Source organism: Papaver somniferum, unplaced genomic scaffold (genome assembly GCF_003573695.1).
Source record: "Papaver somniferum cultivar HN1 unplaced genomic scaffold, ASM357369v1 unplaced-scaffold_154, whole genome shotgun sequence".
NCBI lineage: Eukaryota > Viridiplantae > Streptophyta > Magnoliopsida > Ranunculales > Papaveraceae > Papaver > Papaver somniferum.
Window position 1 is genome coordinate 649,493 of NW_020624820.1, and position 72,089 is coordinate 721,581.

At 37.3% G+C, this 72,089-nt stretch overlaps 4 protein-coding genes across 5 annotated transcripts; 2 read left to right on the forward strand and 2 right to left on the reverse strand.

Moving 5' to 3' along the window:
- Positions 1 to 19,243: 19,243 nt before the first annotated feature.
- On the forward strand, positions 19,244 to 24,340 carry LOC113336846 (aminopeptidase P2-like). The gene is made up of 12 exons (XM_026582530.1): positions 19,244 to 19,832; positions 19,983 to 20,102; positions 20,521 to 20,796; positions 21,044 to 21,216; positions 21,409 to 21,657; positions 21,767 to 21,918; positions 22,114 to 22,304; positions 23,071 to 23,179; positions 23,286 to 23,440; positions 23,525 to 23,617; positions 23,737 to 23,817; positions 24,048 to 24,340. Exons 1-12 carry the CDS (start codon positions 19,284 to 19,286, stop codon positions 24,117 to 24,119), a joined length of 2,220 nt encoding a protein of 739 aa, XP_026438315.1. The 5' UTR covers positions 19,244 to 19,283; the 3' UTR covers positions 24,120 to 24,340.
- A 385-nt stretch (positions 24,341 to 24,725) lies between these two features.
- On the reverse strand, positions 24,726 to 29,231 carry LOC113336849 (sugar transport protein 13-like). The gene is made up of 5 exons (XM_026582532.1): positions 28,993 to 29,231; positions 28,089 to 28,414; positions 26,686 to 26,810; positions 25,751 to 26,042; positions 24,726 to 25,645 (listed from the first exon to the last, which is right to left on the reverse strand). Exons 1-5 carry the CDS (start codon positions 29,129 to 29,131, stop codon positions 24,950 to 24,952), a joined length of 1,578 nt encoding a protein of 525 aa, XP_026438317.1. The 5' UTR covers positions 29,132 to 29,231; the 3' UTR covers positions 24,726 to 24,949.
- Positions 29,232 to 36,873: 7,642 nt separating this feature from the next.
- LOC113336685 lies at positions 36,874 to 38,925 on the reverse strand. 2 transcript variants are annotated; one of them, XM_026582328.1, is made up of 5 exons: positions 38,618 to 38,925; positions 38,269 to 38,514; positions 37,920 to 38,004; positions 37,575 to 37,789; positions 36,874 to 37,262 (listed from the first exon to the last, which is right to left on the reverse strand). In XM_026582328.1, exons 1-5 carry the CDS (start codon positions 38,893 to 38,895, stop codon positions 37,142 to 37,144), a joined length of 945 nt encoding a protein of 314 aa, XP_026438113.1. In that variant the 5' UTR covers positions 38,896 to 38,925; the 3' UTR covers positions 36,874 to 37,141. The 2 variants fall into 2 exon arrangements, with proteins under 2 accessions (XP_026438113.1, XP_026438114.1); XM_026582329.1 differs by having other exon boundaries at positions 37,920 to 38,001; positions 38,618 to 38,920.
- Positions 38,926 to 40,525: 1,600 nt separating this feature from the next.
- LOC113336626 lies at positions 40,526 to 41,764 on the forward strand. Its single transcript, XM_026582276.1, has 2 exons — positions 40,526 to 40,955; positions 41,055 to 41,764. The coding sequence occupies exons 1-2, from the start codon at positions 40,526 to 40,528 to the stop codon at positions 41,762 to 41,764; spliced, it is 1,140 nt and encodes a 379-aa protein (XP_026438061.1).
- Positions 41,765 to 72,089: the final 30,325 nt, after the last annotated feature.

Genomic DNA, 72,089 nt, shown 5'->3' on the forward strand with positions numbered 1-72,089 from the left:
GACGACATCGTGATCAAAACACAGGAGGCCGAATATCACGCCTCTCACTTGCGGACAGCTTTTGAGAGGTGCTGGAAGTTCAAGCTCAAGATGAATCCCCTCAAATGCGATTTCAGAGTGACATCAGGAAAGTTCCTAGGCTTTGTAGTGACTAATGAAGGGATCCAAGTATACCCGAGAAAGGTCAAGGAAATCACAATCATGGCTCCTCCGGCAAGCACAAAGGAACTGCAAGCCTTCATAGGGAGGATATCGTACATACGGCGCTTCATACCTGGTCTGGCACAATTAATGACCGCGTTCCTTCCTCTACTAAAGAAGGACACAATCTTCGTATGGGGTGAATGCAATGCATGGCATTTAAAAAGATAAAGCAATGCCTCGTCAGCCCTAAAGTCCTCAGGCCCCCGGTAAGAGGGATTACCCTATATCTCTATACGACATTTACCAACTCGGCGATAGGTGCGGTCCTCGCACAAGACATGGGAGGGAACGATTTGGCGCCCATGGATTATGTTAGTCGGATCCTGCGAGACACGGAATTGAGATACCCGCGCGTAGAGTAAGAATGTCTTCATATACGCTGCACAAAAACTGCGCTCCTATCTCCTGACACACGATACCATCGTGGTAGCCGCAACAAATCCCATAGCCTACCTAGCATCTAAACCTGTCTTGACAGGGAGAACTGACAAATGGTTGCTAAAATTGTCAGAATTTGAGCTCAAATATCAACGCACAACTTCGGTAAGAGGACAAGCAATAATGACCTAATAGCCATGTTCTCGGGAGAAGGAGATGATGAGGTACACGAATACATACCTGGGGAAGTAGCGGTCGCAGAGGCCGACAAGACTTAGACCATGTTCTTCGACGGGTCATCGTACGGCGCCGTCGGAGGAGCAGGAGTAGTGTTCGAAGCCCCACAAGGCAACCTACTCTCGTACTCGTTCAAATTAGACTTCTCATGCAGTAATAACGTCGCCAAGTACGAAGCACTGATTCTAGGGCTCAGATTGGCAAAGGAACTTGACCTAGGGGGCGTAGAAGTAAATGGTGGCTCAAGGTTGGTGACGAAACAAGTAAACGATGACTTCCACGTCAAAGAGACGCACCTAGAGCCCTATCGAGCGGAGGCGCAGAATCTGACGAACCAGTCAGGGTCTACACTAGACCATATGGGCAGAAGCGGAAACCGGCATGCAGACATTCTAGCGACGCTAGAAAGAAAGATACAGTTAAATGGCGAAGAATAGGTCACTGTCACGGTAAGAAGAAAAGAGCTCTCCAGCACCTGGAAAGAAGACCCGGCCTTTGAAGAAGCAGATGATTGGAGGGGAGTATACATCGAAGATCTGACTCGAATGGATGAAGAACAAGTAATGCCCACCCAAGACCTAAAACAGTTTGTGATGATCAAAGGATCCTTGTAGAGCCGCTAGAGGATCCCTCGTAAGATGTGTGGGTAAAAATGAAGTAGAGAGAATACTCCAAGAGTTACACGCGGAGACGTGCGGACAAACTGGCTCCGTCCATCTTTACAGAAAGCTCCAGAGGATGGGGGTATACTGGCCGAGCATGTCAGCATAGGCGAAAGCTCTTCAAGATGGTTGTGCCGACTGTCAGGCACCACCCTAGCCCGCAGAAGTCTGTACGGTCGAAGGAACAGATTTGAGGCGACCTTACATAGACTTTATCCAACACAGAAAGCTTCCCAGTGAAAGACATGCAGCCCTTAAGATCCAAAAGAAGGGATGACGCTTCTTCATGCACGAGGGTGTTATTTATCGAAGAATCTACAATAACGCCATGCTTCGATGCTTATCCGACCAAGAAGCGATGGAAGTAATGACCTGGTCCCACGACGTTGAGCATTAAGGAATGCAGAAATTGTTCATACAACTCTACGAAGGCGGATTCTACTGGCCGACCATGGAGAGCGATACCGTGGAGTATGTTCGAAAATGCCTAAGTTGTCAGACGCACGGAACCCTTATCGGGGCTCCGCATACCCAATTACATATCATAGTGATGCCATGGCCATTCCATAGCTGGGGATTGGACCTTATAGGGCCAATCAACCCTATGTATTCAAAGCGCCAAAAATATATAATAACGTCTACCGAGTATGCATCAAAGTGGGTCGAGGCGATACCCCTCAAAGATTACGCCGGGGAAACCATGGCCGCATTCATCAAAGAGCATATCATCTACAGGTTTGGTGCGCCCATGATAATTAGGGCGGATAATGCCAAGTCGTTCGTAAACAAGGATGTGATGGATCTGCCGGAGAACGGGCAAGTGGAAGGAAAAAATAAGACACTCATCCGAGTCTTGATCAGAACGGTGCATGACCACCATAGAGAATGACACGAACAATTGCCACTTGCATTATGGGCATACAGAATCTCGAAGCGCATCTCCACGGGGGAGTCATCCTACCCACCATAGAGAATGACACGAACAATTGCCACTTGCAACAGTCCCGTCCACCAGAGTAGCAATGTCTAGTCACACCACACCATACGAAGTAAGCCGTTTCGCCTACTTAGATACGATTGAAGAAAAAAGAGCACGAGCGGGATTCGCGGAAGCATACAGGAAGCACACAACTAATTATTACAACCAAAGCGTGAAAGAAAGAACCTTCAAGGTAGATGATCTGGTTTTAAAAATCGCGCCTCACGTACAACGGAACGCCAGCGCTGGGAAGTTTGCAGAAAACTGGGAAGGCCCATTCAAGATAAGGAAAGCAGCAGACAACGGGTACTATAATCTCGGGCGAATAAGCGGAACCAAAGTCAAGACGCCTATTAATGGAAAATGGTTGAAAAAGTTCTATGCATGAATTGCGTAATATAAAAGCACTCCGAATAATAAAGAGTAAGTTATCACCAATAGTATGGAAAATCTACAAAAGGCCAGGGGAATGCCAAAGGCGCCCAAAAGGCTGAAAAATTTACAAAAGGCCACGGGAATGCCAAAGGCGCCCAAAAGGCTGACAAATCTACAAAAGGTTACGGGAATGCCAAAGGCGCCCGGTCGGCTGATAAATTTACAAAAGGCCACGGGAATGCCAAAGGCACCCAAAAGGCTGACAAATTTACAAAAGGCTACGAGAATGCCAAAGGAACCTGGTCGGCTGACAAACTTACAAAAGGCCACGGGAATTCCAAAGGCACCCAAAAGGCTGACAAAACTACAAAAGGCTACGGGAATGCCAAAGGCGCCCGGTCTGCTGAAGAATTTACAAAAGGTCATGGGAATTCCAAAGGCGCCCAGAAGGCTGACAAATCTACAAAAGGATACAGGAATGCAAAAGGCGCCCGGTTAGCTGACAAATCTACAAAAAATCATGGGAGTGCCAAAGGCGCTCGGTAGGCTGACAATGTACAGAGCTACGGGAACGCCAAAGGCGCCCGGTAGGCTGACAAATTCACCAAGCTACGGGAACACCAAAGGCACCCAATAGGCTGATACACCTACGAAAGGTTACAGAAACTCCAAAAGAAAAAAGGGGGAGGCGCATTCAACCAACGCCCACCCATACCATCGCTACATTCAGATAAAAATAAAAGTGGGGGAAGGTGCGTTCAACCAACTCCCGCCCATCCCATCGCTACCTTCCGATAAAAATAAAAAGGGGGATGGCGCGTTCAACCAACGCTCGCCCGTCCCACCACTACCTTCTGATAAAAATAAAAGGGGGGAAGGTGCGTTCAACCAACGCCCGCGCTGTCCCATCACTACCTTCCGATAAAAATAAAAGGGGGGATGGCGCGTTCAACCAACGCCTCACCGTCCCACCGCTACCTTTTGATAAAAAGAAAAGAGGGGGGGGGAATGGAGCGTTTAACCAACGCTCGCCCATCCCACCGCTACCTTCTGATAAAAAGAAAAGGGAGGGGGGATGGCGCGTTCAACCAACGAATGCATGTCCTATCGCTACCTTCGGATAAATAAAAAAGAGGGGAGGGGGGGAGAATGGGACATGCACTACTACCAACTCATCCCAGTTGACAAAAAAAAAGAGAATAACATTACAATTCGCAAAATTTTACTCACACTTTGCCCAAAGCAAATGCATAGGAAAAAGAACAAATGAAGCCACGAACGGAATACTAAAATAAAATGCAACCTAATCAGCCATTAATGCCCGACAGCGAGCAATATCCGCGTCCAAAGCCTCCACCATGAGACGCCCGTATTCACATTGCGCAGTGGCCAAACGGAGATCCTGATCAGCTTCATTCACTAACTTAAAGATATCTTGAATAATTTTATCCTCAGCGCCGGCCCCGAGAGCAAACGAGAGAGTATTTTCGTGTTCATCGTACTCTTTACGCACTTTGTCCTGATGAATCAACCTAAGCGTCCACAACAGACCAACTTCCTCCCTTAGTCCCAAAAAACGCGATAACTCATCCTCGAGGTAAGGGTGAGACACAAGCAAAGACACAGTCGCTAAGGTCAGAACGTGCCCAAGAAGTGGTGGGGCCGCCTGATTAGAAATCCAGAGCCGGAAATCAGAGACGGAGCGATCCACAGTAGCCATCATTAACAAAGAATCCGCGACTAATTGATCTGCCGCGTCACGAGCGGTAACAGATTCATTAAATATGCATTGGACCTCTAGCGGCACACGACCCGATGGTTCAGCTCGCTGAGCAACTCGATACGCCTCGAGCTGCTCCCTGAAACTGGCTCATTTAGTGTTCCTGGACGTCATTATCTTCTCTCGAAGCGCCTCAACTTCAGCCTTCACGAGAAGCAGGCGCTTTAATTCGTCATGTCTAAACATCGCCGAGACTAACACGGGCACATGCGCCAAGCATAACACGTACCCGTGAATAAAATTAGCCATGCAGGCGATATGCCGACCAAGAAAGAAGTAAGATGAGATTGGGAAGGAAACCAGTGATCAAACTAAGGGAAGAACTGTATATAAAAAAAGAAGGGGGGGGGATGACGCAGTTTAGATGCAACAACCGTCCGCAGTCCCCTTGCATGTTACAATACGTGTCGACCTATATTAGTGGTGACATGGAAGATGGTGTTCCCCAAGCGGACCTAGGGTACCTCTAAGGGGAAAAGTGAACTCGTTTTGAGTCCTGGGGACTAGAGGACTAAGGGGCCAAACCAGCATGACGACATCCATGAGACAAAAGGAATAAGAAAAGAATCAACAAGAGGGGAAAATTCAACACAACATTACAAAGGTAATAAAGTAAGCCACACCAAAACGGCGTACGAATTATCCGGCTATCAACGTACAATAGTGGGTAGGCAATGTCCATGCCCACGGCTTCCAGCATCAGGTGCCCTTCATCACATTGAATGATAGCCTGAGATAATTCCCAACTGGACTTGTCTATCAACCTACGGATGTTATGGCGATGGCATGCTCCATGGTCACCGTCGTTATCGAAGACTCCACGAATAACGAATTGGCAGTATACCGAGCGGTGACAGCATCGTCTAAAGCATGATGAACCGCGGATGTCACGAACGTGGAGGGTTCAGCCTTCTGAGAATATTGATATTCTTTGTGGCGCTCCGAGAAATGAGCGCGCATAGAATCCCTGCTTACTAGTCTATGCTCATGAAGTGCCTCAACCTCAGCTTTCACCAGCGATAACGCGCCAACTCTGATTCCTTGAACATCGAAACCAGCGTGGGAACTGGCGCTAAGGTCAGAGTGTATCCATGAAGGGAGTAAGACATTCTGAGCAAGGTATGTGGAAAGACAGGCGAAAATGAAAACAAGGGGCTTAAGACTAATGAGCAGGTCAGAAGCACAATGCTCTTATATAAAGGAAGTATCGCCATAAATAGTGTAAGTAACCGCCTCGCTCCTGAAGACGCGTGGCGACCAAGGATGTAGAGTGATTTGACTATCGAGTCATTTGACAATTGACCCGATAGTCAGGGGACTAATGTTGATACACGAAAAATAATACCCCTTAATGGGCCTGGGATACCCCCAAGAGGGGTGGTAAACCTAGGATAAGATGTGGGGACTTGGGGACTAGGTCCAAGTCCAATGAAAAATACCCATGAGACAAGAGGGACAAAGGAGCAATTAAAGGATAAGAAAGGGATTATATTAATGAATGGCATTAAAAGTAATTAAGGAGGCTTAAGACATGTGTCATGATGTCATAAAAGGGGGGACTTTTGGGAAAGTCTATATAAGGAAGGAAAAGGTACAATAGAAAGACATCTCTGTCTCTTACCATTCCTAGAAATATGAGGTCACTTGGTGGAGCTAGGACGGGTAGAACCTAAAACCTAAAATCACCTATCAATAAGTACCGTTGGTGGGAAACTAAATAATTGCAGTTTATTGTTATTTTTCGATTGATTTGATTGACTAGCGGTTGTTGAACTTTGATTGCACCTAAAATCTTCTCTTATGATATAAGATTCACTCAAACTAGATCGAAGTGTCGAAGAGGATCTGTAGAACTGTTTGTGGATCTAAAGACGTCTTATGGTAATCCATTGTTAACAGACTCCGTTCTGTGTGTGATTGATCACAAGAGATTCAAGTTGTGTTGTGTGCAGGTGTTTATTGAATATCAAAGAAGATTTTAAGACAAAGAAGATTTCTTATTGGGTTCATAATCTTTAGTGTGCACAAAACTTGATCGGTTGGGATCCAACTATAATCGGTTTATCTTTTGATAAATTGAATTGATTAGTTGCGTAGATCGACATCAGTATTTAGTATCTTGGTAGATCCTATTATTGATTGCATAGTCTAAACATAATTACTTTGGTAGTTGTTATTAGATTGATCTAAAACCCGACAAAGGAGTTTAATGAAGTAAACAGAAAAGCCTTTGTCTAACTCATATCACTTTGTTTGAAGAGAGTTGTTACCGAACATATTTTTTGTTCCTTTACTGTTTGGAATACGAACCAAATGAATTGTTCCAAGTGCGTGACTTATTGAAAGTTGGAGGCGCATGGATACTGAAGAAACTAGGTGAACAATAGGTTTAGTTGTTTGGTCTCAGCTATAAGAAGTTGGTTTAGATTTTGTATAACGGCTTAATTCTGAGAGCATTCAATTCTGGACCAGGTCCCGAGGTTTTTATGCATTTGCGGTTTCCTTGTTAACAAAATCTTGCTGTGTCTATTACTTTTCTATTTCCGCAATTATAATTGTTTTATTATAATTAGAAGTAAAATACACAAACGTTGATTCCTTATTACTCGATAGCAATCCTATAGTGTTTGGTTAAGTCTGAACCTATTATCAAGTAATCACACTTGATTGTTGTATTGTCTCGATCTCGTATCCATAGACGATCACACAAAGTGTGAATACCGATTTGTTGTATTGTCTCGACTCAGTCCATAGACAATCACTTTCGGTGAAAGGACTTATAGGTGGAAAAGTTTTAGATTGAGGTATATTTGGGTACCCTCGTCTTTTCAATGTATACTAGGAATCATGACATCACAATCAGCTCTGTCTCGTGAAGACATGCTGGAATTGTAGTTGTTCTGGTTCATAAGTCTACTAGGGAAGTTTTACGCTCTACAGAACCTACTTGACCAGCAGTATCTCTTCGAGGATGTGCACTAGGAGTCACGGCATCACGACCAACAGTGTCTCGCGGGGACGTATACTAGAAATCGTGGCTAAGGATGCTTTTAGGGAATCGTGGCTAAGGATGCTTTGAGGGCCAATGGCTTAAAATGACACTTTTGCTCCTTATCCAAATTTCACCATCTACACTAGCAACCAGAGATAATGTACCTGAAATCAAAATTCTAGAAAATAATATAAAAAAACTAACAGTAAAACCTTTAAAAAAAAGTACTAACTAAACGAAAAATAAATAACAACTAACAGCTACCTGCTCTCCGGCAACAACGCCAAAAATTGATGAGTTGTCGTAGGCACAACAAACTAAATCGCTTATTTCCACACAATTAACTGGTAGTATAATGGAAGTAAGGATCGTTCCCACGAAGAGCGGTGAGTTTTTAGTTGTCAAAAATCATAAATGTGGGGTTTTGTTTATAGGTTTAATATAAAGCAAAGTAAATAACAAAGCAACTAATTTATAAAGATGTAATCAAAGATGGGAAATATGATCAAATAATCCTTCTTCAGTACTGAAAACTCATCAAAGTAATATTATTAATTATATACTAGATTTGTACCCGTGCTACACACCGGGCATTTTTTTTAAAAGTTGGAGTGGGCAGGTGTTCTCTCCACCCCGTAACAATGCATTTAAGATTTGGTATGTGCCCCGTGACGATGCATTTTTGATTTGGTGAGTCGCGGAGCTTCGCCCCACCCCGTGGCGATGCATTTTTAATTTGGTGCGCGTGGGGCTTCGCCACGCCCCGTGGTGATGCATTTTTTATTTGGTGAGTCGCGAGGCTTCGCCCCGCCCCGTGGCGATGTATTTTTTATTTAACATGGCGTGGAAAATACATTAAATAGGTGGAGAATATGTGTAAATTTATTAAATCTTTCCTTTTATTTTCGTAGAAAACATGTTGATTTTTTTTCTCTTTTATATATTAATTTGGAAAAAAGAGTCCTAATGTAGTAGTTAATCAAATTCCAAATTGAATTTGGACTTCCATAAGTTTCCAAACACGGTAAATTAGGGTTTCCTTTAAATTTGTAATTTTTAAACTATTCCCACGTTGCCAAGTGTCCTCACTTAAATATTGTGACGTCATGTATTCTAAATTGAATTTGGTTTCTTTTTTTAATCTTTTTTATATTCTTTTTAAATCAATTATATGTGGCCAAGTGCCCTCACGAAAACTCTCGTTTCACAAAACAAAACTAGTGACAAAACCCTAGGTGACCAAACTTGTGGTACAAAAAATCCAACCATATTATTTTTAATAAATAAAAACCATTTGATTAAAAAGTGGCACAAAAACCCCATGTCAAATAATAATGAGTAAATTTAGTTTTTATTATTTTTAAAAAATCCAAACATACCCTTTTTATCTTCATTTCTTCTTCTTCTTCTCTCTTTTCTTTTTTCTTCTTTTTTCCGCCTCCTTCTCCCCACCATCATCACCACCAGCAGCAACAAATAGCTCCGCGAAAACCAGAAGCAACACCTCTGTTACCACCATCAGCAACACCTTTTTCTCCTCCGTCTCCTCCACGAACAGATTCGTTTCTTTTTCTTCTATTTTTATGTTCAGATCTATCACCTCATTTTCGTTCCGCACCACCACCAAATCGACGACCATTTCCAAGACCACCATCACCTCCTCCTTAACTTCTTTAGGGTTTATTTATTCCTCCGTCAATACCATATCACTGTAGAACTTAGAGTTCCAAATCACTTGAAATAGAAGAAGAAAAAGAGGAATTGGATGTCAGTAAAATAACAACAAATCAACATATTTTTTGGCGAATTGGGAATCTGGTGCTCATCTCTTCGTCCTTTGATTCACTTCTTCAACAGTGGTTGTACAACCACAAACCATGACTTCAATCTGGTACTAATTTCCTACTTGATTTCATACGAGTTGTTGTTGAATTATAATTTTATATGAGTTTCTGTTGAATCCATTTGATTTTTTTTTTTTGAAATTGAGATAAAATTTTGGTCATCTTTGTTAAATCTGTCATTGGGTTTATATTTTTATGACGGTTTGGACCCGATTTTTGGTTTTTTTTTGGGTTGAATTGATTTTACATTCCAATGAATTTTAGATCTGAATTTGAAGTCATGATTGTTTCAGTTTGATTGATTTGTTGTGTTTAATGATAATTTTGGCTCAAGCACTTACAAGAGATGATGTTTGGGATGTAAACATATACACCAACACAATAGTTCTCTTAAAGTGTTGGAAAAGGCAAATTAAAACACTCATGAGTAAATTTTTGATGAAACCAATTTCGGTTTCATCTAATTTTGGTGAAAGCGATTTTGATTTCATGTAATTTATTTTAATTTTTATAGGTGAAACTAACTTTGTTTCATTTTTTTCATCTGCATCAAAAATATATTCCTTTGTCATTGTCGTGTGTAGCTTAATCAAAAGACTCATAAGTGATTTAGGTATAAATGAGAATCCGTTACATGGTTTATATACATGTTATTTTTTTCCTTCTAATTCGCGATCTTGGTTGTGCAAAAGTTATCTTTTTACATGTAATGGTTGAATACGTTGTATGAGGAAACAAGTCAAGTTGCTAACGACGTTGTCCGAAATATAAGAACAGCGGCTTCCTTTAGGTGATGGCTTTGGGTAAAAAGAAATGTGAAAGTCCAGTTTAAGCTGGTATAAGGCTTGGACTAATTTGTGGGATTGCATTTGATTAATGAGAGCTCGATTTGTGGAGCTTGGAAGGATGTAATTTTTTTTAAGGGTTCCCTCTATAGCTCTCAAAACCGTTCACTGAGATATTATTTATATATAAAGTTCTTGGAACTATTAAGAATGGTACACATTTATTTAGTTATTCATTTCCACAGTTTGTGTTTCACATGGGAAGTTTATAATTGAAGTGGACCTAAAATTTTCACATTCTTTCTGTTGGATTGTTGAGTACTTACATATCAAGTGGTACTACAGGGCTGCAGGTTGCTTTCCACAAACAACAATGAATTGCCCAAGAAGCTTAATTGTTATACAACGTTTTCATAGAAACCTGGAAAAAAAGGTATCACCTGGACTACCTTTGAATTCTTCATCATATATTTAATATCTTTCTTTTTCTTATTTATTTTTGGTACAACCTATTTTGTCGACGAAACCATATTGTTGGAAATTTATGGGATTGTTCTCATTGAAACTCAACTGTTTGTTCTTTCATTTCGTCAATTTTGTATCAAGCAATACTGGTCGGTTTACTTTTTGTAGACGAAACCAATTATTGGTGGTACTATGATTTATGATGAAAAAGTTTTGGTGAAACCGTTGTTGGTGGATTGATTTTCTAATAGTAGATGAATTTTGAACTGAAGTTTGTCTAAGTACTTTAGTCTAAAATGTTGAGATCAATGAAGTGTGCATTACTGTCTCTTAGTGAGGTCCATTTTATGGGCTAACTTTTTAATTGAAGTCCATGCCAGTTAAAGAACTGGTTAAGGAAAGTGTACAAGTTGTTTGGTTGTGCAATTATTGAAAACTTAAGTTGCGTTTCCACAGTTAACTTAGCAGTTGACATTATGTGGTTTGTTAATGTTGAGCTGCCATGCATACATTTCAAAGTCATATTTTGCAGTTCAATCTGATAGTTATCATCTATGGTTAGAGTGGTTAGACTAGGTGCCCCTGTTGAACTTGAAAACTTGTATAAGTACCACAGTGTGGCCCTCTTTTGACTCCCACCGACACTTGTGTGCAGCGTAAGTGAAGGAGGCATCTCCTAAAACATGCTCTTTTTAATTTCCGAGTACCTACTTGAGATGATTTGAGCATATGGAAAGAAAAAGTAACTATTCTATTCTTGTTGGCCAATATTCTTATATCTTATTACTGATATGTTGGAACTGCTTGTGTTTGATTCAGGGGTCAGGTACTCAGTCAGACCATCAAATTGATGCTAGAAAGGAGAGAAAGATGGAGACATTAAGGACTGCTCTTGGGATGAATAAAGTTGATGAACTTCTTTACTACAGGAAGAAGGGAAACATGAAACTGTTCTGGAAACAGTGGAATCTGATTCTGAAATTAGGTGAAGGAGAGGGTCCAAAAGAAGGTTTAATAGAGAAAAATGATGGCTAGAATTGAAATGGGAAGCAATTGCAGGTGGTGAATTGGATTGTGGAGCTGATTAGAGTCAGCTAGGAGATGTTGTGCCGCTGCTTTCAGATTGGCAGTGTGCAAGTGTAGTGCTGGTATTGTTGATATGGTTATTGCAGTGATGGTTTGATATGGTTATTGCAGTGACAGGGTCTTGTGACGAGTTTCATTTGATGCTGCTAGTAAGCTCCGGTTGCAGCTGAAGTTAATATTATAGAGAAGGTGGTACTGGTGTTGGCTTTGAGTTGGTTCTCTATGAAGAATGGTTTGAGCTGATGCTTGAGAATGGTTTTTAAGTACAGTTGCAGGTTGAGAGTGTAGAGAAGAACTGAGATGCCTATGTTGGTGGTGATTATGAACTGCAGCTGGTGATAATCAAAATCCATGGAGGAACTGGTGTTGCTCTGGTTGAATTAATATGGATATTGCAGGTCCAGTTGAAGATCAAACTGAGCCTGAGATGGAGCATTTTTGGTGTTCAGGTATGAGCTTGAACTGAAATGCAAGGCAGTAATGCAGTGGGTATGGGATTTGAAGTAATTTTGTAGTTACAGGTGCAATGAAGTGCTGCAATACAATGAGGAATTGCCTGTAAACCTAGATGGAGAGATATACCAGGTGAAGCTGAGTAATGGGTCTTGAGACATAACTGGTGGTATTGCTGTTGAAGCGCAGAAACCAATTATGGTTTCATCTTATTTATGATGAAACCAAAATCGGTTTCATCGTATTTCAACAATGTATTTCTATCCATGAAGATGTATAATACCTCTTAAAAAATTTCTTGCAGGTGATTTCTCACGAAACCATGATGAAACCAAAATCGGTTTCATCGTATTTATGATGAAACCGATTTTGGTTTCATCGTATTTTTGGGAGGTGGTGGTGGTGGGCGGTCGTGGTGCTGGTTTTGGTCGGCGGTGGTCGACAGTGGTGGTGCTGGATGGTAGGATGGCTGGTATTGGTGGTGCAATTACATAGTATCGGTGGTGGTGGTGGTGGTCGGAGGTGGTGGCGGTGGTGGTCGACAATGGTGGTGCTGGATGGTAGGGTGGCTGGCAGTGGTGGTGGAATTGCGCAGTATCGGTGGCGGCGGCGGCGCGGCGGCGGAGCGGTGGTGGTCGGTGGTGGCGGCGGTGGTGGTCGGTGGTGGGCGGTGGTAAGTGGCGGCGGTGGTGGTGTGGTGGTGGCGGCGGCGGTGGTGGTGGCGGCGGGCGGCGCGAGCGGTGGTGGTCGGTGGCGGCGGTGGTGGTCAGTGGTGGCGGCGGAGGTGGTGGTCGGAGGTGGCGGCGGTGGTCGGTGGCGGTGGTCGGTGGCGGCGGTGGCGGAAGGTGGCGTTGGCGGTGGTCGGAGGTGGTGGCGGTGGCGGCGGTGGTCGGAAGTGGTGGCGGTGGTTATCGGTGGAGGCGGTGCTTATTGGTGGTTGTTTATTTCTTGTTGGGGGTGACAATATAATAAGAATTAAAGTGTGGTTGATTTTTGTTTTTGTTGGGGTGATTTAAACTAGAAGGGTAATATAGACAGTTTATATTAAATGGGATTTTTGTTAACAATTTGTTTTGTTGGAGTTTTTGTATATGGATAGTGACACCTTTGGGGTTATAACTCGCGGACCGTTCACAAAACTTAAAAAAGGCCTATTTCGACCAATAAGAAGCGAGGGTTTCCTCACCGTTTAATATGGGAGTTTAATTTGTCTAGGTCTTTAAGTCTTTAGATTTGTCACTAATCATAGAATATCACCAACTGTAGGGTAACATGTACGCTGAGCTATCACATTCTATCTTTCTGAGCCACCTTGAGGTATTCTTATAGGATTTAACTCAATCGAATGCTTTAGGTCGTGTTTGCAGCCTTGATATCCTAACCAAGTTGGGTTATCCCTTAAATAACCATATATTGTGTTTGTGTGGGTGCGTATTCCATGTAAAAATAACAATAATGTATCCTACCTATATTTTAGGAGGCTAAAAAGGTGGGTTTTGGAATTTCATGTAAAACGTGGAATACCTTAATCATTTCCTGGGTTTGATGGTTACTTTTCCCAAATTTGATAACAAATTATTTTATTTTAATTTTTCTTATGCTCAAAGTCATAAAATTATATGGTGTTAATTTTTTATTTCTTTTTTAATTAATTAGCAATTTTTTATTTTTTTTTTAATTAATTAATTTGGCTTGTATACAAGTATTTTGATAAACAACATACTAGTTTAACCCACAGTGGAAAAAAAACACCATTTAAAGTAACCATTTCCATGATATTTTTGGATAAATTAACCAAGGAATACCCTAACCTGGGAAACGTATTTCATATCCCAGCTGCCAAACAAACCCTGGGAGTTAAACTCGGTACGATTGGTCTATCGAATCCCTCTCCAAGGTCTCACGTTTTCTACTTGTGTAAGGGTTATTCAACAATTATGGATATCCTAACCCGTTACTAGCAATAGATCAATCAAAGGACCAGTTTAGTAGGCCTCCTAAATCAATCATAAATATTCACCATAGTAGAAAAAAACGATAATCATGTGAAGAAATCAAAATAGATTCATATATTAAATCAAATTATGTATACAACTTAGAATTCATCTTCAATCAAATATGAATTTATCTACTCATGGATTTAAATATGAACTTAGAAACCCATGATATACATATGATAAAATCAAAGAAAAATAGATTCGGTAACGGAAGAACCCAAAACCCTAGATTTCACTCCCTGTCTTCTTGTCTCCACTTCCGTATCTTGATAAAAACTATGTCCGGAACTCCTTGGAAAGTATTTGGAAGTCATCTTAAATACCCCTAAGAATATTAGGGTTTGGGAATACTTTAGAACTAAGAAATACAATTTTGGAAAATATTTTCTTCACTTCTTTGAGGTAGGGATCGTAACTACCCTATATCCCGACGTAGGTAGGGGTTGGTCTCTACTTGATCCCAAATTTTTTTGCCCATAACTTTTGCATACGAACTTGGAATGAACTCATTCTTTTGTCTCTTCATTCTATAAAATATAGATTTGAATACTCCTGAATTTGGTCGAGTTTCTCCTGGTCCTTAGTCCACACTCACATTTATGTCCGTTTCAACACTCTTTTCGATCCTTTTGGATGATTCTACCTAAATAAGACAAACAAAAGAAAAAAAAGAGCAATACAGGGTAATATAAAAGAACTATAGCAAATACAAGCATGAAATTTGTTAGAGCACTGCTCGGTAGAACTCGCAAGCGTTGCTATCTCAACTTGTTTGTCAAGTTTAGTTGATCAAAACTATATAATTGATTTCTAGTTTGCTTATAGATATGTCTCGGATTAGGATAGAATATGTAGTTGAGATTTAGACTTCATGGCGTTCACCAATTGAAGAAGAAGATCTACTGAGGATCTAGGAGGAAATTCATCAACAAAAAGTATTTGGACACTAAAGCATATATTTTTTCAAAAGTCTATTTTATTCTATCTTCTAATGAGACTAAGTCGTATAGCTATATATACTTTTACATTATACACATTTGATATTTCGAGATGAGTTTATCTCACTTATTTATTTCTCGAAATATGTGTTGGAAGCTTTCTGTTAGTTGACCTTGTTAGATTGGACGTTGACTGTTAGTGACCGTTATTTGATTCAGTTGGACCAGGCCTCGAGTTAATGGGCCGGGTTGTAGACTTTGATTTGGAGTTAGTTTTGAACCATTTTTTTAGGGACCATGGTTTTTTTGGGGGGACCATGGTCTTATTAGGCCAACCTCCCTATACTTGTAAGGGATATCCTAAAGTTAGGTAAATACACATTTACCATTTACTTTAATTTAAATTAAAACTAACCTAATAACTATATAAATCTAATCATATATATTTAATATAAATGAATCTATTAACCAAAATCAAAAACAAAAACAAGGGGGAATCGAAATTTTTTAGTTTTGAAATTTTTTTTTATTCTCTTCTTCTTCTTCTCTCTTTCCTTGACGTTCCTCGTTCGATTGAAAAATGAGTATTAACCATCTAAATGAGTTGAAAATGGAAGTTGCAGAGAGAAGTTCGGCTAGGATTTATGTGAAAAACTTTGTCGAACTAACCGAACCTAATGGAAATGATGAACATGAAGAACAGTTTGGCTATTTCGTAATTGAACTGATGTTCGATTACGTCGCAAAAAAATTTTCCCAACCGAACCTTAGTTCGTTACGTCGCAAAAAACATTTCCCAACCGAACCCTAATAGTTCGGTTAGTTGCTAAAAACATTTCCCAACCGAACCCTAATAGTTCAGTTAGTTGCAAAAAACATTTCCCAATCGAACCTTAGTTCGGTTATTTCGAAAAATATTTCCCAACTGAACAACATTTCGGTTAGTTGCAAAAAACATTTCCCAACCGAACTAAGGTAGTTCGGTTAGTTGCAAAAAACATTTCCCAACCGAAACTTAGTTCGGTTATTTCGCAAAATACATTTCCTAACCGAGCTAAGGTTCGGTTACGTCGCAAAAAATATTTCCCAACCGAACCTTTGTTCGGTTACGTCGCCAAAAATGTTTCCTAACCGAAAACGTGCAAAAAATATTTCGTAGCCGAAAACATCGCAAAAATATAACCCTCTTCTCTCAATTATTTAGTTCTTTTTTTTGATTTAATCTTTGTACTAATCACTAATTATGTTAACCTAATGATACAACTAATCATTACACTAACTTAACTGAAATGGGTAACTTTGATATTAATATAAATATTTAGATAAGGAGTGACCTAGATTTACTTCTAATGTCTTACCCAAAATAAAACAATGGTCCCCCAAAAAAAAGGTTGATCCCCAAAAAACCGTTCTTAGTTTTCCTATCTTAATGAATTGGACCACTTATGGTCCGAGTTAGCTTTGGTCCCTTCTACAAAGTTGTAGATATTTATAATACCTACTATCAGATGGGCTTTATAACCAACCTAATTGAATTAGTAAACCTTAGCTATACTAAAGATAGAGAATGAAAAGGTGTAAGGGTACCATTAGTTAGACTTGTATGATTCTTGTGTGAGCTATTTTGGCTATATTCTTAGAGTTCTTGTGTGATTAACAGTTAGTCTATATTAACAACGATCGATTCAAAGGATGAACCAGTGGATCATGGATCTCTAGGTAGGCATGGCTGTCATCAAAAGAGGTGGGAATTACATTTAACTCTTTTGAAACCATTGTTGTTTCTTTTACAAAAGTTTATGTTTAACAAACTCATGCATTGTCTATTTGTGCATTCCATGCATTGTTTAGTTTGTATTATGATAGTTCTGATGATTCTTTTAATTTTTCCATGAATTGGAAATGACTTGCAATGTTTATTTCTCTTTATTAATTGTATGGGAAATAAGAATTTCCACGTGTGGTATATAGGATACGCTCCTTCACATTTATACCTACCTACTTTCAGCTTTTATGTTATGGTTAGGGAGATACACCATAATATTATTATTCGATGTGGAATTCACGACATCAGTATTATACATTGTTTGAAAGAAGGAGTTTATTCCCTATACATGTTTGTTTGCTTCAGTGACTTGGTCGCTATTTAATGTTTGGGAAAACATGTATTATTTTCCAAATATTGCATATGATTACTTAAAAGTTAAATGTTATTTCTACTGGGCGCCCCTTTTAGGGATGATGTGCTCACGCATTCCTACTTTCAGTTTCAGAGACAGATTAGAGTTGTGCAATGGAAGCTTCGAAGAGTTGAGTTCGTTAGTTGGTTAACTTCTGCTATGTTATTATGTTGTATATTCTATTTGTAAACCAAATGGTATATGTATCATTTGAGAGGAGTTCTTGTATATATATATATTTCAGAGCAGGGCTAGTTTTTGGGTTAAGTTTTGTAGTGGATTTCTTAATTGAGTGTTTAAGTAAATGATTTAGATTCTTAGTGCCTCTTTATTTAGTTAATCTATTGGTTTAGTCAGTTGTTAGCTTTGAGGGCGATGCAGTTATAAACTCCCATTTTAATCATTGAAACATTCTTAGAAGACGGGAACAGCTGTCTCACTCAAACTATTAGCTTCAAAACAATTTTCAAGTGATCAGATAATCAATACAAAACATTCCGAGTCTACACCAAGTGACTGTCTCACACAAATCATATAAGATGTTACCAGGCGATTTTCACATGATCATCTTTTGACTTTCGTCAAGAATAAAAGATGAACCTGGTTAAAGCGAAAGCTTACCAACATATATGTCGAGAAATATGTAAGCGAGTTAAACTCTGCTCCAAATATAAAATGTGTATAATTTAAAATCTATATAGCTATACGACTTTGTCTCAATAGGGGATAGAATAGAAATAGACTTCTGAGTGATAGATGTGTTCAAGTCTCCACATACCTTTTGTTGATGAAGTTCCACAAGCTCCCCTTAGTAGTTCTTCATCTTCAATCGATGAACGTCGTGAAGTCTAAAGCTCAACTACACATTATATCGTAATACGAGACATAGGTAGACAAGAAATAAAGACTTAGAGTTTTGACAACTAAACTTGACAGAGATAGCAACGCTTGCGAGTTCGACCGAGCAGTGCTCTAACACCTCTAATATTTAGTGCATCAAACTGATAATTAAATTGAGTTTCTACTCGACAAAGCTCATCAATAATATTTTTCACCATGTGCCGAGGCATGCGAAATCGACGTTGGAAATCTTGATCAGAGTACACACAATTGTGAAGAAAATAATCGTGCATCAGCTTCTAGTGGTAAAATTCCCTCCCTCGATACATATATCTTCTTGAATACTTCTTTGACTCTGGAGCTCAGGTCTTTGGCCCGAATATACGAGCATCAAAGTGTTGATTAGTTTTTATTTTCAGCTTCCTCATCATCAAGTTGTTGCAACCTCCGTTGATACATTTCTTGCTGTAATCTAAACCGATTCATAATAACATTATTCTTTTCATTTGATCTCGCCACTAATGATCATGAAATTTGAAATGGAAAATATAAATAAAAAAATATGTAAAATATATGTAAAACTACGTGTGAGTAATTTGAAGGAATACATAGGATGTATATATAGACATGGGAAAATAGTCGTTGATCGATATTGTAACGAACGAGCGATGAAGACAACGACGCCAATGATACTCATAATATCGCCAGCGTTGTAATTAATAACTGTTGGTAATAATCCTATCGGTCAATAGCGCAACTCATTTACCTTGTCACTTATATGTTAACCGGTTTTAACATGATGCATAGGAATTGGACTAATTTGTACCAACACAAAAAGACAGATGGATGTTTTGTCTTATAAGTATGTACTTTTAATACACCCCCAGAAAATTGGCACACCCTATTAGCAATCCTGGTTAACTGGGGGTACTCATCGACAGCTCAAAAATCTTATGGTCCCAATCCTGCATATCCTCCACGTGTATCCTGAAGAGGAAATTAATATAGGTGCTTAGAACACCTCGTCACTCTTTTTTCTCAGCAGAAAAAGAGAAGTTCAAAAAAGAAAGAAACCAGCCCAGATTGTAATGGAAGTAGCAGCAGCAATTAGAACAAGAACAGGAACAACAACCATGCCTTCTTGTTCATCAATTCATAACCCTATAAATTTCTCAAAATCCATTTCAATTTCTCGTCTCTCAAGGTCACAATCGTCATCATGTCGTTATTTTCATTTGTTTTCTTCTTCTGTTTCATCATTTCTAAACCTCCATTCAAATCTCAATAAACAAACCAATACTTCAAAATTCTTTGTTAGAAATTCTACTACAAGTAGTAGTAGTAGTAATAATGAATCAAAAATTTCAGCAAAACCCTCATCAGAACTTCGCAAAAGAAAACCTAATAATAAAGATATAGATGATGATAAACTTATTGCTCTTCGTCGATTGTTTTCTAAACCTGGAATTGGTATCGATGCTTATATTATTCCTTCCCAAGATGCCCACCAGAGTGAGTTTATTGCTGAATGTTTTAGTCGGAGAGCTTATATATCAGGATTTACTGGTAGTGCTGGAACTGCTGTTGTTACTAGAGATAAAGCTGCTCTCTGGACTGATGGCCGTTACTTCTTACAGGTTTCTTTGAAAGACAACCAAATTCCAACCCCCCGTTGTTTAAAAATCATATCTTTTTGTGCTTGGATTGTTAAAATTGGTTACTGTATTAGTAGGCTGTTACTCATTTGAACGGTAAACTTGATACTATTGTGTACTTGTCATGATTAGGCAGAGAAGCAGCTTAGTCCTAGTTGGATTCTTATGAGAGCTGGAAATTATGGAGTTCCTACGACTACTGAGTGGCTCAATGATGTTTTGGATCCTGGTTGCAGAATTGGCATCGACCCTGTGAGTTCTATTCTATCACCTCTTATATCTATTTTCTTATTTTTCGGAACAATGTCTTGCAGGAAACTCATTAGAATTCAGCTTTCAATACAGGCAGCAAATGAAATTTAATGGGAAAACCAGTATCTGCTTAAGCCACAGTAAAGTATGTAGATGAGTAGATTTTTTTTAGATGGTCTAAGCGAATACCAATATATGTAACCCGGTGTTCTAGATGTTGGAAATCTTCATACAGATACAAAAAATGATGAATGATTGTTTATTTTACCAGGGATTAGGCAATTTATTATACGGAATCTTAAAATCTGTTTAAGGTCTACTGTGAATTTAAATTTTTGTAGTGCGGTTTCTTATCTTTGATTCCCTTCATTTCACATTTCCTTATGACTTGTTTTTCTTGATTTTGCGAAGGGAGCAGTTTCTTTTTTCTTCTAATGAGGCAGAGGAAATTAAAGAAGAAATTTCTAAGCATAATCACGAGTTGGTTCCTTTATATGATATAAATCTTGTGGATCATATCTGGAAAGAATCAAGGCCAAAACCTCCCATGGAACCTATCAGAGTGCATGAAATCAGATATGCTGGCGTTCATGTCTCATCAAAATTGTCGAACTTAAGATCAGATCTTATTGAAGCTGGTTGTTCAGCTATCGTTATTACTATGCTTGATGAAATTGCTTGGCTGTTGAACTTGGTAATATTTCCAACTTAAGTTCCTTTATTTTGCAGAATAGCTTTTGTTTAAATATGGATGCTATGCGACAGTTAGAGACAAATTCTAAAAAAATGATTTTCCTTGTAAATACTTTTAGCTCCATGTTTTTGTTAGTATCAAGTCCGAGGAATAGAAAGCTCTAACTTTTATGCTATCTTGGATTTTGTATAATTATGTATGGCAACCATCACTAAGGTTTGTTTTCTTTCACATTCTTTTTTTGTAGAGGGGAAACGACATTCCACATTCACCGGTGATGTATGCGTATCTTATTGTAGAGATTGATGGGGCTAAATTGTTTGTTGATAATTCTAAAGTCACCCCTGATGTGCTTGCTCACTTGAAGAGTTCAGGAGTTGAACTGAGACCTTATGACTCCATTCTTTCTGAAATTGAAAGGTGACAAAAAATATCCACATGAAAGTAATATTCACTTCACTTATCTGCTGTAGTTTGCTACCTCTTGGAAGGTGCTTTTTTTTTTCAACTTCAATGAAGGCCAGATTTTTGGGGGTTCTTGTTCAAATGTCACGGTTGATACTGAGACTATTCCTTGCGATTTGTTTTTCTGAGCCATAACTATCTTTACAGTTTGGCAAACCAAGGAAGACAACTATGGATGGATACTTCTCGTGTGAATGCTGCAATTGTCAGCACCTACAGGTTTGGTAAGAATAGAGCTCCTGCGGATATTGGCTATAAAGGCAAAGCTGAACGACGTGATAAGTTTGATGGTCATACTGGAAGACCCGCTGGGTTGTGCAGAGTTTCTCCAATTACATTGGCAAAGGCAGTGAAAAATTATGCTGAGCTGCAGGGGATGCGTAATTCACATTTGAGGTACTGTAAGCGTTCTTCTTAAACCTAGTATTCCTGGGTTGCAGTTGTCATTATGTTTTATTTTCTGTTCAGTCTTCAAGTTCGCTATCTGATTATATCTCCTTTGTAGGGATGCGGCTGCTCTAACACAGTTTTGGTCTTGGCTGGAAGAGGAAATCCATAAGGGTGTGGTGCTAACAGAAGTTGAAGTTTCTGATAAACTTCTTGAATTCCGTGCAAAGCAGGATGGTTTCCTGGACACAAGTTTTGATACTATTAGCGGTATAATAATGTTAAATTGTTTTACCTTTTCTCTTGTGTTCAATTGTGCCATTTAGGCATGAAATCTTGTTGTTGCCTGAGAAGAAACTCATATAAAAATTACACAACATTTGATGAGAATGGAGCTCTTTTGTCGTTAATCATAAAAGATGGGGTTTTCTTTTTCGTCAGTTTATTAATAAAGGTACTCTACAGGTTCTGGTGCTAATGGAGCTATCATTCACTACAAACCTGAGCCAGAGAGCTGCGATGTTGTGGATGCTAAAAAACTCTTCCTATTGGACAGTGGTGGTCAATATATTGACGGTACAACAGACATAACAAGGACAGTACATTTTGGTGAGCCAACTTCGCGGCAAAAAGAATGTTTTACCCGAGTATTACAGGTTTGGGATTCATTGTTTTCTGAAGTGTATGTTATTTTGTCAACTTGATTATTCTGGTAAGTATCAAATGGCTTTTGTTCTAGTTAACGCATCTGACATGTATAGTGTAGAGGTACTGATGAAAGCTTTACTGGACCGACTTGATGGAATTTGTAATAAAATAAAAGTTCTCATACAAAGGATATACTCCCTCCGTTACTTTTTAATAGGCTGGTTTTGTTTTTAGAGAAATTTAAGGAAATTAAGAGAACTAATCATTGAAAGTGGTCCTCATGACACTTGTCAATAAAAGAAGTGAAGTGGAATGGTCCCCATGACACTTGTCAGTAAAAAAAGTAAAGTGAAATGGTCCACATGACACTTGTCATCAAAAGAAGTTAAGAGAAAAGTGGTCCCCGAAATTTAAAGTAACATTTGACTTTCCCAATTAGAAAACCAGCCTATTTTTTTGAAACATTTATTTATAGAAACCAGCCTATTAAAAAGGAACGGAGGGAGTAATGAGGCTGTGAATGTCATGTCATGATAGAACTAACCAATGTTGAGGTATCTAGCTCGAATATCTTGAATGCTCTAAGATGATCTGATCATACTAGTTTGAGTGCACGATAAAAATAAAATACATTGACCGCCAATATCTGGAACTTCTGGATATCCTTCTGTGAACTCAGATCACTGGTATCATCACCCAATGACTTTACCACTGTACTACAGTGGCACCTGCTAGCATGCCACATCATTTAAATAGTAATTTTCACATTTGCAGGGCCATATAGCTGTTGATCAGGCAGTTTTTCCTGAAAATACTCCCGGCTTTGTGCTGGATGCACTTGCTCGTTCTGCTCTATGGAAAGTTGGACTTGATTATCGGCATGGTACTCTTGCTGATATTTCACACCTTTTTAGTTGGATACTTTGTGTATCATCACATTCCGGAAAGAAGTTTTTCATTAATGATAAGTTTCTGGTTGTTACTTGTAGGAACTGGCCATGGTGTAGGAGCTGCACTAAATGTCCATGAAGGTCCTCAAAGTATAAGTTTTCGATTTGGGAATATGACTCCATTGCAGAAGGGCATGATTGTTAGCAATGAACCTGGGTATTATGAAGATCATTCTTTTGGCATTCGTATCGAGGTACTTGCAACTTTATACTATTGGGGTAGTTCCACCGGTCCACTTTAAAAAAAAATGGTTAACACTTTGTGATTCTTGTTGCAGAATCTCCTAGTTGTGAAGGAAATTAACACACCTAACCATTTTGGAGGAATCGGGTATTTGGGATTTGAAAACATCACTTTTGTCCCCATTCAGGTATGTAGTTGATTTTCTTAACTCAATTACATGATCCCTTGTAGACTGATAATAGTCCACTGGAACACTTCAACTTGACTAATCCCATGGTTTTCCCTGTTTTGGTTCTACTGTTGCAGGCTAAACTTGTTGACCTATCACTGATGTCTGCCGCTGAGGTTGATTGGCTCAATGATTACCACTCACAAGTTTGGAAGAAGGTTAGTACCTTGAGTCAACATCGTAAATATGGTGGATATTATCTTCCTCCCTGTCATAACATAATGACCTTGATCAGACAAATATAGTGCAACTCTGTCTGTTTGATATGCAACTTATCATCTTAGTCTGGGTTGGGAAGCTATGTCGTGGTCCTATTAGAAATAAATCTTCTGTCAAACTCTAGTTCTCTTTTCACAAATTCTTTATCTTCACTGGTGTTATATTGCAGGTTTCGCCGTTGGTCGAAGGTGCTGCTAGTAAATGGCTATGGGACAACACACAACCACTTGTTAAACCATAAACTCTACATTCGTTCTCTATCATCTAATTGATGGCTTGGATTCATTTATATTCCAATTGTTACTGTTTTATATTGTCAAATCTCATGTGTGATATAAGTTTCAGATGATATCTGTCTTGAAAAAACTCGTGTAACATAACTGGTTTTGTAAGCGTTGTTGTTGGTGGCCATATTATAATGTTAGGTTTGAACCTAATTCAGTGTTCTCTTTTAAATTCTCACCTATAGCTTCTGAAAACTATGTCACTAGTAATATAACTGAAAAGCAAATTCAGACAAAACTATGTCACTTCCTCATCCCATGGCCAATATGCTATTGAGGTTCCTGACTTGGCTGGTAAACCTGTTACTGATGTCCACTGCTGAGGTTGATTTGCTCGATTATTACCACTTACAACTTTCGGAGAGGGCCAGCATTCTTGAGTCAACATCGCAAGCATAGCATCTATTATCTTCCTAGTTCTGTCTGAGAGATCATGGGAACTTTTTGAAAAAGTGGCGTCCATTAATGGCTGTTGGGTCTGTTTCAACTTGCAAAGATGGGTTTCCTTATCGAATATCAATCAAGGTTGGTAAGTGATTTTGTGGCCGGTCCAGAGAATCTTATATCAAATTTTAGTTTTCGTTTCATTCCGCGTTATCTCAATTGGTGTTACATTGCAGGTTTCCCTGTTAAAAGGGCTTTGGGACAACACACAACCACTTGTAATAGACCATTTTTCTTTCAGTTACATGTAGGACACTGAAGAAAAAGAAAATCAGAAAATGATAAACATATTAGTCGAGTAATAACTTTGCAGTAAAAATACACAGGAGAATCAGCCGTTGATTTACAACCTTGAGGATGGATCATAGACGTTCTTCCCACCCTCATGTGTACCATTGTGGTATTCGCTGTCATCGTCCATGAATCTTTTCCATAACCAGTGACGCTTCCAAACCCGTTCAGTCATTTCTTCAATTGGTATATTCTTAGTTTCTGGAAGCAAAAAAAACACGAACAGCGACATAACCAGAACCCATGCGGAGAAGAACGCGAAGATACCGTACTTGAGATGACAAAGCATCGAGAGGAAAGCTTGAGCGATCACAAATGTGAACAACAAATTTACACAAACTGTAATACTTTGTCCAGCTGATCTTGTTTCCAGAGGAAAAGTTTCACTTGGGATGAGCCAGCCTAAAGGACCCCATGACCATGCAAATGCCGAAACAAATGTGCACACCATCACAACCACCAGAATTCCAAAACCTTTTCCTAGATTGTCAGAATGGTCTGTGACTTTCAATCCCAATACAATTGCAACTACTGCTTGGGAGAAGAACATTTGAACTCCAGCTTCTAGTAAGAGAGCACGCCTTCCGACTTTGTCGACTGAGTAGATGGAGACAATAGTAGAAAGTACATTCACAGCTCCTGTGATAACTGCCGAGTATAGTGATGCATCATTCTTGAATCCAAGTGTGCTAAAAAGCACGGGAGCGTAGAACATAATCGCGTTGATGCCAGTGAATTGCTGGAATATCTGTTATTACCATCATCACAGCAAGAGAAAAAGAAAACTATTAACTCATGAACAGGTTTGTACTAAATAAAGATCGGGTAACATTGAGCAGTAATTTGTTTATACCTGTAGTGAAATGGCAATAATCAACTGGGGGCGGTTTCTGCGCTTTAACAAGTTCCGGAACGGATGTTTAATCTCCTGAGAGATCCTACTTGCTTCGACGAGTTCCAAGAATTCTGGCTCAACATTCTCAGTGCCTCGGATCTTCTTGAGTACAATCTTTCCTTGTTCGAGGTGACCTCGCTCGATGAGACTGTTTGGTGTGTCAGTAACTAATATGGATCCTATAGTCAGCATTAGTGCTGGAATACCTGCCAAACCCAATGAAATTCTCCAGCCATATCCACCTTTAATCCTGCAATAACGAAATCGCAAATGTTCAATATAGTCTACGGTTATCCAGCAGATCTACTAGTTTCATGTTCGCCCCCACACATTAAGCCATCTCCATCCATCTGCTGGTCCACACAGTTTTGTGCAGTGGAATGGAAGAAATATCTAAAGATCTTTCTATGTCAAATTTGTCTTGGTTGCAACTTCCAATAGTCAATGCAATTCAGTTCACATAATTTAGTGCAAAATGCCAAAAAAAAAAAAATGAAAGAAAGGAAGGAAGGAAAACTGAGATAGGAAGACTGGACTAACTGACTAATTTTTCTTTTCTTTTTTAAACTTGGGATGGGCGGGCAGCGCGGAGCGCCAACCAGCACATAAGAACTTAACACCACTCATACACCAACACGTAATGCATCAAGCAACAACGTCACTACATAAACAATCTGAAGACCTCAAGTGTGACTTGTATAGTTCCATTCCATGTGCATGCATTTGTTTTCTTTAGTTTTTTGAATAAGGAGAAACGTACTATATTTGACAAATTAGGCACAATAATTCACTTCAAAATATTAGTTACATATTCGACTAAGTTAGGAAAAAGTTTATAAACAAATAAAAAGGTGAAACATGCATGTCAATATGGACGGTTAAACTTTACTTACTTTGCGGTTCCGTAATTGACAAGGTTTGCAAAGAGAATTCCGATGGTAACATTAAGCTGAAACAATATGTTCAACGCTCCACGTATTCTCGTTGGGGCGATTTCTGACAGAAACAATGGGACTGCCTGTAATTTCAATGTGACAGGGAAGAAAACGTTACATTACATAGACTTGTACGCATTACTGTTACGAGGGAAATTCTTTTGCTCGCGCGCTGTCACTAAAGACCATCATTTTGTTAGAGAATTTAGGCCAAGTTAAAAGAAATGGAGTATATTTTAAGAACTGTTTCACTTTCTTGTTACAAGATTTACAAGTAGATAAGAGCTTCTTCAATGGAATGTATGTGAGGGGAAAAGTATTAATCCACATAGGATGCACAACCATATTTATAAAAAATCATCTCCAACCCATTGATGTAGGGATGAGGTGGCAAAAAAAAAGAAATAGACATCCTCTAGGTGAACCTCTAATTTTAGACTTTCACGTAGAGGATGTCTTCCCATCCTAGTCACACTTTGACTAATAAAAATCAATGAGAACAATAATGAAAATAATTTTAACCAATTATATGTCTACAAATAAGAAAACAAAGATGAAACAATCTAATGGGTTGGAGATAAAATTTACTTGTCTCTAATATTTAGAATTTTATACCTAGAAGATGTCTTAAAAATGATGCCACATATGAAACATTCACGTTCACCATTGGAGAAGTTCTAAGGAGACATTAGTCAACTAGCTAGTAAATGTTTTATTGTTTTTGAAGCATGCTAGTAAATCTTATTATTAGCCTAATCTCCAAGTCCACTGATTCATGCACCAACTTGGGTAAAGGATAGACTTGCTGACTTTAGAAGATTCAAAAGTAAATCCAGAAAAGAGCGCATTTAAGGTTTAGAAGAAAAAGAAGCACCACTGGGGGCCTTAAAAATGAATTAAGGACTTTACCAACAAAAATAGATAAGAATGAAAAGAAAATACGGACCATCTTTTTTTATTTTTAAATTCCTTTTCACATTACAAAAGAAGTATTTTTCTCTCTTTTAATAGTGAAGATATTAATTAGAAAATTAAATGTAATTATGAAAACACATAATTTAGATAAAGAAGAAGTTTCCATCAAAAAAAAATAAAAAATAAAAAAAGAAGAACGTGGTCCCAGTGTTTTTCTCCTTTGTTCTTTAGTATGATGATGACACTGTATGGTGATATTTTGATTCTAGATCACTCCCAGTGTTTTGATTCTGTACCCTAGGTGATGACTCCCACACATGGTCATGTTGCAATTTTCATGATGTTTTAACAACCAATATAGGGTCCATGAGCCTAAAACAAGTGCCCATGAATCTAAAGAAAGAAGTCAAAAATCTCATCACTAATTGCAAGGCTGAAATGCATACCTGGTTAGCAAACCCAACACCACAACCAAGTAAGATCCTCCCAACAATGAGCATAGCAAGATTTTGAGCACCTGCATTTAGTATAACCCCAAGTATGAAAAACACACCGGCAATGAGCATGGTAAGTCTCCGCCCGAGTGTCCTCGTTGTGTAAGATGCGAAAAACGTAGAGGTTAAACCGGCTAGATACAAAGAAGATGTGAATAGTTGGAGTCCTTGGTTATCATATTTGCAGTAGTTGCTGTTAACTCCTCCTGCGTTTTTAGTTTGGCGATATACCACCGGAAAGAACTTTTTCAAGAAGTCGTCCATTGCCGTCACACCCCCTGTTCATAGGAAGAAAAAAAAGCCGTGTCAGGATCCATTCAAACCATATTCTGTATGCCGTGAATATTTGGAAATACTTTCTGCGCAATACAAAATGAATATGCATCATCCTATGGTTGATATGGACCACCATGGAAGGGAAAAAGAATAAACATAGAGATAAACTGACTGATGAAGATATTGTTCCATGGGTTCGGATGAGGTATGTTTCAAAACACAAGGTGGTGGACCAAACTAGCCAAGTAAAGATAAAAAGACTCCATGAGATTTTTCTATCAATATGCTTGTCTGGACCTAATTAATAACTATACTAAAAGACACCACAAATATGGAAGTTTAGAAGGTTGCAAGAAACTAGCTAGGATTTTTTTTTCCTTTTCTTTTGGATGATTATTGAGAGCAACAAAAAAATGATGATATAGCTCTGGTTCGAAGCCATATTCTTTTGGGTAATATGCATGCTTGATTTACAGGATCTAGATCAGAACAAAAAAACTCATGCATCATATAACGATTACTTGTCGAATTATGAAAAAAAAAAGGAGTTAGAAACCAAAACTTAGTTAAAAGTACGAACCAGAAACTCCGACGTCGTAGCCGAACATCAAACCACCAGTAGCAGCCATAATACAGGAAATGATAACAATAGGTGTAATCTTTGCTTCAAATTCCACTCCGTTTCTGTTAACCGGAACAGCTGACATTCCTGGTGCCATTTTTATTAAAATTTCAAAAGATATCTAGATTCCAGCATGCAAATGAAGATTTGCAGTTGCACAAGATATAGAGGGGAAGAGATTGAAGATGGAGTTTGGATGAAGTAGCCAATGTTGAGATTTATTCGCAGAAAGATGCATGTATATATATACGCACACGTAGGGAACTAGTAGGAACCAAAGGGACATCGTGAATAGATGATGCACGTGGACGAATCCCATAACTTTGGCTTCTCGGTTTGACCTTTTTTTTTTTTTTTTAATTTTTTTAAATATTGTAAAGAACTAGCTTGACCATTTTGTTTACCTCACCCTTTTCTTCTCGTCAATTACTTGGTTATTTTCGATACTTCAGTTTAATTTTTTTTATTATGCAGTCGGTGAACAGTTAAATTAGGTGTATATTTTGGTTGTTAGAGGCTGCTAATTAGTTTGTGGGGTTTGTACCTGATTGCAGCTGATAAATGGTTTGGATTCGAGTCAAACAAAACTTCAGTTCTAGTAGGCTGTGAATCGATGAAGAGGTTGAGAAATATCATACCAACACTCTGAGACAATACGTGGACTAACAAAGTCAAGCAAGGTTTGGTTGATTCCGACTTGAGGTCTGACTATGAACTGACTCGGAAATATTTGTGTCATGCACAATCTCACTTCTCGGACTGAAAAGTGTATACATTCGTGTTATTTAAATATTTTTTGAGTTCAGATCATAATAATAAGCCAGATGAGTCAGGTGATTATATAACTAACAACCCAAAGGCGGTGAATGAAATCTCCGTGACTAAACAAAATCTTGTATTAAGTACCTCTTGACGAGCATTCAGTCAAAAACAATGGAGAAACAAAGAAGATAAGTTCAAAGGTTTGAAAAACAAGTCAATAAACACGTGAGACTATGACGAATCTAGTATCAAGTTCAGATAATTTGATGTCATGAGATTCAAAATGTGTTTAAATTAAGTAACCGTGACATGCGCAAGAATGAAACGTGGTTAGTTTTCTTTTCTAAGCTATGTATCAAAAATATCAACTAGTTGTGCTGAATCTTCTACTGATGTCAGTCCACGTATACTAAAAACAGGTTTACTTGGTTTGTTTTTTCTTCAATAATTTTTGGAGAGTGTTGTGTGAAACCATGAAAACTAGGCCAACAGGTGAAGAAAACAAAACCAGATATGTCTTCTGCAAATGCATACATGCCAAAAACGGGTTTTTTTTTCCTTCTCATTTTGATTTTTTTTTGGCCAGTCAATATCGATGCAATTTATACGTTAGTTTATTTAAGGGTTATGATGCAATGTATTTTTTAGAAACGGTGTGACTATGTCGATTCATTTAGAAATGTGACAGATAGAAGGGAGAATGAGACCCGTAACAAATTGTCAATTACATATAGAATCACGGGAATATATATAGATATATAATTTCATCTATAGTAAACGATAATACCCATCTGTAAATTATGATGAAGTTTCGTAGTAACAGGTAGCTTTTCTTCTTTCGTAGAAGTCATCATCTAGGACCATATTGTTGCCATTGGGTTCACCCGCGTTGAGAAAAGACTAACGGCTCTCTCTTGTCCTCCAAAAACACATCTTTAGCCACAAATATGATACCAGTAGTTTTTAACGGTATTGTTAAGGTGTTACAGAAACCCCTTGACATGTGTGAAAATTAGGGGTTTACAAAAATGGGACCCAGCCGGGCAACCTGGCCAGACTGGATTTTTTTGGTAGAGCTTGAGCTTAATCTGTAATTGGCTCGGCTGAAACTTGCATTTTGGTAGAGAAACTCTCACGGCGTCAACTTGTAATAATCACCTAAAATGATGAATGTTTATGTCGGTGATGTAAATCCGCTATATGATTGCTTGATGCTTAAAAGGAAAATTAATTTCTGATTATCTGGAAATAGACACCGAATTGCTTTAGGATTAAGTTATTTTCCAATGAAGTATGTCGGTATCAAAGTAAATAAACAGGATGCTGATATTGTAAAGTATCCTTACATAATCTAGCAATACATTCGATCCAATGATATTGTAGCAGTACCCACCGGTTACCTAAGCAAGAAGTTGTCGCCAAGACATGTATCAAATGAAAAAGAAAATCAACTTACTCTACCTTTCGGAAGCATTCCGCAAACAGCATGCTCAATTATTCTTTCAGGAATTCTCTGCTGGAACTGCTCAAAAGTCTCCCTAGTGCTCTTCGAGAATGTCTCCTATATGTCTCCTAGCAGTCGATTCTTGTCGAAAACCCTATGGGATAAAACAACTGATAATTCTTTTGTTCGATTTCTCTGCACTGTGAGAAATCGAACCAACAACAACTCTTTCTACACTTGCTCAGAACTCAAAATAGATGAAAAACAATTGTGTTTCATCTTCTCCAGAAACTGTTGTTTTATAATTCAAAAGAAATTAATACGGTTTTAATGAAAATCAATTTTGCAATTAGTGCTCACTGAAAATTCTCCATAACAGTCACAAAACGGTAACAATATAATTACCAAAAATTAATAGAATTAATTGGAGAATATTAAGTTGAAAAAACCGTTGTTAAATCTGCAAAAAATCAGTTTCTGAATCACCAGACCTCCCAAGGCCCCGCTCTCCCGGATTTAAATTTAAATAAATAATATAGATATATATAATATACCTAGTCAAATGCATGGGGTGAGACTTGAACCCAAGTTTATAGTGTGGGAGCCCAAAATAATACCACCACACTATTTCTCTAAGTTTGATATAAATTAAGAAACTATGTTTTTAAATATATGTATCTCCCAACAATCCGCCACTTATATTTTAAAAACATTGAGCAAGTGTTGTATAGTTGTGCATCTGTATAGGTGCCTTTCGACTTGAACCTCTGCATAGTGTTAAACTTTCTAAGTACCAGGTGACTAGAGTGACTTGCGTCTTGAACTCTAACTAATATTAGATTGTTTAAAACACACAACTATATCTAGAGTGAAGTCCTTAAGTTCGCACATTAAGACCATGTGCTTATCCCCTTTTTTAACAAATGATCTAGAGAAATGCCCAATTTCTCATAGAAGGCGGCCACACCTTCACATTCGTATAGGTGAGTCTATCAAGAATACTCTTGTGTATCTCACTCTAACGTAAGAGCTACAAACATCATTAAGAGTTAAAAACTCATCCTGTTTCCCACTTCAGGATATCATGCTATGGGAATGCATGACTCTATCATATCATTTGTAACTTCGTTTAGTACCTTTGAACCTATTTCTAGGTTGGGTATCCATTACAAATGACTCAACTTCTCATGGGCAGAAGTCCCATACTTTTAGAGATATTCCATACCTTTTCTCTTGTTAATCCTTTCGTCAAAGTATCAGCTATATTTCCTTCAGACCTTACATGATCTACTCTAACAACACTAGTTGTGAGAAATTCTATAACTGTGTCGTGCTTTCGACATATCTATCGATTCTTATAGTTATTATAACAATTCTCTACTACTCCGATAGCCGCGGTACTATCGCAGTGGATCAAAGTGGCTGGTATCGGTTTTTCCCATACTGGAATGTCTGACAACAGAATCTTCAGCCATCCCGCCTCTTCACTAGTTGCTTCTAGTGCCATCACTTCAGCCTCCATTGTAGATTGGGCTATAATTGTCTGTTTCTTTGATCCCCAAGATATAGCGCCCCCAGCAATAGTAAAAACATATTCACTGGTGGCCTTGGAATCATCTGAAAGAGTGTTCCAATTAACATCGCTAAATCCTTCAAGGACTGCGGGAAACCTCTGACAGTGTAATCTTAGGTTTGTGGTTCTTTTCAGATACCGCATAACCCTCTCAATAGCATCCAGTGTTCCAAACTAGGATTACTGGTAAACCTGCACAAAACTCCCATTGCATATGCAATGTCTGGTCTAGTACAATCAGTTGCATACCGCAGACTGCCAATTATTCTAGCATATTCATATTGTCTAACACTTTCTCTAGTATTCTTAAACAATTTCACACTAGGATCAAAAGGAGTACAAACAGGATTACAATCAAAATAATCATACTTCTTCAGGATTTTTTCAATGTAGTGAGATTGATCTAAAGTAATACCACTACTAATTCTAGTTATTTTGATTCCCAAGATTACACTAGCTTCACCCAAATCTTTCATGTCAAAATTCGAACTAAGCATACTTTTAGTTTCATTGACAACAGATAAATTGGAACCAAATATCAGCAAATCATACACATACAAGCAAACAATCACACACACATCATTCTCAGATTTATAGTAGATGCATTTGTCACCCTCATTTATTCTGAAGTTATTTGAAATCATTAAATTATCAAATTTCTCATGCCATTGTTTAGGAGCTTGTTTGAAACCGTAAAGAGAATTTTCTAGCTTACATACTTTATGTTCTTGTCCAGGAATTAGAAAACCTTCAGGTTGTTCCATGTAAATTTCCTCTTCTAGTTCACCATTCAAAAAAGCAGTTTTAACATCCATTTGGTGAATAACAAGATTATGAGCAGCAGCAACAGCAATCAAAACACGTATAGATGTTAATCTAGTAACAGGAGAATAAGTAACAAAAAAGTCTACGTTCTCTCGTTGCCTAAATCCTTTAGCAACCAGACTAGCCTTGTGCTTATCTACTGTTCCATCAGGTTTGAGTTTCTTTTTCAAAACCCATTTACAACCTATAGGCTTACAACCAGGAGGTAAATCTACTATACGCTATTTTCCATTAGACATATGAGAATCCCATTCATTATATAAAGCTTCTTGACAAAAAGTAATCTCTGCAAAACTAAACGCCTCTTGTAAATTAGAAGGTTCTTCCTCTAGGGCATAAAATTCAAAATCAGGATCTCTTGTGTCAGTCCTATCCCTTTTACTGCGTCTAGTTTCAAGTTCAGTGATCCTAGTTTCTTCACTTCTATGTTCTCCTAGTCTAGGTTCAGAATCACCACTTGCTAAACACTAGGTATAGAACCCCCAGTGTTACCCCCACTATTTCTATATTTAAAAGGAAATCTCTCTTCAAAGAAAGCAACATCAATAGATTCAATAATAACCTTATTATTAATATCAAAGAACCTATAAGCTTTACTGTTTTGAGCATAACCAATAAAAACACATTCATAAGCTCCACTTTCTAACTTATGTATTTTAGGATCAGGCTTTCTAACAAAAGCTAAGCAACCCCAGACTCTAAAATAAGAGACATTAGGTTTTCTATTTCTCCAAAGTTCATAAGGAGATATCATGGTTTTATTATTGGGAATATGGTTCAAAACATGGCAAACAATTAACAAACATTCACCCCACCAATGAGAGGCATCACCAGAACTAAGCAAACAAGCAACAGAAAGTTCAGTAAGTGTACAGTTCTTTCTTTCAACTTTCCCGTTCATTTGAGGATTATATGGATTTATTCTTTCATGTATAATGCCATTAGTTTGATAAATTTCAGTAAAAGGAGCAGAATCATATTCAGTGCCTCTATCACTACGAAACCTCTTAATTTTTCTACCAAATTGATTTTCAATTTCAGCAATAAAGATCTTAAACTTTTAAATAGCTTCATTCTTATGGCTCAGCAAATAAACATAAATATAATTTGAACAATCATCAATGAACGTCATGATATACCTCTTGCCATTTCTAGTTGGGATACCTTCATATTCACACAAATTAGAATGTATTAAGTTTAGTGGTTTGGATTCTCGTACAACAGATTTATGTGAAGTCTTGGTTATTGTTGCTTGACTACAGTATTCACATTTTTCAAATTCATTTTCAGAAAATTCAGGGAGGACAACTAACTTGCTCATGTTATTTACTAACTTTTTACCCACGTGACAAAGTCTACCATGCCAAACATTAAAATTGCAAACCATATAAGCAAAAGAATCAATTTTATTCATAGCATCAACATTAAGCTTAAACATTCCATCAGTAGCATAACCCTTTTCCTACAAAACTCTTATTCTTAGTTATAGTGTAAATATCAGACCCAATAGTTTGATACAACCCAGCCTTGTTGAGAATATAGACGGAAACAAGGTTCTTTCTCATTTCTGGAGTGTGAAGGATATCTTTCAGAATGAGTGTCTTCCCAGAAGTAAACTTCAACTCTACCGTACCAGAACCTTTCACCATAGTGCTGTGAGAGTCTCCTAACAACACTTTCTTATCCTTGGTTTCAGCATAAGTCTTAAACATGGACCTATCAAAACAACAATGACGCGAAGCACCACTGTCTATCCACCACCCATCAGATCCACCAACCATGTAGAACTATGGATCAGAGACCATGGCAATTATAACGTCACTCACAACATTAGCTTGTGCGTTATTCTTTTCCTTGTTAAACCTGCAATTCCTAGCCACGTGGTTTGGTTTACCACAGGTATAACAAAGAAACTCAGAATTGGAATTATGTCCATTTTTTGATGGGTGTTGGTTCTTGTTTTAATTAGGCATTCCTCCTTTCTTCTGGTTTGGGTTAGGTTTCATATCCCTTTTTTCAGGTTTCAAACTGGGATCCGTCTTATTGTTAGAAACAATGAGAATATGTTCCTTCTTATCTTGTTTCTGAGCTTCTTCCTCAACTCTGAGCTTAACAATCAAACTTTCAAGAGAAAATTCTTTAGTCTTATGACGCAAGGAATTATGAAAATATTTCCATCTAGGTGGTAACTTGTCGATCAATACAAAAACTTGAAATTGTTCATCAGTTTTCATACCTTCGGTCAGAATTTCATGGGTAATTTTTTGAAGTTCATGAGCCTGTGCAACAACTGATCTATCATCCACCATTTGGTATCTCAAATACCGGCTCACAGCATATTTCTTTGAACCGGCTTCCTCGGTGTCATATTTTTTCTGTAATGCATCCTATACATCTTTAGCAGTTTCAAAAGTTGAATAATACTCATATAAATCATCAGATAATGCATTAAGAATGTAGTTTTTGCAATCAAAGTCATCATCGACCCATTTGTCAATGGCCTTATGTTTCTCCTCAGGAGTTTGAAAAACAACTTCTTTGACACCACCGGTAGGAGGTGGATCAGTAGCAGCAGCACCAGCATCAGCAGTCTTGTCAGCAGCAACAGTCTTATCAACAGCAGGTTCCAGGGTTCCAGGATGAACACTTGACACAATCATATGCAGCTTCATGAGTTTGAGATAAAAGAACATCTTCAGCTTCCATCTTCTGAAATGCAGCCCTTCAAATTTGAAAGGCTTGCTGGTATCATCAACGCGCTTCTTTTCAACCTCCATAGCAAAATGAAACACCTTAAAATTGTTGGAAACAATTTACAAAATCAAAACGGATCTCAAACAGCTGAGTCGCGGACTAGGTCGCTATCTTTAAGGTGTTTCGCGACTCTGCCTCTTGATTGTATGATAGCAGTCGATTCTTGTCGAAAACCCTAAGGGATAAAACAGCTGATAACTCTCTTGATCAATTTTTCTGCACTGTGAGAAATTGAACCAACAACAACTCTTTCTACACTTGCTCGGAACTCAAAATAGATGAAAAATAATTGTGTTTCATCTTCTCTAGAAACTGTTCTTTTATAACTCAAAAGAAATTAATACGGTTTTAATGAAAATCAATTTTGCAATTAGTGCTCACTGAAAATCCTCCATAACAGTCCCAAAACGGTAACAATATAATTACCAAAAATTAATAGAATTAATTGGAGAATATTAAGTTTGAAAAAACCGTTGTTAAATCTGCAAAAAATCAGTTTCTGAATCACCAGATCTCCCAAGGCCCTGCTCTCCTGGATTTAAATAAATAATATAGATATATAAATATACCTAGTCAAATGCATGGGGTGAGACTTGAACCCAAAAATCTATAGCGTGGGAGCCCAAAATAATACCACCACACTATTTCTCTAAGTTTGATATAAATTAAAAAACTATGTTTTTAAATATTTATATCTCCCAACAGTTGTTTATTCTATTTACATTCCTGTGAGTCAGGGAAGAATTTTCTTAGATACAGCTTGGTGGATTGGAACATTTGAATGCACCAGAAGCTGGTTCCTTGTATGCAGGTATTTCATCTGGGTTGACTTCTCTGACCTCACCAGGACTGAAGAATAAATCATTGTGCCTGTAAAATTGGAGAAACAATCAGCATGATAGGGCACAAGAATGCACATCCATAACAATGAGATGACAACCATAGTAAGTTGACGGCTACTGACTATGTTGTAAAAGGCGCCCTAGGCCCTCTAGGCCCCCAAGGGGCGCCTAGAAGAAAAAAAAAAGGGCCCAAGGCGCCAAAGTATGATGACTATTTTTGCTGTTTTCTAATTTTTCCTCGGCGCGCTTAGGCGCTAGGCGAGGGGACTGGCCCGCTTCGTCTAGCGACTAATACAACATAGCTACTGAGAGTGAGAAATGAGACTTATAACATGCTTACTTGCGAAGATCCAATCCTAGTAAACCAGCTTGCAGTACAGTTAAGTTATCGGAATCTGGTGAGACAATAACCACCGTATCTCCGGAGTATTGGGTTTCTAGAATTGACATAAGTTGTGTTACACGAACAAAAACGTCTGAAACACTCTCATTTGGAGTTCCGTCATCAATTGGAGGCGGCCTGATGTTTGGAGATATATTATCAGCTTCATATACCTGATAAGTCAATCAGTGAAAAGTTAAATACAATTGAAACCAAATTCTGTATGCAGCATATATTCTAGCTTGTGCAGGATGTTTCGCCGTCAAAAGCATCCAATATTCAATTAGAAACCATAAATGTTACCTGTGCAACAGCATCCAATGTTTTTCCTTCAAAAGCACCTAAACCACGCGCATCCAAGAAGCTGTACTCCGGGACAATGAGGCTGCTAGGTTCACCAATAAAAATTAATAATGTGTATCCACTAATTCCTTAGTTTGATATAAGTTGTTGCTATGTTGTGTCAGGCGCTAGACGAGGCGCCAAACCCTTTACCTCGCTTCGCCTGGCGCCTAGGAGCCCAGGAAAAAAATGTTCATATTTTTCCGCCTAGGGCGTTTAATCATCTAGGCGCCCCTTGGGCGACTTGTGCGCCTGTCACAACATAGAGTTGTTTACCCTTCTTTTTTTTAAGATACGTAAATTGATTTACCTGCGATTGATTCCGTTGACGGAGGCGATAATCTCAGCAGCCTGATAAGCTCTCTGAGTGATTGAAGGCCAAATCCAACAACTTTGATCACAAGCCCCCATTGCCTTCAATTTTAAAGCTGCTCTGGCCATCTGTCTTCTACCTTCTATTGACAGTCCACTGTCCATTGATGTCTTTGCAACCGGATTCGTGTTTATTACTCCCAAACTCTCAAATTCTGATTCTCCTGCCCGAACAAGAAAGTATCTACCAAATTCAAAGAAGACCAAACGAATAAAATTTTATAGATGAGCTTAAAATTGTACTACCAAATTACATGCAAAAGCTAATAGAAGACCGATCCACTTACCTGTTGATAAGGCGATATGGGGGCATTTGAAATAGACTGGCATTGGCATTGGATGTGGAGAGAATGTTTGTAGATTCAAGGAGAGGGGTCACTGAAATTGTTGTCAGAGAAATGAGCATTTGACGTCGATCAACAACATTAGGTTTGAAAAGATGAGGGACGACATTTCTTGGGTTTGAGGGACATGAAACTGGAGGAAACCTACATGAAGCTGCTGGACTTCTTAGCATTTTGGAGAGTTTTCTCTTCTTTTTTAATTTCGGTTTCTTTTCCTCCATGTACACCACTCACAAGAATCTTTGCAGAATATATTTTTGGGGATTGAGAAATCCGGAATATGTGGCTAATAATATTCAGAGGCTTTGCCTTTTAGAGGGCTTCCATATTTAGATTATACTCGTAGGAGTGAAATATGGCACGATTATAAACTATGCGAATTATTAAAGTTATACCACATGCGAAGTGAATCGCACGCAGCTAAACCAAGGTGACGTATCAGATGATATCAGCATAGTCATGAGTAAAGAGTGAAGATATGTGCGAAATATGGAAGAACTGCGAAGTTAGAAGGTATATATGTGCGATAATATCGCGCAGTCATTCCGAAATTAGGGGATATCTTAGCTGTCATCCACTATGTAAGACCTTATATCAAGGGTAGATTGGCCTTGTGAAAGAGGGAGATCTTTTTAGAATTCTTGGTCAAGAAATTAGGAGAAAGTCTGTGTAACAAAAACTTAAGGTTTCATATCATTTTGTAATTGACTGTAAGATTTTCATATAATAAAAAGATAATTTCTACCATGATTACCTAGTGGTTCATAAATTCTTACATTTTGTGTAGTTGTGGGATTTCCTGCAACTACATCTGGCGCTAGAAACAGGGAGCGAGACCATGTTGGTGAACTTGTTGAGAAATTCAATTCCAGAAAATTAAAATCTAGGTTTCTTGAATTGTTAATTCAAAGAAACGGCGATGGTACGACTTGAATCTGTTATCGAACAAACGGCATCAAGAAGAAGTAAAAGAATTGTTGAAAGAAGAAGAGACGAGATTCCAGATCAATCGATGGAAGAAAGGAATGATCAAAGAAATGAAATTCCGATTGAACATCAGAGAACAAAGGCGCAGAACAATTATATTGACTACGACAGGGTAAGTATTCATACTGCACACACTAATTCAACTGAAGAGGAAGAGCAAAGAGCTGAAGAAGATGAAGGAAATATGGCAATTGAGGAATTGAGGCAAAGGTTGATTGCGGAGAGACGAAGAGAAGATGAAATGCGTACGAATTTAATACGACAAAATGAGGATTTAAGGTAAGAAAATCTTAGATTGCAAGATCAGAGATCGAGAAGCACAACGCGTACAAGATCAAGATCAAGGACTAGTAGGAGTTCGTCAAGACAAAGCCAATCTATTCAGAGACACGCAAGGAGAGAACAAAATCTAGAGGTTATTGATGAAAATTTGCAAACATGTGGTAACTTGAAAATCGGTATGAATATAGATGCATGGAACAAGAAATAGAATATGACAGATACGATCAACCACACGAACCAGATCGTAGAGTTGAGATTCAAAGGAACGACAGATACCAACATACAAGAGAACATCATCGCACGAGTCATGAGCAGAATAACGAAGACAATGATGCAGAACAAGGAAGATTATTATTACATGGAAGAGAAATGTTGGGGAATCAACGTGAATTAGAAGAAGCAGTCGAACGCGAAAGTATTGATAGGGAACGGCGTAGGAAACGAAAAGAAGAAACTGAAGAGAGAGATATTCAAGAGGCTATGCGTTAAAATAATCAAGATAATAAAATAAGACAAGCAAGACTAAAAAGACCTATGCAGCAAGATTTAGACCAAACGATGAGCGAAAATAATCTTCGAGAAATGGCGGAGTTGAGAGAAATGATGAAGATACGGAAAGATGGAGGAAGGAGAAATTTGGATGAAGCGATAGAAGAAGCAGGAAAAACACCTTTTGCCAGAAGAATACAACTTGCGATCATACCTCCAAAATGTAGCTTACCTAATTTTACCAGCATATTTGATGGAAGTACTTGTGCGATACAACATGTAAAAGCATATAGTAGATCTCTATTACAGCGGGAAGAGAACGATGCGGTATTGTGCAAGTATTTTCCAGCCAGCTTGACAGGGGAAGCTCTACAATGGTTCGAAGGGTTTCCGGTAGGAATGATTGAGTCATTTTCTCATTTACAGAACCTCTTTCTCGGACAATATATTAGCAATAATATGTCACGACCGGGAATAGAAAAGGCGTTCAGTCTGCGAAGAAGATTAAATGAAAGTATGCGAGGTTTGAAAACTCGATAGCGAACAATGTGTAGTGAAATGGCACGAAGAGTGGATGAGAGAAATTTGATATTAGCTTTCATTAACACGCTCTTTCCTACAGATTTACTATACACTCAAATTTTCAGGATAAAGGACTCAATTACCATGCGAGAACTGCACGATTATCAGGAGGAATATATAGTTTTGGAAGAAAAGAAGATGGAAATGGAGTCCTTTCCAATGATGATGCCAAATACGAAAGAAGGAAATGCCAGTTTACTCCCAAGGTTAACAAATGCTGTAGCAAGTACATCTCAAGGAAGCCAAGGAAATAAAATAACAAAAGTAGAGAAAAAATTAGTGGCAATGGGCAGTGGAGATCAAGAAGAGTTCGAAAGAGAATACAAAGAAAAACAATTTCAGAATCGCGGAGGGAACAATAAAATTCAAAGAATGGATAATCCACAAGAAAATTATGGAGGTCAACAACAACAACAACAGCAGCCATACTATAATAAGAGGCAGGAAAATCAAAAAATAATCTGGGGACGGATAAAACTCCCACCACTAAATACAACAATAGACAAAATTTGGGAAGCCGTTATTTTATTGGAAGAAATTCCTGAACCGACAAATTTAGGAGATGAACCACCACCAGGAAGGAGGAGTAAAGAATTCTTTGCCTACTATCGCTTCCATGGTCACACCACACACAATTGTAGAAATGTGAGAAAGATTATATTGCGAATGATCGATCAAGGAAAACTAAACCACTTCTTGGAACAACAACAACAGAACTTACCACTACCCCCACCAGGAGGAAACACATAAATGTGGAGAAAGGAAGGAATGTACATGTAATTGAAGTGGGTGCGAAATCCAAAAATATATATTGCAATTCAATTATTCATTCGTTCCGAAGTATTGAGGACTTTCATGATAATATTCTCAGTAGAGTGCATGCAAGAGATAGTGACGGAAGGGAAATATTCAATCTTGTGAAGATTTCACCAATAAAGGATTGGCAGAAACAGTCTATTTCATTCAGCGCTGAAGAAACACCATGAGGAGGAGAACCACATGAGAGTCCATTGGTGGTAAAGCTAGGTATTAATCCAAAAGCAAAGTTAGATGATGATGATGATGAGGAGGAAGATGACGCAAGTGTATGGGCTATTAATAGAATACTTATAGATCCAGGGATTTATGTCGATATCTTATTATACCACACTTACAAGAAAATGGGCGGAAAAGATGAAGAATTGATTCCGTCGACTTATAAAATTTATTGTTTCAACTGGACTGCGAACAAGCCCAAAGGTGAAGTAACGATGCAGATTCCGTTAAAAAGTCTATCGACAGAAATTCTATTTTGCGTCGTTGATGTGGAGTCCCATTATAATGCTTTAATTGGAAGTCCATGGTTGCATGGTATTTTGGGGGTGGGTTCAACACTTCATCAATGCATAAAATTTCCTTTACCTCAAGGACTTGGAATCATAAGAGGGGATCCGAATGAAGGAAAAAGTTGTCAAGAAATTGATGTTGACAAAAGTGAAAAGCGAGAAAGTAAAAGAATAAATTGGAAAAAACAAGTCAAAGATAACCAAAGAGGTGAGAGATTAATGGTTGATATGGTATCCCAAACACATAATTTCGGGCAGAATAATGTTGAGGTTGAATCTTCTGCGAATGCTCGCAACAAATGGACTAGAAAGATGTATCTTGAAAATAAGAATAAAAAGAGAGGCGAGCGAAATATATCAAGAATAAACATCGAATAAATGAGGAAGATGATGAAGTGATATGAAGAAAAGCAACGACATAGTAAGAATTATTTGTACTAAGAGTTATATAACTCAAAAAATGATGATTGAAGAACACTTTCATATTTTCTTAACGATGTACAACTCATTAAAGCCTGCGATACTGATCGCAAAAACGTATGGCACATGTATTCTTCGCGATGTAATTTCCGCTTGAGTTTGAATGTAATGTTTGGAGGAATGAATTTTATTTCTTCTTCAGAAATTCTCTTATAATAAAGAGACGATGAATAATCAATCTTCATTCGGGTTATCTTCATTGTTTTGATTAACACCAGAACCATCATGATTACTTCATTCAGTATTAGAGTTAAGAATTTCTTCTTCAACTTCTTCATCTTCGTACTCCATATATTCTGCTTCGCTATCAGAGATTTCAGGAATATCTTCATTCGGAGAAACATTTTCAATAGGATCATTAAATAGGGGAATATTATTTTCTTCGCACACTGTCTTTACTGCAGCATTGCGACCACGAATGGCATCCTTGTTATTGTTCGAAACAGTAGAAATGTAATTTTTCTTAAGCTTACGATACTTAGAATCACGAGCAGCATGCTCCGTGCCCAATTCTTCGGATATCCTTTTAGATTCTTCAAGCTGCTTCTGAAATTCTTCGAATAGTTTTTTGGATTAGTCGAGTTGTTTCTGAAATTCTCCAATTTGCCCAAGATAACCCTTCTCTTTTTCTACGAAATATAAAGTGGGGTTAGAATTGTAAAGAAGATATTTTCTTTTTCAGAAGAAATGGCAAGTATAAAAGAGCAGTAAGTGACCTTTATTATTGGAAATAATGTCTTTAACTAAAGCAGTATGTTCGGATTCAAGGCTCACTTTTACAGCTAAATCGGTTCTAGCATCATTCAAAACCCTAGCAGCCAATTTAAACTCATCTTCACTTTCTATAAGGAGCTGGGATCGGATAAGATTTCTTTCTTCCATGAGTGCTTCCTTATCGCGTAAAGCTAAATCTCGCTCAACTTGGACTTCAAGTAAAAGTTTTTGAAAATTTTCTAATGCCCTCGCACCTTTAAGAATATCTATATCTTTCTCATCAATAAGGGAGTTATTTTTTGCTTCTAAAGCTTTAATTTTGTCTTTGGATTCCCAAAAACGACGTTTGAAGCTGTTAAAAAATGTTAGGGCACTTCTATGATCAATACTAAGGAGTTGGTATTCTGATTTGAGTTTCTCAAAAGAAAGGGAGTTTATTATATCTTCAGTAAGGTTATTTAAAGAATAATTAAGATACTTCAGAAGAGTGTCATCATTAACAGGATGACGGGCAGAACGAAATAAAGAGGCTGCTTCATCGGAGAGTCGATAAATTTCTGCAAGAATATGATAAACACATTTTTGTGTCTAAGTTGTCCTCAGTGTCTCTATTTTTAGTGCTTGATTGTGTGCTTATTACGGTATTTTATGTGTTTGTAGGTGTTTTTAGAGAAATACACTTGTGTGGAAAAAGTTGCTCGAAAAGTGCTATTTGGACCCCCAGAGGAGATTTGCTATTCGGACCCCAGTTTTGGCTAAGGGACACTCAATTACTAAGGGGCACCTCGATCACTATTTGCACCCAAAGATATCCACCTGCTATCCGCACCCTGCTCTGGATAGGGGGTTATCTTCTTCTTCACGGTTTGAGAATTATTTGGCGGGAAAATGTGTTCGAAACTCCGGTAACATGCAAACTTCTCAGGGCGGATTTTGGACGTGATCTTATGCAATCTTTTCGTGGATTTTGTTTGGGAATATCCTGTTTGGATAAAACAGGATTTGTAATAGCTATAATTTCGAGTGAATGAAGATTATTTTCAAAACAGAGAAGGAAATAATGCTCGGATATTCTGTTACCATATTTGGAAGATAAGAGAAGATTTTGTTGCAGATTGTCAAGGTATTTGGATAAGTATTATGTGCTCATGATGTACCACGTCTTTCACGTGTTTTGAAGGTGCTTGATCTCAAACAGGGAAGTTAGAGAAATACTCGGGATTACACGATTTTTGTGTGAGAAATTTCGTGTCTGCACCAGTTGAGTGTTGTCTGAGATAAGGTAGAAGCTTGTCTGGAGTAGATTGAGCTACAAAAGCAACGTGGAAGAGTTAATAATGGAATATTATTCTTGTATTTTTCCGGACAAATAACAAGAATTTATTACGTGAAGATACGGAAGATTTGATGGTTGTTGGGTATAAAAAGGCTTCAAGGAACTTAGAGAGGGGTTACGGAGAGTTGGGGAAGGCTTTGGAACATCACAGAGGCGAAACACGATCACCAGAGAAAACTGCTGCTCCTGATGCCATTGAAGAACACAAAGAACATTGACCCACAGAAGCAGTCGTTTTTTCTACAGTATTTGCGATTGCTCAGCGACAGTCTTGGAGCTACAGTAACAATGACACATCCTCTATATCTTTCTTTTCAGTTTGTAACACTTATAATTATTGCAAACCCGGTTATCATTGTTTCTCCCATTTCATCATTTGTACACCACCTTTGAGCAATAAAAAATGAATTTTGAGCGTGTTTTCCTAATGATGAGCTAAACCCAATCCTTGGGGCGACGGAGGAAGCCATTCTCTCAAGAATTATGTGGTAATATTTATTTTATAAATTTATGCAATATTTTTATATGATTAATTGCATTGATAAAAAATAAATTAAATGATTCTTATTAATCAAATGTGTTTTCTCTTGATGATACATGCTTAGTTTTAGACTCTTGATGCGTTATACTTGCGACTAACATTTGATATTTTGGGAATCTGATTTTGACAACACTTTAGAATTGAATCAATTGTTTAAATTGCATGATATAAATTAATTTAGAACCACATAAGTATTGATAAATTGTGAAATCCTAGCTACAGCCTCTCCATAATTTTCACAACATATCAACATTTATTTTCTTTATTTTCTTTGCTTTAAAATTAAGTCTAAAATTTATTGCTTTCGCAAGTCTCAACGAAATTTTTACTACAACTCAATTTGAAATCACATCAATTTTCGGCGCCGCTGACGCGGACTTGTCTTTAGGCTAGAGTTTTTAGATTTTTTTTTAGGTTTTTATTTGTTTATCATTTTTATTTTATTTGTTCTTCTTTACGTTTCTGGGTTTTTGTCTTTTCCTTACAGATTTTGGAATTTGGAGCGAAAGAAAATTTTTTCCAAAGCTTTTGATGAATACTTAAAGATTTGGAGTAAAAGCAAAGCGAAATGAGCGAAAGAAAAGGAGAATAAAAATTAATTAAAAAGAGAGAGAGAGAGAATTTTTTTCTTTTAGAATTTTTTTTTTAGATTATTTTTTTTCTTTTGCACTTTATTTTTGGACTTTGGACTGTGCACTTTGGGACTTTATTTTTTTTAAACCCTACGGAAGGGTAGTTTAAATATCAATTGTTTGCAGAGAAGGACGGCGATTACTATATCCCCTCGGCCCCTCGGGTTCGTACATGACATATGAGTCGTGGCCCGAGTCGACTTCAGCAGTTCATCCCCCGTCTGGTACGGGAGGTAAGTTTTTCGAAACACTCGCGAATCTCCTGTCAGCGAGTTAATGTATTCCTTCGTCTGCATATATGCTGAGGATTTGAAAATGACTGCTTTAATTTCCTAGTAAAGGGCAAGGACTGGCCATACAAGATAAGGGTTCGGATTTCATCACCGTTCCCTTCTTGCCCGCCTTAGGAAAACGAAACCAAACACGAACCTAAGCCTAAAATTTGACTAGAACGATACCTATAGGGTAACGAGCTTAATAGGAAAGTCATTCGAAAAATATTAGTTACTCTTTTAAGCATGCTTCAAAGTTCATGATGGTTTATGTGAGTTGAATACGCCGCCTTGTAACGCCGGTGAGGCCTTGGGTATCAAAGCTCCATTGAGCTTCCCTCGTCTCGATTCAACTTACTTAAACTCGGATTGATTCCAGAGGGGTTTTCTTAAATTGTAACGAATTCCCTTTCAAAGGATTAGAAGCTGGTCTAGAAACAATCTAAGTGGAGCCATCATGCTTTTTGTTTGCTACAAATCAGTAGGTTTGTTGTGGTGGAGTCAACCTTGTTTGTGTTTGCATAGAACTTCCCTTCCTTTTAGGATTTCTTTCTTTTTTTTCTTTTTTTTTTCTAGTGTATGCCCAAGGTTATTAAAGAGACGGCTTGGAAAAGAAACACTTTAGGTCGTTTGATTAGTGATAAACCTAGTAGTTCTTCTTATGGAAGCAAGGAGCTCGAAGACTCTTCTTTTGAGAGCCCTGTTTTTGGAAACTTCAGTTTTGAGAATCTGTCTCTTCGTGAGGAAAATACCCCTAGTACTTCAGTTGTGCCAGCAATGGCAACTTTGAAAGATTACATGTTCCCAACTAGGTCCACTCGAGCTTCGTGCATTAAATTGCCAGCCACTACGGCTAATTTCGAGATAAAACCTAGTATTCTTCAGATGATCCCTATATTCTTAGAAAAAGAGGATGAGAACCCTTATTTTCATATTAGGGACTTTGAGGCAATTTGTGGGACAATTAGAATAAAAGACCTTACTGAAGAAGTCTTGAAACTTAAAATGTTTCCCTTTTCCTTGAGAGATAAAGCCAAGACCTGGCTGAACAACATACCATCTGAATCCATTGAAACATGGCATGAACTTATTGCTGCTTTCTATATGAAATTCTACCCTAAGCATAAAACTGCGTCTGTTAGGCAGAAAATTAGTGCTAGTGTGCAACAAGAGGGAGAGTCTCTTTATAGGTTCTTAGAGAGATTCAATGATCTCCTATCCCAGTTTCCTCACCATGGATTTGATAAGATGAAATTCGTAGAGATTATTTATGATGGTTTAGACTATTCAACCAAAGCCATGGTTGAGTCTATGTGCGCTGGTGAGTTCACTAGTAAAAGTGTTGATGATGCTTTCACCTTCTTAGGAGATGTTGCTGAAAAATCCCAATAGTAGGAGTCTTGTGTTGAACCCCTCAAAAGAATCTTGGTCAATAGAAGTAGCACCAATATGGTAGATACAAGCTTCGGGTCTGATGCTAAGTTTGCTGCTTTGTCTAGAAGGTTAGAAGCTTTGGAATTGAATCATTCTAAACATAGGTCTCTTGTTGAACTTGATGATAGGTTTAGAGCCTCTCAAGTATCTAGTTGTGGAGTAGAAACCAATAACTCATTTTGGAAAGGTCCGGTTAGTGAAGATCATGCCCATGCTGTCTATAACAATGTTAGGTTTAAGAACCGTCAGAAGTTTGACCCATACTCAGAGACTTACAACCCTGGTTGGAGAAACCATCCTAATTTTTCTTGGTCTAAGGGTCAGAATCAAGGACATTCTAGTAATTCTCAGCCTCCCCCAGGTTTTGGTTATGCTAAGAACTCTTCAGGTCAACCCCAGTTTCAGAATGAGAAAAACATCTCCATCTTAGAAGAAACCCTTACCATGTTAGCAAAGAACCATGAGATGTTATCAAAGAACCATTGTGGTTTTCAAGAAGAAACCAGGCGGAATTTTAAGAATAATTCCCAGTCTCTTGCTAACTTAGAACTTCAAGTCGGCCAAATATCTAAGTTTCTTAGTGAAAGAGAAGATGGAAGATTCCCTAGTCTAACTGATCCTAACCCTAAAGGAGAGAAATCGTACAATCATGTGAATTCTATAATAACCCTTAGGAGTGGAAAGAAAGTTGACAATAAGGTTGCCATGCCTGATAGTGAACATGTTGTAGTTCACCCTTCTGAGCCAGAAAATGAGGAGACTGATAGAGTCTCCAAAGAGACGAATGATATATTTGAGGTTTTTAAGCAGGTTACTATCAACCTCCCATTGTAAGATGCGATTAAGCAAATTCCCGCTTATGCCAAGTTTCTTAAGGATATGTGCACGCGAAAGCAAAAACTTAGTGTCCAGAAGAAATCCTTCCTAGCTAGTCATGTGAGTTCCATTATCCAGAATACCACTACTCCTAAGTATAAAGACCCAGGGTCTCCTTCTATTTCTTGCACAATAGATAAATACCGTGTCGAGAAATCTTTGCTTGACTTAGGAGCCAGTGTGAACTTACTGCCATACCATGTGTACCTTAAGCTAGGACTTGGTGAGATGAAACCTACCCAGATGACACTTCAGTTAGCTGATAGGTCCGTTAAAATTCCTCGTGGTGTGATCGAGGACGTTCTTATTGAGGTCGACAAGTTTATTTATCCAGTGGATTTTGTTATCCTAGATACCCAACCTATCCCTGATCCAGAGAACCAAATACCAGTGATTTTAGGTCGCCCGTTTTTCGCTACATCCAATGCGATCATTAACTGTCGAAATGGTATTATGAATTTGTCTTTTGGTAATATGACTATTGAGCTGAACATTTTTAATATTAGTAAGCTACCCTCTGAACTAGATGACTCGAACATAGAAGAGGTGAACATGATAGGAACATTAGTCGAGGAATCATTACCAAACACTTTGTTAGAAGATCCATTAGAGAAATGCCTAGCCCACTTTGGTATTGATTTTGATGATGACGATGTGATTAATGAGGTGAGTTCTTTGTTAGACTCAACCTATTTGTTAGACACTAATAATGGATGGAAACTAAGTTCGAACCACTACCAGTTTCTAACTCTACCCTAGTTCCTTCGTTAGAAGAGCCTCCTAAGTTGGACCTAAAACCATTACCAGATACCCTGAAATATGTGTTTTTAGGCCCTTATGAGACTTTACCTGTGATTGTAGCATCCGAATTGGATAGTGATCAGGAAAGTAGGCTAGTGACCGTCCTTCAGAATAACAAGAAAGCTTTAGGGTGGACCATAACAGACATTAAGGGTATAAGTCCTACTGATTGTATGTATCATATCTATTTAGAGAGTGGCACCAAACCTTCGAGGGAGATGCAACGTCGACTGAACCCTAATATGAAAGAAGTAGTTCGAACCGAGATTCTTAAGTTGTTAGATGCAGGCATTATCTACCCCATTTCAGATAGTAAGTGGGTCAGCCCCGTTCAGGTTGTTCCCAAGAAATCCGGTATCATTGTAGTCCAGAATGATAACAATGAGTTAATCCCAACCCGGGTGACCACGGGTTGGCGTGTCTGTATTGAATATAGGAAACTGAACAAGGTCACTAGGAAGGACCACTTTCCCCTTCCCTTCATCGGCCAAATGCTAGACAGATTAGTTGGACGTAGCCATTATTGCTTCTTAGATGGATACCGCGGTTATAATCAGGTTGTTATTGCCCCAGAAAACCAAGAGAAAACCACTTTTACCTGTCCCTTTGGTCCCTTTGCGTATTGACGCATGCCTTTCGGGCTATGTAATGCCCCTGCGACCTTTCAGCGTTGTACGCTGAGCATATTTTCTGACATGGTAGAACGGTTCTTAGAGGTCTTTATGGATGATTTTTCAGTGTTTGGTTCGTCTTTCGATGAGTGCTTGCATCATTTGTCATTAGTTTTGACTAGGTGTAAGGAAAAAAATTTAGTGCTTAATTAGGAGAAATGTCACTTCATGGTTCGTTCAGGAATTGTTTTAGGGCATATAGTGTCTTCAAAGGGTATATAGGTAGATAGAGCCAAAGTTGACCTTATTAAAACTTTACAGGTCCCAAAAACCGTAAGAGATATTAGGTCATTCTTAGGGCATGCAGGTTTTTATCGTCGATTCATTAAGGATTTTAGCTTGATTTCTAGACCTCTTTGCAATTTTCTTGCAAAAGACGTTAAGTTTGTCTTTGATGATGCTTGTTTAGAGGCTTTTGAGAAGCTTAAGAATTTACTCACTACCGCCCCCATAGTCCATGCACCCAACTGGAACCTACCCTTTGAGATCATGTGTGATGCTTCAGATTATGCTATTGGTGTTGTTCTAGGTCAGCGAGAAAATAAGTTACTTCATGTGATTTACTATGCTAGAAAAACTCTGAATGATTCCCAGTTGAACTATACCACTACGGAGAAGGAACTATTAGCTATTGTATTTGCCTTAGACAAGTTTAGATCCTACCTCTTAGGTTCTAAGGTCATAATCTTTACTGATCATGCTGCTTTGAAGTATCTTCTTTCCAAGAAGGATACTAAACCTAGAATGATTAGATGGATCCTATTGTTGCAGGAATTTTCCTTACACATTAGAGATAAAAAAAAGGTGCAAAAAATATAGTAGCAGACCACTTGTCTAGGCTTGTTGTGGATACCCTTAATGATTCTCCTCCTGTTAGGGATAGTTTTCCTGATTAACAACTGTTCTTTGTTACCCAAGCACCTTGGTATACGAATGCAGTGAATTATCTTGTTACTGGTCGAATTCCCCAACATTGGGGTAAACAAGATCGTTCTAGGTTTTTAGCGGAGGTGAAGCACTTCTTTTGGGATGATCCTTATTTGTTTAACTATCGTCCAGACCAGATTATTAGGAGATGTATACCTGAGAATGACTAGTCCACTATTATTTCCTTTTATCATGATCATGCTTGTGGGGTTCACTTTAGTGCTAAGAAGACTGTTGCTAAAATATTGCAGTGTGGATTCTATTGGCCTTCGTTGTTTAAAGACTCCCACAGTTATTGTATTACTTGTGAACGTTGCTAGAAATCAGGAACCATTTCCCGTAGGAACATGATGCCCTTGATCCCTATTTTAGTTGTTGAGGTCTTTGATGTGTGGGGTATTGACTTTATGGGTCAGTTTCCTAATTATTTTGGTAACCTTTACATCCTTGTCGTTGTAAACTATGTCTCTAAGTGTATTGAGGAGGTTGCGTGTAAAACAAATGAACATAGGGTTGTGATTGAGTTCTTGAAAAATAATATACTTACACGTTTTGGTACACCGCGAGCTATAATTAGTGATGGAGGGACGCACTTTTGTAATGGACCTTTTAGGCTTTTGATGAAGAAATATGGTATTACACATAAGGTAGATACCCCATATCATCCACATACTAGTGGTCAGGTAGTGGTTTCCAATAGGGAGATAAAGTGTATATTAGAGAAAACAGTTATTCCTAATCGGAAAGACTGGTCGTCTAGGCTTACTGATGCCTTATGGGCTTACCGTACTGCGTTTAAGACCCCCATTGGAATGTCGCCTTATCGGCTTGTGTATGGCAAGGCATGTCATTTACCTGTTGAGTTAGAACAAGGAGCTTATTGGGTTGCAGCTAAATTTTTCACTTGACAAGGCAGGAGCCCATAGGAAACTCCAGCTCAATGAGTTGGAAGAGATTCGTATAGATGCTTACGATAGTGCGAAGGAGTATAAGAACAAAATGAAACTTGTGCATGATAAGAATATTTTTAAGAAAGTCATTTTCTCCAGGTCAAAAAGTTCTTCTGTATGATACCCGCTTGCATCTTTTCCATGGGAAGTTACGTTCTCGGTGGACGGGTCCTTTTATTGTTCGCACTGTCTTTCCTCGTGGAGCTGTTGAGATCGAGACACCAGATGGTAGTAGTTCTTCGAAGGTTAACGGTAAGAGATTGAAACCATTTTTAGAGCCCTTTCCTATAGGTGATGTTGAGGAGGTCCCTCTGGAGGACCCTGTTTACCCTTGATTGACCATCGAGGCGATTGTATGTCGTATATTAATTTTTGATTTCTCTCTTCACCCAGGTACTATCTTTCCGAATTCTCTCTTTACTGATTCCTCGTGTTACTTTGCTTTTTGGTATTGCTCTTTCATTAGAAACATTGAGGAAAATGTTAGATTTAAGTTTGGGGGTGGGGAAGAAACTTTTTGTTAGATTTTAGTTGCAATAAATAAACTCCAGAGCCTAGAAATTTATGCTTATTAAGGTTGGCACTAACCAATCTAAGTGGATGGGAACATCTTGGTTGTAGGAGTTGAGGAACCAATTTGATTAGATGTTTCCATCTAAAGAGTCTATTCATAAAAGCACAGAGCTCAGGTGTTAGAATTAAAAAAAAATATGGTAGTTTCGCCATAACTCGTTGAATCCTAATCCCTTCTATTTTTATTTCTTAAGTGATTTGGTGGGGCACACGACTCAATTTGTTACCATTGCTAGGTGAAATAGAGTGATTGATATACAAAAAAAAAAGAGTTTGAGACCAGACCATCAGACCAACCGGAATAAATTCAATAAAGTCGACCACTGGTGCCCTTGTATATGCCAGTTGTGTTGACCTAAAGTTAGGTTTATCGACCACTGGTTCCCTTGTATTTGCAGCTGTGTTGATATTATTCAGACCAGTATCTCAGTCCATTAGGATAGGATCATCTTGGCAGAGGCCTTCAGACAGATATGGGAAACACCGTTCACTTTAACCATCTATTTTTCTCTTTATCCATCTTCTTAATCTTTACATATAATTGGTTGACTCCGGTTATGATTTCTAGAAACTATCTGAGTAGAGCTCTGTCACTTATATATGAATTATAGTATGATGAGTGCAAACTCGTGTACAACAATTGGAATTTCGCATCAGGGTACTTCCTCCTATAGTCAATGATTGTATGCCAACCAAGGAGATTATTTAGTGCCGTCCAAGGTTCTGCGTAGATAGCTAAGGTATGGAGTAAAGGTTTTGTGGGTACACCTCTGGTAAACCCTCCGGAGACAACACTCCGCCGCTACGGCCACCTAGCGGTTTAACGGCTTGCAGAACCTTGGACGACACATTTTAGTGTCTAAGTTATCCTCAGTGTCTCTATTGTTAGTGCTTGATTGTGTGCTTATTATGGTGTTTTATGTGTTTGTAGGTGTTTTTAGAGAAATACACTTGTGTGGAAAAAATTTGCTCGAAAAGTGCTATTTGGACCCCCGGAGGAGATTTGCTGTTTGGACCCCAGTTTTGGCTAAGGGGCACTCAATTACTAAGGGGCACCTCGATCACTATTTGCACCCAATATATTCACCTGCTATGCACACCCTACTCTGATAGGGGGCTATATTCTTCTTCACGGTTTGAGAATTATTTGGCGGGAAAATGTGTTCGAAACTCCGGTAACATGCAAACTTCTCAGGGCGGATTTTGGACGTGATCTTATGCAATCTTTTCGTGGATTTGGTTTGGGAATATCCTGTTTGGATAACACAGGATCGATAATAGCTATAATTTCGAGTGAATGAAGATTATTTTCAAAACAGAGAAGGAAATAATGCTCGGATATTCTGTTACCATATTTGGAAGATAAGAGAAGATTTTGTTGCAGATTGTCAAGGTATTTGGATAAGTATTATGTGCTCATGATGTACCCACGTCTTTCACGTGTTTTGAAGGTGTTTGATCTCAAACAGGGAAGTTAGAGAAATACTCGGGATTACACGAGTTTTATGTGAGAAATTTCGTGTCTGCAGCAGTTGAGTGTTGTCTAAGATAAGGTAGAAGCTTGTCTGGAGTAGATTGAGCTACAACAACAACGTGGAAGAGTTAATAATGGAATATTATTCTTGTATTTTTCCGGACAAATAACAAGAATTTATTACGTGAAGATATGGAAGATTTGATGGTTGTTGGGTATAAAAAGGCTTCAAGGAACTTAGAGAGGGGTTACAGAGAGTTGGGGAAGGCTTTGGAACATCATAGAGGCGAAACACGATCACCAGAGAAAACTGCTGCTGCTGATGCCATTGAAGAACACGAAGAACATTGACCCACAGAAGCAGTTGTTTTTGATACAGTATTTGCGACTGCTCAGCGACAGTCTTGGAGCTACAGTAACAGTGACACATCCTCTGTATCGTTCTTTTCAGTTTGTAACACTTATAACTGTTGCAAACCCGGTTATCATTGTTTCTCCCATTTCATCATTTGTACACCACCTTTGAGCAATAAAAATGAATTTTGAGCGTGTTTTCCTAATGATGAGCTAAATCCAATCCTTCGGGCGATGGAGGAAGCCATTCTCTCAAGAATTATGTGGTAATATTTATTTTATAAATTTATGCAATATTTTTATATGATTAATTGCATTGATAAAAATAAATGAAATGATTCTTATTAATCAAATGTGTTTTCTCTTGATGATGCATGCTTAGTTTTAGACTCTTGATGCATTATACTTGCGACTAACATTTGATATTTTGGAAATTTGATTTTGGAAATACTTTAGAATCGAATCAATTGTTTAAATTGCATGATATAAATTAATTTAGAACCACATAAGTATTGATGAATGGTGAAATCCTACCTCCAGCCTCTCCATAATTTTCACAACATATCAACATTTATTTGCTTTATTTTATTTGATTTAAAATTAAGTCTAAAATCTATTGCTTTCACAAGTCTCAACGAACTTTTTACTACAACTCAATTTGAAATCACATCAGAATACATAATTGAAGAATAGAAAGTATAAAATAAAAAAAAAACATAAGATGGAGAAATGGATATAGAATTAAATACTAGTCAGTTGATCATTCCTTTTGTGAAGCTCTGATATATCATTCGCATAAGTAGAAATTTCAGCTTCGAGTTTGGAATTCTTAGTAGAAAGAGATTGAAGTCTTCTTTCATAATCTGAAGATACCACATATGACATGCGAGACATCTGCGAAGATGAAACATTAATAAGAATAAGGAAATAACATAATTGTGCGAAAATTAAAACTTGTTGAAAAACTAAAAAAGGATAGAAATTACCAGAAAACCAAAGGAAAATTGAAAGATGGGACTTAGTAAAGATGAAGCTCTGTGAACTGAAGTATCATCTAAACGCGGAGCATCACAAATCTTTGATACCATTTCAAGGGTGCGAGTTAGCTCGTCATTACCCATAGAATTCATGGAATCCAAAAACACGCCAGATAAGATCTTCATTGAAGAATCAATTGATGAATCTTCAGATGCGAGAGAATCATCATTGTTGGATTCAGCATTGGAAGCGGAATCATATACTCTCTTATGCTTCTTTTCAAGGTTTGAGGGAAGAGAAGTAGATCGAGTTCTTTTGGATTTGATTTTGATCCTATTCTTATTCTTGACACCATAAGAACTTACCTATGCGAATAATAATGATAAGTAACATAGGAAACAATATTGTTAAAATGAAAGGAGGATGTTCCTTACCTTATTATCCCGCGAAGGAGAGTCTTCAACGGATTTCTTAGCTTGCTTGATTTTATCCTTCCCCTTTATAGTCTAATATAGGAGAATTTAAGTGTTGGAGAGAAAATAATAAATATGCGAAGAAAAATACCATTGCGAAGATAAATACCATTATGAAGATCTTACATACCCTTTTCTCTTCTTCGGACAAGATGAGTTCCCAAGGATGATAATGAGAAAATTCCTCAGGAATAGGAAGATCCGAATTATCAACAGCTCTGCCAGCTACATAAGGACCCGTTACAATAACAGGACAATTCACCCAACCCAAGTCATTGGATCTACGACAAGTCTTGTTAGAGTTACTATTCCAATCGACATCTCGCATTATTTTCTTATCTTCATCAAAATTTTCATTTCTTCTTATGCGAACGGCCCATTTGGTAGATTCATTTTTCATAAGTGCCACATGGTAATGTTGGAAAAAATTATCAAGAGTATACTCATGGGGGTCAATAACTCTATTACGATACAGTTCGTTTCGCACTGCATATTCATAAGAAGTCCCCAATCCTGTTGCGTGACCAGCATATTCAAGAACTATTATGATTGCGTCGCTACTCATTTGAAAAATGGCTCGAGCAAATCGCTTATCAGCAAGAATTTCATAGAATAAAGGGATGTTAGGATTATACAGCGGAATAAGAAGACCATTTTGAAGTTGTTCTAAGGAAACAATGATTCTTTGATTTGTCCATTGTTCTGATTTGATCAAATCAAGAGTGATTTTGAATGAATAATTACATCCAGGGGGAAGAGTGAGTGAATAACCTCTTCAGCTGAGTTCTTCTTTTAAAGATGCGAAGGCCAATTGACATAACCATTTTTAGAATGGGAATGATGAAAGAAATAAGACTAAATCAGGACGTGAAGAACAGTAAGAAAGAAATCTGAACTGTAAAAAAGATGCAGTAGCAGAGAAAAAGAAGAAGAAAGATTTAAAATGAGAAGTTATTCACCGTTCCCGAGGCTCTATTTCATTAATGCGAGAAATAAACGGATAGAAAGAGGCAGTTAAAAAGACGTGTCAAGAAGCGTACGGTTGAAAAGATACGCATTTAAAAATAAATCTTAAAATCCAGAGATGTGTCGATGGGGTAGAATTTGAAAAGTTGAACCTGTGCGATAATAAAAATTAAAAGATTCTCATTTCGCTCATTTCACGGAAAGAACGATATGAGAAGAGGCAAATGCAGGAGTGAAATATCGCACGATTATAAACTATGTGAATTACTAAAGTTATACCATGTGCGAAGTGAATCGCACGCAGCTAAACCAAGGTGACGTATCAGATGATATCAGCATAGTCATGAGTAAAGAGTGAAGATCAGTGCGAAATATGGAAGATCTGCGAAGTTAGCAGGTATACATGTGCGATAATATCCCGCAGTCATTCCGAAATTAGGGGATATCTTAGCTGTCATCCACTATGTAAGACCCTATATAAAGGGTAGATTGGCCTTGTGAAAGAGGGAGATCTTTTTAGAATTCTTGGTCAAGAAATTATGAGAGAGAAAGCATGTGAAACAAAAACTTAAGGTTTCATATCATCTTGTAATTGATGGTAAGATTTTCAAATAATAAAGAGATAATTTCTACCATGATTACCTAGTGGTTCATAGATTCTTACATTTTGTGTAGTTGTGGAATTTCCTGCAACTACAATACCAGCACTTTGGAGTAAACACTACTAAGAGAAAGTCAAATGTTATGTGACCGGCTTCTCATGAAAAATATTAAAATATTATTATTTTAATATTCCCAAAATATTGGTCTCAGGAGTAAAGTTCTACTTGCTCATTCAAACAAGATTGAGAGTTTCAGTCAAGATCAAACTCTTCTGAAAATCCAAAATATTGCTCGAACGCACACCAAAAAATATTAAAATTCTCATAATTGAGTCTCGGGAAACATGGTGACACCGGCACGCTACCTTGACCGACCAAGGTCGGATCTTTGGCTTGCAAAAGCCGGTCCCACACCCTTTTATGATTTTGACATAATTAATCTTCTATAATTCATATTGGGTTCAAACTCTTTACAAAAAACTTGAAATTTGATCAATCGACCACCAGTTGGCCCCACGACCACCAATGGCCGGTTTCATACCCATTGGTCGGTCTTCTCTGCATAATTAGATTTTACCACCTTATGCTCAAACAAGCACTATTTTAATAATGATTAAACGAACAATTAATCATATTTTCACCAACTAGTCTACAAAGGACTCTGGTGCATGCTCATTCGAGCACTTGGGCGCTACATGGTCGGCCCATCATCCCATGTAGTCGGTCACTCTCTCACTTATTGGTTCATTTTCAGTAACTCATCAATTGATCAACGATCAAAATTAGGGTTTCAAACCAAATGCTCTGGAAATCGTAATTCTGAGCAAGTTCAAACACTAATAATTTCATGTTGATCCAGCAATCAACATCCTAATTAATTATACAATATTCGGTCAAGCTACCAATAATTCATGAGTCGAGCAATATTGCTCAAACGAGCAATATTTATTTTGCTCATCAATCAACACTAAATTGCTTAAGTTAGCAAAATATACGATGGGTTCAAAACTTATTGATTCAACTATTAATTGCCCGACCGAGCAATATTTCTCATATTGATTCAACCATCAACATTCGAGAATTTTATTGATCCAACAATCAATATTCTAATTTATGGTTGATGTTTGGTCCTGCTACCAACATTTTTGCTCGACTGAGCAACATGGTTCGAATGGATGACCATCCAATATTTCTGATTCCTACTTTGTCATTCGATCATTCATAAAATATCTTGGATTTCTTGTCGAATGCTCGACATATCAAAATAAATCCTTGATCGAGTAATCTCACCAGACGCTTGATCCAAATTATCAAAATATCATTATTACCTCGACTGGTAAAATGATATATCGAAATTCATTAAGACTCAACGTCTTTCCATTATTCTGTCTCAATAGATACCTTATGCACAATCCATAAGTCCCAAAGCATACGACATTCGTTCATTATGCTCGACTTATCAAGGCTAATACTCATAATCTAGTCAATTCAACAACTGACTAATTAAATACACGTCTTCCTTACAGAGTCCAAATTCATGAGACATCAATCACGTCATACATGGGGGATATTCACTAGGGTTTTGGTCTGGCGGCATACGGCACATGTGTACACCCACGATGACAAATATGAGTAAGTCGTGCAAGCAGTTGAGGGAGTTATCAAAGTAGTGGATGGACAATCAACTAGGTCTCAGTATGATATGGATTTGGTTTAACCATGATTTCCAAGTTTCCTACTCTTTCACTCGAGCAACCGTCAAACTTACTAGGATCAATGTGTCTACCATTCTTGCAATATAAACAAGTTTCTGAATCCACGATTGAAGGACAACAATTTTCGATCCATATGAAATTATCATTCAATCGGTTAGAACTTATCTCATCTGAACTCAACAATTCACAAACTTGCAGAAACCTTTAACACATACACAATCCTCGATCATCATTGATCTCATACATACTTCTCAGCTTCCCTCATACAAATCGACCCTCATCCTTCTTTGTGATCGAAATAACTATTGAACGACCATTGTATTAGTTTAGGCCGGAGTCCTACAGATTGATCTCTCAAACTCAAAGCACTCCCGTACAATGCATCTATTTGAAAAAGGTTTAGGCAATTTGCTCGGTCGAGGAGTCTCTTCCCGTATGCACGAGTCTCCACTTTCCTAAAAAAGCAAGAAATCATTTTTTCCCATCAACAAAAATGTTGATGAGGAAGTCTCTCGCAATATATAAAGTTGTTTGACCATATCATAAAGGAAAATAAGTCAATTGTCATGTCTGATTGATTTCCTGACCCCTATATTTCAAGAAAACAAGAAAATGAGAAAACTCTTTAAGGGTTATGATTGTGGATATAATCTTTTACAATCTCTTTTTAAAGATCGCGAAGAAGATGTGTGTTCAAAAAATTCTGAATGTGAAGATCTTCGTCGAAATCTCTTTGTGTTGAAAAAAAACCTTGAAAAATCCGATGCGAGGTGTAACTCTCAACAAAGTTGTTTCAAAGACAGAGAAAGCAGTTTTCTCTCTCGAGAAAAACAAGTAGAGGCTGACCTTACCACCGCTCGTGATAAAGTCAAACTGTTGGAAGAAAACTTGAAAAAGTTTAGCTCTAGATCAACCAAATTATCCACTATGCTAGAAGCATGTAAAAATCATTGTGATACACGTGGTTTGGACTATAAGTCAATACGCTCCAAGTATTAGTAAGATTAATTTTGTTAAAGCTAACAGCAATGTCCAACAGGAGAATCTCACTAATGACAAAAGTGAAATCTTACACCAACAGTTGAAGTTCAAAAGAACAAGGTTTTTCAACCTCCAAAAGAAGCTCAAACGAGGTGAGGTAACAACATTCCTTTTTGTTGCAATTATTACGAAAACAAAGGTCACCTAGAAAGAAGATGTCGTTTTCGTTTTCGGAATGAGAAATTTCATAACATCCTTGAGTGGTGTCTAAAGCAGTAATCAAACAAGTATCTCATATTACTGGTTGTGATTGTCCAACCTTTAAACAAAGAAAGTTTTGTGATGAGTCAATATTTGTTTGTAAAAGTAATACAAAGGATTTTCACAATTATAACAATTGTCAAAGGAATAATGTTGTAAGGACAGACGCCTGCTTCAATGCTCTAGAAAGAAGAAAGACTAATCTGCAAAAATGAAGTCTTTCAAAATCACCTTCTAAAGTTTTGGAATGAAAGACTCAATTGTTCTTGAATACGTTCACATCAACAATTGCGTTTCGGAACTCAAGATAAGTATCAATAGATTCAAACGCAGTATTACGAAGGTAAAGAAGGCGGTAGCATCAGGTATCTCTTGCTCTTTTCCCGTTAATTCTCTTGAGACTAACTTTGTTGATGTTTTTGTTGTTTATCAAGAAAGTTAGGGAGAGAAAGTCAAAAATATTGATGAGCAAAATGCTCATCAACATACAATTTGACTTCTTTGTTTGTGCGTCCTCCATTGAGACCATGTAGGATGCACAATATTCTCAAGAAGGCGTTTTCTTTTTGACAAAGTGGTCTTTGGTGTACTTGTGTTATTTTTCTGTTTATATAAAAAGAAAATGATCATATTACTGTTGAGCCTTGCTCAAGTTAATATTCACACTTGATAATGTGTATGATCAGTAACTTTTTGTTAAAAAAATACTCTTTGTTGCAAGCAATGAGAAGCTTCAATAAGTCTTTTCTTACAAACAGGTTTATTAAAAGGCAGTTGACTTGATTTGTCTATCAATAAAACTTTTGTGCTCTAATTTTTTTTTGTTGATAAAAACATGTTTATGTTTTGGGCTTCATTGATTCGTTGGTACTGAATACTGTTAGTCACGTCCAAAAACGGCCCATGTGTGCAAGGTTCATGATCGGGTGAATGGTTCCAACACCGGATTTGTGTCCCTAGGGTTTTTATTCTAGGAAATCATACATATATATATATATATAAGATTGATTCAAAGATCTCTTATGTATATGCACGTCCCGGAACCTCAAGAAATCCTCTTGTGATCTCAAGGACAATACTATGAATGAAAGCAAAAAGGAAGATGAAACTGAAGATGCTAAGGGTATTGAGTTTCATGAGAATTCTCTCATCGTAACCTGCTACTATGCATGCGATCATGAAGATAATAGACCTGTTCAGATGTAATCTGATTTGGTTTGAAATCTTCTCCGAGATTTTAAGGTTGTATGTGATCAACTTGTTACCGCAACAAAGAACCTTGGTTTTCTGAAGACTGAACTGAAGATAGCAATTGAGTATCTTACCCTTGTTCGGTCTCTAATTGCTGACTACATTTGAATTTTTGTAATTTGTTTGTCCATATGATGTAAGAGTTTTGTCACTAAAAATTGACAAAGGGGGAGATTTTTAGAGCATAGCTCGGTTGAACCCACCAAGCGTTGGTATGTCAAGTTTGGTTATCATATTTTAGTGAATCAAAACTCATTTTAAGAGTCGCTTGATTATGTACTAGAGTTAACTTCGTATATGTTAGCTTGAAAGTATTAGGATATGAGACATTACAAGTATTGCGAAGACTTGAAGATGTGAAGAAGCAAGGAGCTACAACGACAATAATCATCGTTCCACTCGAGGTTAGTGATATTTGACATGAATTGTTTCATTCCCTAACGTATCTTTCAAGTCGTGCATATGGAAAACAAAACTGCGAAGCATATTTGAACTCTAGATAGACATAATATTAAGGAATACAATACGAGGTTTATTGCTTAACCATTAAACTTTGTAGATAAGACATCTATATAATCATTTGAATGTTATTGTGATTATGCATGGGTATGAGGTGAGGATTTCATCCTAGGGAACAATATTTACATGTGTTCAAAGGAAGTAAGTTCATAAACTTGTTTGTGAATCGAAAAGGAAATCGCCAGGCATTATTGGGATTGTTATTCATTTCATATCTTGTGAACATCCAATATGTGTGATTTAGTAGAACCGTTCATGAATTTTTTGTTCTCTTGGTAAAACTGTTCACAAAGGCCTGACTTATACATTGGTATGACTTTTATTAGTGAAACCGATCTTAAGTAATCACGTGATATGGTATGATCGGGTTTATGATTTTATGTCTGACCAAAAACTGGGAAAAGGGGAACCGATCCTAGTAAGAGGTGCAGTATATCACAAAGGGGAACCGATCCTTGTATGAGGTGCAGCAGGTTTATAGAAGAAAGGGGAACCGATCCTATGGACATGTCCAACACGTGTTTAGGCAAAGGGGAACCGATCCTATGGACATGTGCAACAAATTAAAGTTAGATACCATATATATGTGGGGAACCGATCCTAGTACCTAGTCAACCGAATTTTGGAAAGCTAGTGTGACTATGCACAGTACTCACATGGAGGTAGAACCGAAACTTGTTTTGGTAGAACCGTTAAACCCATGATTTGTGATTGAATGTTATTTGATCAATCACATAGTTCTTGAAAGTCATATGAACCAATTCTTAACTTGTTTAGAAGTGTGGCAAATCGGTTTCAAGGTTTTAAGTATGAAAGAGAACTTACAAAGTTAGGATATCGACATACTTTGAACACGTGCTGTGAATGTTTATTATTTAATGGTTCAAAGTTATTCCTTAATACCTAAGGGAAGAGAATCCCAGGATCGAAACATAAATAAGTTAAGAATCTTTTAATTAAGATTATTAATTTCATTTTTAGGAAAATAAGAATTAGTAATGTGCATTTACTAATTTAATATTTTCTTAGAGATTTTGATCATTATTTTTGGACAGAGCATTTCCAGGAATTATGGAAACCTAATTTGTGCTTTAATGAATATCTTGAGAATATTTTCGGTTTTGGAAATTCCTTGGTGTCCAAACTTCCTGATCTATAAATACCGAAGTTTGCAATTCTAGCAAACTAATCCTTCGTAACAGCAAACTACCTCTTGTTGTGTTGCTACTGGTGAAGCCGCCTATTTGGAGAGGAGAGTAACCTAATTAGGCGAAATATCTTACGGCCGCTCGGTTTAAAGTCCTCATTGGGATTGAGAAGCTCTAGTCAGTACCGTTGGTGGGAAACTAGATAATTGCGGTTTATCTTTTGTTTTCATTGATTTGATTGACTAACGGTGGTTGAACTTTGATTGCACCTAGTTTGTTTATGCTTGAGAATCTTCTCTTCTGATATAAGATTCACTCAAACTAGTTCAGAGTTTCGACAGGGATCTTTAGACTGTTGTTAGTTCTAAAAATGATCTTGTGATAATCCATTGTTAACAGACTCCGTTAGCTGCGTTATTGATCACAAGAGATTCAAGTCATTGTGTGCAGGTGTGTATTGAATATCTAAGAAGATTTGAATACGAAGAAGATATTGAAGATTTCTGATTTGTGAGTTCATAATCTTTGGAGTGCACAATACTTGTTTCAGTAAAAAGAGTATCCAATTAATAATCGGTTTTATCCTTGTGATAGAATTGGATTGATTAATTGAGTAGATCGATATCAACACAATTCTTTGAATTAAGAGTGTTGATTGCAAAATCTTAACGATTACTTTGATAATTGAACATAAGATAGATCTAAGGACCCGACGAAGGAGTTTATGTTAAGATAAACAGAAGAGCCTTTGTCCGACTCATATCCCTTGGTTGAAGAGAGTTGATACCAAACATATTTGTTTGTCCTTTACTTATTGAAATACGAACCAAAGGAATTGATCCAAGCACGTGACTTATTTATAAGTTGGAGACGTGGGAATACAAACGGAACTAGGTGAACTATAGGTTTAGTTGTTTGGTCTCAACTATACGAAGTTGGTGTAATTTTGTGTAGCGGCTTAATCCTGAGAGTATTCAATTCTGGACTAGGTCCCGGGGTTTTTCTGCATTTGCTGTTTCCGCGTTAACAAAATCTTGCTGTGTCATTTACTTTTATTTTCCGCATTATAATTGTTTTATTATAATTAAAGTAAATCACACAAACGTTAATTCCTATTTACTTGATAAGTGAATCCTATTGTGTTTGGTTAAGTCCGAACCTTTTTATCAACTAAACATACTTCGTTGTTGTATTGTCTCGATGTCGTATCCATAGACGATCACACGAAGTATGAACCGATTAGTTGCATTGTCTCGACTCAGTCCATAGACAATCAATTTCGGAGAAAGGACTTATAGGTAGGAAAAGTTTTAGATTGACGTAAATTTGGGTACCCTCGTATTTTCAATTGTTGTGAGAGTAGGCAAACACGAAAAGATCTAACAATCTGTGTTTGGTGCGATCCAACCTACAAAGGAAATAGTATGCAAAATTTTCAGATCGTTACCATCCGTATATGAGTCTAAGAAACATGCCATAATAGAAGGAAATGATCTTTCTACACTTTCTCAAAGCTCCCTTGTAAGAAATCTAAAGATTTTTGATAGAGAAATTCTGCTGAAGAATCAAACTGAGAAGCGTTGCTAAGAGGTTAAGGCACCCGTTGAAAAGGAGCTTGACTCAACTATTGTGCTTTTAGCGCAATGAATTAAGAACATTTTATCTCTTGATAAACGTGTTCCTGATACATTATCAGTTTTCCATAAGTGTCATAGATTCGGACATATGGCAAAACACTGTTCCAGCAGAAGAACTAGAAAGTGCCATAGGGCGTATGTCTCCACCCTTAGTGATATTCCGGAGGAAGAATCCAATGAAGAAATATCTAACTGCAATGCACTTCTTGCCAACTCTAACTGTGATGATTCCCGTGAGTCTAATCAACTCCTAGAAAAACGTGAGTTGGGAATTAAGGAAAATGAAAGGTTAAGCCTGGTACTTGAAAACCTTTTTAAGTTCCTTTCAGATAAAACCTGTATGGTAAAATCTGAAAAAGAAAAATTTGGTTAAATACCAAAAGAATCAGAAACTAGTATTTCTGATAATAGGACATCACGTTCTTTAAATGGAGGAAATAGCCACAACACAATCTCTCGTGGAAACCTCCATCAAAATAGATTTATCAAGACTCTTCTTAAGGGGATAATTTTTTGAAGGCTGATAAGTTTATTAGATCTCAAAAGGAAATTGCAAAGTCATGCAATCACAAGAGAAAGAAAGAACGCAAGGAAGCACAGTCTATTGTGCTTATAGGTCATCCAACAGATGTCTTTGTTACCTATGGTGAGAGTAATTCTCACCTCAACACAAACTGATTGTGATGAAGAATGCATCCTCACTTATTGCCAAAATTCTGATTGTGAGGAAGCATAAATCTGGGCAGGTTGTTCATGATTGTTTCTTAAGTGAAAAATATTAGATATCTTTTATTTTTGGGAAAAATGGTTTCGGTTTCCATAAACCAAATTATTCCTTGATTTTATCCCATCTTATATATCTTCTTCCTGTCCGAAAGAAGTATCTTATTTCAATGGAGAAATCGGTAAAAGAAGGGTCACCTCTTGATGATTTAGCACTCTGTGCATCAGTTATGACTGAAACTCATGATGTTTCTCTTCATGATAACTCTCAAGATTCTCTAAGAAAACATATTCTCTCTGTTAAAGGTTGCATAAGATTTCAATGAGCTGATGATAAAGGATTCAAAAGAAGTACTAGCTAATCTTCATTCTCAACTGTTGGATATGAACAATTCTATTAATGAAAAGGGAAGTTCTCAGAAGAATTTGAATCCATTTTTTGAAAGCAATCGTCATAAGAACTGAGAAAGAGAAAAATAGACATCAATTTTTGATTTCTTTCAATGATTGTATTGGTCTATTATGAATAAAACTATTATAAATAAAATTATTTTATTATACTTTTCTTGTGATAGTTTTCGTTTTACATAGCCTGTGCTTGAATGCTTTTATATTATTGCTATGTATGTTTATGAGATATTTGATTTCGGTTTTACTACCTTAATATTCGATCTCATAATGTTGTGAACCCTTGTGGTTTGGGTGACCTTTTGATTTAGCAGGATTAAGTTCTATCCCATGTTGGTAGGCTTTATCAAAGAATCATGAGGGGTTCTGGTAGAAACAATATGTTAAAAAGTCACAATATGTTGAATCGATTTTGGTTTAGCATAAAAGCATATGTGTTTCGACGGTTTTCAACTTTTGTTTGCAATTGTTAAAACCGATTTTCAACTTTTCTCTGGTAAAGGTTGGTTGTTGTTATTCTTTTGTTTTTCCATAAGGATGACAACATAATGATATTTCGATATCAATTCTCCTTGGACGAAGACACAAACTTATTGGAGAAGTGGATGCGAAATTTGAGGTAACAATCTTGTTAGTTATTTTTTTTCTTGTTTAAGAAAAGCCTGAATTTATTTCTTATATATTTATTGCTTTTGCTTAACAAAATTTCGGTACAATTGATGTTTATTCCATTATGTGTGTATAGATGTATGTGTGATTCAATTGGTTCCGTTTAAGACTATTGATATCTTGCTTTATTGTGTGGTATCAATTGTTTAGGCTTACAAAATTTCGGTACAATTGCGGTGCTTTAATGTCTATGTTGTTTCAGTTGCTTCCGGTTGAGGTGGATAAATATGCAAGTTGATTTATTTGGTTTGTATGAATATGAATTATTTATGGCTTAACGAAATAAAAGGTTTACGGGATGAGTTGTTTATCCAATTCGATTCCGGATAAGAGAAACTAAGTTAATTCTGATCTTAGTTAGACTTATCAAAGTGAGGTTTCGGTTATTCAAGTCTAATCGAGTGCCTTAACAAGAAATACTAGTTAACTGACCTAGTACTTGTCTTTTTTAAAATTGAAAGGTCTAAGTTTATGATAATTATCACCTGATGAGAAAAATAGAGTTATCTTTATTTTGGTCTTAACGAATAAGCGATTGTTTTTGTACAATCGGTTTAGCTAAGGAACTAAGGTGCTTAGTTGATTTTTGGTTTGCTAAACTAAAGTGGAAAAATTGTTTCGGACAATTGTTTCCTTGATAACATATCAAAATAAAACTACTTGTAGTTTCGGTTTTGATATTGGTTATCATAACATGGTGTGTGGAACCCTCGTGCCTAACTCTACAGGTTGGAAGTCTATTTTGAGATTTGTAGGTTTCCTTTCGTGTTGTCCTTTATTTTTTCGTTTCTTTGTCATTTTGTGACAAAAAGGGGGAGAAATATATGGAGTAAACAAGTGATACTGGCATTGATTTTATATTGATTGGTATCGCTAAGGAAAAGAACATTGGTGCTTAAACGTTTATCTAAACGAAAGAGTGAAAGCACAGACTAAGGGGGGTAACATATCATATTAAGTGGTATAACAAAGACATGCTGATTAAATATCTACCTATCTTCCTCAGGGGGAGTATTAGCTTTGTTATTATAATGTCAACAACGACACTTTTGAGGATTGAATGTATGCAGTTTACTGTGCTGTTGAACTCGGGAATCAAGCGTATGTGTAATGAATTCTTATAATTTGTTTATCCATATGATGTAAGAGTTTTGTCACTAAAATTGACAAAGGGGGAGATTGTTAGAGCATAGCTCGGTTGAACCCACCAAGTGTTGGTATCTCAAGTTTGATTGTCATATTTTAGTAAATCAGAACTCATGTCAAGAGTCGCTTGATTATGTACTAGAGTTAACTTCGTATATGTTAGCTTGAAAAGTATTATATATGATACATTACAAGTATTGAGAAGACTTGGAGATGTGAAGAAGCAAGGAGATACAACGACAACAATCATCCTTCCACTTGAGGTTAGTGATATTTGAATTGAATTGTTTTATTCCCTAACGTATCTTTCAAGTCGTGCATATTGAAACAAAACTGCGAAGCATATTTGAACTCTAGATAGACATGGTATTAAGGAATACAATACGAGGTTTATTGCTTAACCATTAAAATTTGTAGATAAGACATCGCCATAATCATTTGAATGCTATTGTGATTATGTATGGGTATGAGGTGAGAATTTCATCCTAGGGAACAATGTTTACATGTGTTCTAAAGGAAGTAAGTTCATAAACTTGTTTAAGAATCGAAAAGGAAATCGTCAGGCGTTATTGGGATTGTTATTCATTGCATATCTTGTGAACATACGATATGTGTGATTTAGTATAACCGTTCATGACTTGTTTGTGTTCTTGGTAAAACTATTCACAAAGGCCTGACTTATGTATTGGTATGACTTTTATTAGTGAAAACGATCTAAAGTAATCACGTGAGATGTTATGATCGGGTTTGTGATTTTATGAAAAGGGAAACCGATCCTAGTAAGAGGTGAAGTACATCAAAAAGGGCAACCGATCCTTGTATGAGGTGCAGCAGGTTTATAGAAGAAAGGGGAACTGATCCTATGGACATGTGCAACACGTTTTTAGGCAAAGGGGAACTGATCCTATGGGTATGTGCAACACATTCAAGTTAGATACCATATATATATGGGGAACCGATCCTAGTACCTAGTCAACCGAATTTTGGAAAGCTAGTGTGACTATGCACAATACTCACATGGAGGTAGAACCGAAACTTGTTTTGGTAGAACCGTTAAACCTATGATTTGTGATTGAATGTTATTTGATCAATCACATAGTTCTTGAAAGTCGGATGAACCAATTCTATACTTGTTTGGAAGTGTGGAAAATCGGTTTCAAGGTTGTAAGTATGAAAGAGAACTTACAAAGTTAGGATGTCGACATACTTTGAACACGTGTTGTGAATGTTTATTATTTAATTGTTCAAAGTTATTCCTTAATAGCTAAGGGAAGAGAATCCCAGGAGAGAAACATAAATAAGTTAATAATCTTTTAATTAAGGTTATTAATTTCATTTTTAGGAAAATAAGAATTAGTAATGTGCATTTACTAATTAAAGATTTTCTGAGAGATTTCGATCATTATTTTTAGACAGAACATTTCCAGGAATTATGGAAACCGAATTTGTGCTTTAATGAATATCTTGAGAATATTTTCGATTTTGGAAATTCTTTGGTGTCCAAACTTCCTAGTCTATAAATACTGAAGTTTGCATTTCTAGCAAACTAATCCTTCGTAACAGCAAACTACCTCTTGTTGTGCTGCTACTGGTGAAGCCGCCTATTCGGAGAGGAGAGTAACCTAATTGGGCGAAATATCTTACGACCGCTCGGTTTAAAGTCTTCTTTGGGATTGAGAATCTCTAGTCAGTACCGTTGGTGGGAAACTAGATAATTGCAGTTTATCTTTTGTTTTCATTGATTTGATTGACTAACGGTGGTTGAAATTTGATTGCACCTAGGTTTTTTATGCTTGAGAATCTTCTCTTCTGATATAAGATTCACTCAAACTAGTTCAGAGTTTCGACGGGGATCTTTAGACTGTTGTTAGTTCTAAAAACGATCTTGTGATAATCCATTGTTAACAGACTCCGTTCTGTGGGTGATTGATCACAAGATATTCAAGTGATTGTGTGCAAGTGTTTATTGAATATTTAAGAAGATTGAAGACGAAGAAGATATTGAAGATTTCTGATTTGTGAGTTCATAATCTTTGGTGTGCACAACACTTGTTTCGGTAAAAAGAGGATCCAATTAATAATCGGTTTTATCCTTGTGATATAATTTGATTGATTAATTGAGTAGATCGATATCAACACAATTCTTTGGATTAAGAGTGTTGATTGCAAAATCCTAACGATTACTTTGGTAAATGAACATAAGATAGATCTAAGGACCTGAAGAAGGAGTTTATGTTAAGATAAACAGAAGAGCCTTTGTCCGACTCATATCACTTGGTTGAAGAGAGTTGATACCAAACACATTTGTTGTTCCTTTACTGTATGGAATACGAACCAAAGGAATTTATCCAAGTACATGACTTATTTATGAGTTGGAGGCGTCGGAATACAGACGGAACTAGGTGAACTATAGGTTTAGTTACTTGGTCTCAACTATACGAAGTTGGTGTAATTTTGTGTAGCGGCTTAATCCTGATAGTATCCAATTATGGACTAGGTCCCGGGGTTTTTCTGCATTTGCATTTTCCTCGTTAACAAAATCTTGTTGTGTCATTTACTTTTATTTTCCGCATTATAATTGTTTTATTATAATTAAAGTAAATCACACAAACGTTAAATCCTATTTACTTGAGAAGTGAATCCTATTGTGTTTGGTTAAGTCCGAACCTTTTTATCAAGTAAACATACTTCGTTGTTGTATTGTCTGAATATCGTATCCATAGACGATCACACGATGTGTGAACCAATTAGTTTCATTGTCTCGACTCAGTCCATAGACAATCACTTTCGGAGAAAGGACTTATAGGTAGGAAAAGTTTTAGATTGAGGTATATTTGGGTACCCTCATCTTTTCATAAATGGTGGTCGTATTTTATACTCAACCACGTGATTGCAGTATTGGCCACCTACATCAGGTCTTCAGGGACCTAGTGGTCACCACTTTCCATCATGTGTAGCAAAACTCACCTTAATAACCATCCATAAAATTAATACACTACAATTAGAATTGAACCAAAATAATTTTTATTATTATTAATCATATGATAAACGTCTCAATATCTAATCAATTGTGCAATAACCTTAAGATAAAAAAAATTCAAAATGAGATTTAAAAGTTTAAACATCCAAATTCTACAATACACGACTGTTTCTCTTAATAATTAGGCTGCAGTCTTGAGTCTCTTGCTGGATCTCTGAGACTTCAGTTCCCCATTCTTTGTATCTGAAAGTTTCTTCTTCTTTCTCTTCTTAGTCTTTGGATCAGGATCATGTTCATCAGGTTCTGAAAGTGGTTGGTTGGTTCTGCAGTAAGTAAATGGAAGGAAAGAAAGTATTTGGATCAGCATCATGTTCATCAGGGTCTAAAAGTGATCGGTTCTGCAGCAAGCAAGTGGATGTATAAGGCAACAAACCATGATAATAGTTATATGCTAAGGATGGATAAGGTAATAGCTTAAATGCTCTCCGTTAATTTCCTTAAAACATGTAAATAATATTATGCTAATAGTTATTTGCTTATGTGCGAAATGTCGGAACATATATGCAACGGGGACAATATACAGTTATCTCATATTTGCTAGTGTGGGTTTCAAATTTAACTAGGACGCAGAGAAATTAGTGTACCCAGGTATTACATAGCACACGGAATTATAGCATTCAACTATATTACAGTACATAACATTCAGTTGAGTCAAGCATGTTCTGAGCTGAACACAAAGCTACACAAGCATGTACATGGTTTCACATATTTTTTATAAAAGATAGACTAAATTAAGGAATAAAGCAACTTACAATAGAGCAACAAATCATAAACTCTTTAGGAAAATCTACAACCGATCTTACAGCATCCTCTACTGTTTTGAGATGAGTGGATGTGATTAGAAAAAAATGATTCTTTAATATCGATGTTTCAACCGTCACTCTGACACAATCATCCTGGAGTGTATCTCCATGTAATAACTGACCTGGAACTGATGGAAGAACCCTAACCCATGCATTGATGTTTCTCAGTGTAGGATGAGCCAGTTTGCATTTACCAATCTGCAAAACAAAATGATAAGGGTTTACATACCTGCAGAAAGGACATACCATTGAAAGTTCATATTGGGCTTCAGATTGAGATTCGTCCGGAGAGTTAAGGGGCGGACGCTTAGATGCAAGATACTTTTGTTTGTATTTCCATACTGCAAACATATATGGTATATTAACATCCACATATGAAACTCTCAAAACACTAT

What these genes read in the sequence shown, in the direction of transcription:
- LOC113336846 (XM_026582530.1), top strand. Translation starts at nt 19,284, where the DNA reads ATGGAAGTAGCAGCAGCAATTAGAACAAGAACAGGAACAACAACCATG. An exon ending in ATTCTTTCTGAAATTGAAAG is followed by an intron (nt 21,217 to 21,408) that starts GTGACAAAAAAT and finishes CTATCTTTACAG; the next exon opens with TTTGGCAAACCAAGGAAGAC. An exon ending in TGGACTTGATTATCGGCATG is followed by an intron (nt 23,180 to 23,285) that starts GTACTCTTGCTG and finishes TGTTACTTGTAG; the next exon opens with GAACTGGCCATGGTGTAGGA.
- LOC113336849 (XM_026582532.1), bottom strand. Translation starts at nt 29,131, where the DNA reads ATGGCACCAGGAATGTCAGCTGTTCCGGTTAACAGAAACGGAGTGGAA. An exon ending in CTACGACGTCGGAGTTTCTG is followed by an intron (nt 28,415 to 28,992) that starts GTTCGTACTTTT and finishes TCCTATGAACAG; the next exon opens with GGGGTGTGACGGCAATGGAC. An exon ending in TTATTGCCATTTCACTACAG is followed by an intron (nt 25,646 to 25,750) that starts GTATAAACAAAT and finishes TGGTAATAACAG; the next exon opens with ATATTCCAGCAATTCACTGG.
- LOC113336685 (XM_026582328.1), bottom strand. Translation starts at nt 38,895, where the DNA reads ATGGAGGAAAAGAAACCGAAATTAAAAAAGAAGAGAAAACTCTCCAAA. An exon ending in CCATATCGCCTTATCAACAG is followed by an intron (nt 38,515 to 38,617) that starts GTAAGTGGATCG and finishes TGAATTTGGTAG; the next exon opens with ATACTTTCTTGTTCGGGCAG. An exon ending in GTCAACGGAATCAATCGCAG is followed by an intron (nt 38,005 to 38,268) that starts GTAAATCAATTT and finishes TGGTGAACCTAG; the next exon opens with CAGCCTCATTGTCCCGGAGT.
- LOC113336626 (XM_026582276.1), top strand. Translation starts at nt 40,526, where the DNA reads ATGGCGGAGTTGAGAGAAATGATGAAGATACGGAAAGATGGAGGAAGG. An exon ending in ATTAAATGAAAGTATGCGAG is followed by an intron (nt 40,956 to 41,054) that starts GTTTGAAAACTC and finishes TCTTTCCTACAG; the next exon opens with ATTTACTATACACTCAAATT.